Source organism: Furipterus horrens, unplaced genomic scaffold (assembly GCF_987537825.1).
Source record: "Furipterus horrens unplaced genomic scaffold, mFurHor1.1.pri manual_scaffold_7, whole genome shotgun sequence".
NCBI classification, from domain to species: Eukaryota; Metazoa; Chordata; class Mammalia; order Chiroptera; family Furipteridae; genus Furipterus; species Furipterus horrens.
Genome location: NW_028327177.1, coordinates 108398625 through 108470713, shown reverse-complemented (window position 1 = coordinate 108470713; position 72089 = coordinate 108398625). Strand labels below are relative to the sequence as shown.

At 44.0% G+C, this 72089-nt stretch overlaps 2 protein-coding genes across 2 annotated transcripts; one reads left to right on the top strand and one right to left on the bottom strand.

Moving 5' to 3' along the window:
• Positions 1-13669: 13669 nt before the first annotated feature.
• Positions 13670-19479, bottom strand: LOC150005025 (5'(3')-deoxyribonucleotidase, mitochondrial-like). Its single transcript, XM_090283100.1, has 3 exons — positions 19470-19479; positions 15180-15353; positions 13670-13871 (listed from the first exon to the last, which is right to left on the bottom strand). Exons 1-3 carry the CDS (start codon positions 19477-19479, stop codon positions 13729-13731), a joined length of 327 nt encoding a protein of 108 aa, XP_090139226.1. The 3' UTR covers positions 13670-13728.
• Positions 19480-27878: 8399 nt separating this feature from the next.
• Positions 27879-50110, top strand: TRIM42 (tripartite motif containing 42). Its single transcript, XM_090282977.1, has 5 exons — positions 27879-28219; positions 31946-32643; positions 36927-37750; positions 41078-41302; positions 50024-50110. The coding sequence occupies exons 1-5, from the start codon at positions 27879-27881 to the stop codon at positions 50108-50110; spliced, it is 2175 nt and encodes a 724-aa protein (XP_090139103.1).
• Positions 50111-72089: the final 21979 nt, after the last annotated feature.

The window sequence follows — 72089 nt, the reverse complement described above, 5'->3', positions numbered from 1 at the left end:
AACACAACTTACCAAAAATGACTATATAAAATATAAATAGTCCTATGACTAGTAGAGATACTGAAGTTGTAATTTAAAAATTCTACAAAGAAAACTCAAAAAATACATGATCTCACTGGTAAATTAAGAAAATAAAGAAATACCATTTGATTGTCTCAGTAACAACAGAAAATTACTTGACAAAATAACATCCATTAATAATTTTAAAACTAGGAACAGAAGGGATTTATAAAAGAAATATATCAAAAACTATGATCAAAATCATCGAAATTACATTCAACATCACACTAAAGGCAGAAGATTGTATATTTTTCCCTTAAGATTGGTTACAAAACCAGCATGTCCACTACCACCAACTCTTTTCAACATGAAAATAGTCCTGGTTGGTGTGTTAAGGAAGTAATTATGCTCAAATGACACAATTATGAAGAAATTCTTAAGAAGTCTACAATGAAATTATTAGGATTAGTAAGTGCATTTAGCAAGGTCATAGCATACATATCCGATATATAAAAGTCAAGTATAGCTGCAAACAACTGGAAAATGAAATATAAAAATTTGAATTACTATACAGTCAACAAATTATATTTTAGGGATAAATTTAACATAGGATGTGCAATGCAACTACCATTATAATGGCACCATTATTTTAGTAAAAAAATAGTAGCTTCTCGAAGCAGCAGAGGCCACATAGTAGAACTTAATAATCAGAAACAGGTTTGGTGTAATCACTATACTGGGAAACTGAGATGAAGAGGCTATCAAAATGTTCTGACTCTATGGGACTTTTGGCAAAGGGTAATTGATCACAGCATCACTGGGAACCATGTTGACAGCCTACTAAACAATCACTGTATCTATACAGCTGGAAATACTCTAGGTCTGGCAGGGAGAAGGCTGATAAATTACCTTACAGAAAGTTAGAGCTTACGTTGGTTCATAGGCAGTGGCTGACGATTTGGCTATAGCGTCAGTGTTTGGAAAGAAAATGATTGGGGGGAATAGTATGTGACTAGACCTCTCAAAATGGGCACAAACTGTAGATATTTGTATCCTGTGTGATTGATCACTCAGAAGGGGTTTTATAATCAGGTGAATAAAGTAGAATTTGTTGATGTCAGTCAACCTGTCTCCCCAGCCATGCAATGGTTGCTCAGTGAACTCCTGAATATAGTGACAAGGATGGAGGCTACCCATGAGCTCAGAATGGACCTCTCCCCACCAAACCTAACCTGCCTACACCACTGCTGAGCTGTGACCTACCAGCAGCAGAGATCAGTAGTGGAAGCCCAGCGTGGCACTCTGCCCTGGGGAACCGTCCAGGCAGCTGGTGTTAGAGTGCTTTCAGTGTTGTCCTTCCATCACAACGGGGCAACAACGTGACCTCACTGAAACAGGCCTTCTATTGACTATGGATCAGCCTCCTGTGTCCACAGCCATATGTGAAATGTTTATTCACCATCTCATTCAATCTCATAATATTGTTTCTGACCAAATAACTCATTTTCACCAGAAAAGAAATACAACAGTGGCTCGTGCTTATGGAAATCCAACTGGTCTTACCACATACCCCACCATCGAGAAGGAGCTAGACTAATAGAATCATAGCATGGCCTGCTGAAGACTCATTACAGAACCAGGTGGGAAACAATGCCTTGAAAAGTTGGGGTACTATCCTAAAGGATGTTTTTGAACCTACATCCAATACACAGTTTTCCCCATGGCCAGTGTACATGGGCCTGAGACTCAAAAGGTGAATGTTAGAGTAACCCTTCTCATTGTTACACCTAATCATTCACTTGCAGGATTTTAATTCCCTGCCGCTAGACCTTAGGGCTCTACTAGTTTAAAAAGTCTTATATCCCAAGGGGAAAATCTTGTCACTGGGTGACAACCATATTTTGCTTGAATTGGAAGTTGCAATTGAGATGTGGTCATGTTGGATTCTGCATGCTTGTGATCCAACAGGTGAAGAAGTGAATTACTCTTTTGCCTGGGATGGTTAATCCTAACTACTGAGGGGAGCTTAGGTGCTACAGAGAGTGTCCATGACTGGAACTCAAGTAGTGAACCCCTTCTACACAATAAAAACAGGTTTTGCAGAACTTGTTCAATAGACCTCTTTCAGATTGTTCAAATAAAAAACATTGGCCAGCCTTCGTTAAACAAGCTCAGGAATGTCACAGGATGAGGGTTCTAAATAGAAAGGCTGATGCTCCCTTTCTTATAATTCGCACAAGAAATGCCTGAGGTTCTGAGTGTAGTTTGAAGCTAACATAAAATGAATAGTTTGTTCACTTATTCTATCAAGGAACTTACTTTCTCGTGAAATTCAAGAATCTTTTATTGCAAATTAAACATGTAAATATGTCACAGAAAAAATGTGGCTCCCCATTGGGAGTATAAATGTCCCCCAAAGTGGTTAGTGAATTTAAAAAAGTAAACCAAGGTGATTTCATTTAAAAAAAAATTTTTTTAAGCAATACTTTGAAGAAACTGGTTCCCAACTTTGAGATACAGTTTATGTTTTAGTTAATCCACACTATTATAGCAAAAATACCATATACTGAGTGATCTAAACAGCAAACATTTATTTCTCAGCAATTCTCAGCAATTCAGTTCTGAAGGCTGAGAAGTCCAATATCAAGGCTCAGATTCTGTGTCTAGTGAGGGCCCAATCCTGGTTCCACAGGGGCCACCTTTTTGCTGCATCTTCACGTGGCAAAAGGGGCAAGGAAGTTCTCTGGGATCTCTTTTATAAGGGCACTAACCCCATTCAGGAAGGTTCCACCCTCATGTCCTATGCAACTCTTCAAGGCCCCATCTTCCTAATACCATCACATTAGGAATTAGGTTTCAACATATGAATTTGGAGGGACACAAACATTCAGTCTATAGCAGTTCCTAAGTGACTTTATATCTCCTTGAGCTTTACCACATCTTGATATTAACTCAAGAACTTCCAACTTGAGATCTCCCAAAATGAACTTAAATGGACTTCCTCAGGAAGAAAGAAGAAGCTCCCTAACACCAGAGGAGAAAAAGGAGAAGCTGAGGGAACAGTGAGTCCAAGATGTTGGGGGAGAGTTCATATATTTGAAGGGGCTAGAACAGATGACCTCTGAGGTTCATCCCAATCCTGCTGGTGTGAGTCCCTTCCTAGCAGGTAGGCTGAAGTCAACTTTCAGCCCTTTCTTCTCTTCACCTCTTCCCCCACTGCCCTAATCACTAATAAGACTTAACACTGTGACAAATAGGTGATAGGTTGTGATCTGGAAACCAAAGATCCATTTAATATTTTGTTTTGAGGCAGGTGCACAGAAATATGTTCTTATCCCAACATGTCACATGAATTTGTTTTATTAACCACAGACTTGCTCCTTCTGGATGACAGTCTCTGGAAAACTCTAACAGTGAATCCTCACTTGCTGTGACATTGTGTGAGACTCTGCAGAAACTCACTGATAGGCAAAAAGGACCCACAGGAGGCTATCCCTGTCATCCTCCTTCCGATTTCACCAATGAACAAACAGCTACTGTGAGCAATTAAGTGATTCATCCAAAGCTCTATAGCTAATTAGTAACAAAACTGAAATTTGGGACCACCAAGCCAGCTGCAAAGCCTCACCAGTGTGCCCCAACTGAAGGATCCAAATGACACTTGGTGTGCCGTGCACTGGGCTCTCCTGTCTCCGAGCAGAGAGGGTCACTGCTATATTTAGCACCCACCCCAAGCCAGGCATTGCACAAGATGCTCTATAGACTTTGCTCATTTAACTCACGCATCTATGTGGTAGGTATTATTTTAATTCCCATTTTGCCAATGGGAAAATTGAGTTTGGGAGCTAAAATGCTTACCTAAAGTAAGATGGATCTAAGAGGCAGAGACAGGATTCTCACCCAGATACGACTAACCCCCAAACGGTTTCCTTTACCTTTTACCAGGTTGCTCTGATCTACTTGTCCTCACAGGAACTTCCAGTTGCAGGTGTATTTACAGTGCAAACCGTTTATGGAGGAAGAAATAAAATGTTTCTCAAGAAAATCAGGATGCCACAGCCAATAATGACCTTAGAAGAAATATTACTACAAACTGCTGTATGATCCTGTGCTTTTAATAATTCTCTCAAGAGAAGATACGTTATGTTAGTTTATCATTTTAAATAAATTCTCAGCAAGCTATTTACCTGTCAGTCTATATCTGTGGAGACTATTTTTGTAACATCAGATAAACGAGCAATTAGAGACTTTAAAATGCTGTTAAATGTGGTGGAAGCTTGTAAACCTGAATTCCCAGGGACAGTAAATGTCACATCGAATGTCTCCAGTACACATTTCCTGTCTCCCCTTTGCTTCCGCAGCTGTACCATGACACTTCTCGTCCTACTCTGAGGATCCCTGCCTTCCAGCAGGATGTAAAGGAAATATTAGAGAACTAGGACAGAGGTCACTTGGTTATAGACCCAGATGTCCTTGGATGACCTTGACCAAGTCAACAATTCTCTCAGTTATTTGTTAATGAAATGAGAGGGTTCAAACTAGAATGTTATTAAAAGCTGTCCACACTCAGGCATTCTATGGTTTCATGAATCTATGACTTGGACTATGCATAGCTTCATTCTTTACAATATCCCCAGGCAGGAAGTTTCCTAGGCAAGTTTAGCCCTTGATAAATATTACTTGCCATTGTCATCATCATTATTATTTGATGAAGTTGGAAAGTCTTTCCCACTTCAAGCAGAACCAGGATCTAATATTCTACCATCAGAGACTCGTTTCTTTGGTTTTAGAGGGTTGCTAAATATTTCAGAGTGGAGAAATGCTTTCAGACAAGCTTCTGTTTTTAAGAAGCAGAAATCTCTTTTTAAAGTAAAACTCTTCAATGAGTTCCTATATACAAGATATTGAGTTTTTCTGGATAAAGTAGGGAATGGAGCAGGGATACCTGGCAGTTCCCTCACTTAGATTTCCTTCACTCTTACATGGGCCCTGAGGTACCACCTCAAAAACCTAGGATTCCTTGAAACACCATTCAAAACTCATTTCTCTTTAGAGGTTGAGATGAGTGATTGGGAATGGACAACTGTGGGGCAGGCACAGAGGTGGCCAAATCTAGAATGGGAGGGAGGAGAAAGAAACTAACCTTGATCGAGGGTCTTCTGTCCACCGTGTCTTTTGCTAGATTCTTTAAATGTTCACTAAGGGGAAAGTGCACACTGCATGTCTACAGAGCCCAGCACCCATATCGGGCCCCATCCCCAGTTCTCTACTGGAGACACTGCTCCGGCCGTTCTCCCCACCTCTCCTACCTGAGTCATCTCCTGCCTGGATCACAGCCACAGCTTCCCAGCTGCTTCCCCACCCATCTACAGTATGCTGACAACAGAGCCACTCCACCTGCAGTTTCCTATCAGGTTACCAGGGAAGCCAAAGTCTTTCACAGGCCACCAAGGGCTGCTCGATCTGAACCTGGTCCCACCTGACCTCCTCACCTGGTTCATTCCCTCACCATCTCTGCCAAAGCCACACTCTCGTCTTGCTGCTCCTGGAAAATCCAAGCACGGTCCAGCCACTGTGCCTTTGCACGGACTGTCCACTCTTCCTGGGATACTTTTCTGCAATGTCCACATGGCTCACTCCCTACAGCCTTCAAGCCTTCTCTCCAGTGACCCCTTCTCAGCAAGTTTCCGTGTGTAACAGTGCAGCCCGCCCACCAGCTTGGCACTCAATCTCCCTTTCTGTTATGGAAATTCATATGTTGAAGTCAAAACCTCCAGTAACTCCAAATGTGACCTTATAGGGCCATTGCCAATGTAATTAGTTAAGATGATGTCACACTGAAGTAGGGTGAGCCCCTAATCTGAGGGGAAAAAATGGACACCAAGACAGACATGCACAGAAGGAGAATATGCCATGTGAAGACGGGAGTGATGCTGCCACAAGCCAAGGAACCACGAGAAGCCATGAGCAGCTCCTGGAACAGACCCTTCCCTAGGGCCTTCACAGGGAGCCTGGCCTAACTAGGATTCTAATCTTAAACCTGTGGTCTCCAGCTCTGTGCCAATACGTTTCTGTGCTTATGCCACCCAGTCCGTGACACTTCGCTACAGCAGCCCTAAGAAACCCATATACTTCCCCTGCTCAGCTTTATCTTTTTTCCATGGAACTTTCTAATGTACCACACAATTTACTCACTTACTTCTATTATGTCTATTGTCTATCACCCCCTTCTACAATAGATACAATAACCAAAGTAGATCTTGTTCTACTTTGTTCACTGATGTATGTAACATAGTAAGCATTAAGTGAATGCTTTCCAATGAATGAATCGATTTACCTCCTTTCTTTTGGGTTCTTAAGAAACCATCATAAAATTCTACCTTATCCTTTTATGCCTTAACTCAGATTTATTTTCCTTAACTGACACCCAGTCCTGCTTTACCCACCCTCACTGCCTCTCCTCCCACCCGGAGAGACAGGAACAGCGTGTTGGTTTGGGTCTTGTGGTGAGAGGTGTGTGGCCCAAGAGGGTGCTGTTTTTCCAAAATGTTGACATATTTAAACTTCATAGTAGCCCTCTGAAGCAGGCATTGTAATCCCATTTCATGGATGAGGAAACCGAGATTCACAGAAGTTAAGAAACGTGCCCATAGCCCCCTGTGCGTAAAACACTTATGTGTCTTGCTCTTTCTCCTCCCCTCATTAGCATGACAGCTTCCCAGGGACAGGCACTGGGCACTGCCTAACTCTCTGCTGTGATACCATTGGCAGCAGCAAGGATGGGTCAGAGCACCGCCTGACCCTACAGCCCATGGTCTCACCACAGAGCCCACCTGCCAGCAGAATATGGGCCACAGCACAGCTTCCTCTGTTTTATCAGTCTTCCAGCAGCCTCTTCTCCCCACCATCCACCCAGAACACTTCCCACTCCCTGAGCCAGACCCCAACTAACCAGATTAACCCCCCGCTGGATATCCTCCCCGACATATGCACATGTAGAGCATTTGCCTTTATTTTATAATGAGTTTCATGCATTCATGTGTGCATCTTGCTTTTCTCGCTCAGCAGTGTTCATGAAAACTCCTCCAGAGAAACTGGTTTGGCTCTGAACTGTTCTTTTAATGACTGCCTGGCATCACGATTCATTCAGCCATATGTCATTGTTGGGTATTCAATTTATTTCCAGTACTTCTTCTCTTTTGTTAATGTCACTATGCTAACCTTACATAGATAATATCTATAAATAGACTCCCAGGAGTGAGCTCATTATATTAAAAAAGCAAATGTATATATGCTTCTATTTGTTATAATGGAACATTTCAAAAATATGAAAGTAAAGGAAATGGTATAATGAACCTCTATAAACCTGTGGCCCAGCTTCAGCAGCTATCAAATCATGGCCAGTCTGGCTTTATCTAATTCTTTCCCCACTTCCCCACAGTCTAGATTATTTGAGGGGAAAAAAAACAGATACTTTATTAGTTAATCTCTAAATATTTTTGCCTCTACCTCTAAAAGTTGAGGATCCTTTTAAATAACATAACCACAATACCATTATCAAACCTAAAAGAATAATACTCATTTCTTCCTATCATCCAGTCTTCCATTGTTCAAATTCCTTCCATTGAATCATAAATGAATATTTTTACAGTTTATTCAAATCAGGACCTTAATGAGGTTCAAGAATTACAATTGGTTAATATGTCTCTCATCTCTTCTGTCTCTTCTAATTTATAAATTTCCCCGCGCACGTGTTTGTGTGTGTGTGTGTGTGTGTGTGTGTGTCTGTGTCTGTGCGTCCCTTGCAATATCTCTTTTGAAAAAACCAGGGCATTTGTCCTGTAGTTTCCACAATCTGCATTTTGCAAATTGCCTCACCACAATATCAGCTGTTCCCCACAACTGATACTTACAAGTGTGATCAGATTTGGGTTAGAACTTTTTGCAGGAATATTTATAGGTAGTGTTGTGTACCTCTGTCAGGGGACACATAATGTCTGGTTGTCTCTCTTTTGGGCTAGCAGTCATAACTGATGAGCTCCCCTAGATTTATCTTTTCAGTAGGAATCACAATCAAATGGTAGCTTAATTTCATCATTCTTCATTTTTGAGCTGGGATACTTCTAGAAAGAGAAAAATTCCCTGTATCAACTCATTAATTTTCCTGAGATACAGTTTATAGAATAAAGTCTAGATAATTTATTCTTTTCCTTTATTTACCAGGCTTCAAAATAATGAGGTAGTTTCCTAGTATCCTCTCTAAATGAGAGTTGTTGGGATGTTTGTTATCTTCATGAACTCGTAGATTTTTAAATGTGGACTAAGGCTTAATAAACTCATTTTCTTTCTCTGGAAAAAATGACCTTGGGTTAACTTTCTAGCTCTGTTCCCCTGGAAACCTAATAAGGGTGGAATTTCATGTATGTTACCAGGCAACATTGCTTATGATAAAAATGACCACTAATTAGAAAACGACACCTGGCCTGGGAGAACTGTGAATTAACTATTAATGCCTAGTGGGAATCCATTGTTTGAGCTTTTCTAAATGCACTGCATTTTTGTAGCTGGGCTGTCCCTTGCTAGGACTCCTGAGAGCTACTTTCATAGATGAAATAAAACATATTGGCTCATAGGGGGAATGAGGCTTATAAACTAGAATGGCTTCCATACTCATTCTCTTTGGCAGAGTTCCCCCAAGAAACAGACTATGACATGGAGATTTATGCACAAGAGGGTTCAGGAGAAAGGCTCTTAGAAAGTTAAGGAAACAGAATTGTGCAGAGGAAAAAGCTAAACTACAATATGGTTGCAACTATGAACCTCTGCGGAGCCAACAGGACTTCCTTGGTAGCTGGGAAGGCCCTTTCAAGTTGTTTCAATCTAGGCAAGACCAATCCCTGAATAGGGGCATAATCTGAGCAAAGCAGCTTTCCACACCGCAAGCAATTCCCAGAGAAAGATTCAGATGTGAACTGTGAGCAGCCAATGCTACAGGCAACTGGCAAAATGAATATCTCTGTCTTGACAAGGATAGCTGGCCAGCGGACCACAGCATCAATATACCACTCATAGGGTCGCATTCCTTATACCTGAGCCATCATACCTGACCCCGGTCTGCTGTCGTGCTGTCCTCTCTGTCCTATGTCCTCCAGCAAAGCTAAGTAAATGGATGCCAAGGGGGTCTGTTCAGTTTTGTAAAATGTACAGCTATACCCATGGTTGTCTTATACATTTCCTGCCCCAGGCCTGAAATCACCTATTTCTCCAAAGAGCCCTGGCTCTTTTCTTTTAAAATATGTATTTTAAATTTTTTCAACTACAGTTTACATTTCATATTATTTTGTTTTAGTTTCAAATGTACTACATTGTGGTTAAACAATCATATACTTTACAAAGTATTCCCCCCAATATTTCCAGGACCCACCTGGCACCATACAGAGTTATTATGATATTATTGACTGTATTTCTTACACCCATGGCAGCAGTCACTTAGAAGAAGAGATTGGGGGGGCGGGGGGGGCAGCGTCTTGAGGATCTGATGCAGAGCACCCATTACAGCTTTGTCAGGAGCAGACCTGAGTCAGGGCTGGGAGCAAGCAGCAGCTGCCTGAGGCTCTAGAGCCCCTGCCCTTCACCAGGGTCCGGGCTGCGGGGAGGAAGCTGCTGCAGGAGGTGTGTAGGCAGACTTGGCTCTCTGCCCCCTTAGGCGCAGCTGTTTCTGGTGGTTGAGGGGCCATCCAGTGGAAGTGGGGTCTCAAAACTGACCTCAGGAGAACCAGCTGTCCCACCAGCGCCAGCAGGCACTGGCCCCGTGGCGCCAGCATGGAGGGACCGGTGGAGCGCACATGCCCTCACCACTGCCATCCCTGCGTGCAGGAAGTCGGCCTCTCAGCTCCAGACGCTCCTTGGGCAGGAGGTGGAGGAAGAGACTAAGAGGGCACCAGGTGGGATTAAAGTTGTCATCAGCAGAGTGAGGCCCCAGGGCAGAAATGAACAAGTAGCTTTTCTGCTCCCCTGCATCAAGGTCTGAAGGTCAATGTTGTTGGAGGGCAGGTAGGGCCAGGTGCCCCTGGTTTGCAGCTGTGCCCTGCGGCTAGCACGCACCCTACACGTGGGGGGGGCGGGGCACTGGCAGATCCCCTTCCCACTAGGAAGGCCAGGTTCGGGGGAAGATGCTGATCCCATTGGGTCACAGTCTGCAATGCTCTATACAGTCCAGAACTGGGGGTCTTGGAGGGTACCCGTAAGTCTAGGCCTGACGACTCTAAGCAGGAAGACGTGGAAAAAAGGGCATGAAAGAGCAGATGGGCAGAGCTGTTGTCGATGGGGAGGAAGAGGCAGAGCACACAAGCTGGGAAGAAGGCAGTGCTGCACTGCGCATTGGACACTGTCTCCCGGCCCTTGGACGGTGGCGGAGTCCTCATGTGAGCGGGGCGGCCAAGGAGCCAGCACCCCAGGTCTCACTTCCTTGCAGGGTCTCAGGCCCGGACTCTGGGAACAGCCCTGCTCGGGCCAGATGGCCTCTGGGCCACATGGTATGACTGCAAATACACTCTTCATCAGGACCGACCTGCAAAGCCCCCTACTCTGTCCCCCAAGGGATAAAGCCAGTCAAGGAGAGGTCACTGCTTTTGGCCAAGCCAAGAGTCCTTCCTTTCTAATATGGGGTGACCAAGCCCAGGCTCCTGAAGACCCAAGAGCCAGAAAGGCAAGACGCTATGCCAGCCCTGAGCCCCAGGCGCCTGTCCCTCATCTTTTTTACCTGACCTACTGCCAGGGAGCTCAAAAGTGCCTGTCACAGAGTCACAGACAGCTGAAAGGCCTGCCAGGCCCCCAGAGATGGAACAGTTAGGGGTTCCCTGCAAGGGGAGAGAAGGAGAGGGCAGTGGGGCAGCAGGAAGTGGAAGCGTGAGGGCCCTGGAGACAGGGTGAGAAAGCGTGGGAAGTGGTTGTTTCAGCTTCCGCTTTCTCATGGATTGAAAGGAACAAAAACTGAGCCTTGAACAGCCTGCTCCCTCCACACACAGCTCGTGGGATCCTACAGAATGGGGCCATTGCAGCAGAGCAGAGGGTGCGGGATGCACTCTGACCTAGGGGGTTGGGGAGGGTGCAGGCGGAGCAGGAGAAGTGGGAGGCCTGTGTGGGAGGGGTGCTGTGTGGGCGGCACTTGCTGAACTTGACCATCGGTGTGCAGTGTGGAGTCGGGGTGGCCCAGGGTCCCATTCCTCCTGGCCCCACCAGCAACCAGTGCTTGGGGCAGGGAAGCTGTGCCCTCTTAGGCTTCTCATGCTGCAGCGGGGTGGCCCAGGAGCTTGGTACTGGGGCCAGATGCCGAAGGATCTTGGAGTGGCAGCTAGAAGAGGCTACAACCTCAGACAACACAAGAAAAGCATTTATTTTTTTTTTTTTCACTTTTTCCCTCCCTCCCTCCCTCCCTGCCTCCCTTCCTTCCTTCCTATTTTTCTTTTTTTTTTTTTTTCAGATTTAATGTGTTTTATTGATTAAAATATTACATTTGTGCCAATTTCCCTTCCCTCTGCTCCCCTCCACCCGGTGGCCCCCCTCCCTCCAGTTGTCCCCCCCTTTTAGATTATGTCCATTAGTTGTGCATACAGTTCCTCCCAACCTCTCTCCGTCTATTCCATTCCCTCCTACCATGATCCCCAATTCCTATATCATCTCCCTCCCTCTCTCCACTCCCCCTCCCTGTTGACCTCCCCCCAATATGCTTCCCGTACCCACAGTTCCTTTTCCACTCTCGTTGCCTGTTTAGTTTGCCTTTGTTTCATCTCCCTAGCTTCTGTTTTTTAAACCAGTCCCTTTAACATCTCATATAACAGTGGTTTGGATCTAATGAACTCTTCCAGTTTTATTTTGTCCTGGAAACACTTTCTCTGTCCTTCTATTCTGAATGACAATTTCGCTGGATAGAGTATTCGTGGTTGTAGGTTTTGGATTTTCATTACTTTGAATATTTCTTGCCAGTCCCTTCTTGCCTGTAGGGTCTCTCTTGAGAAGTCAGCTGATAGTCTAATTGGGACCCCTTTGTACATAATTCTTTTCTTCTCTCTTGCTGCTTTTAGGATTCTCTCTTTATCTTTAATTTTTGACATTTTGATTATAATGTGTCTTGGAGTGGTTCTCCCTGGGTCCAGTCTCTTGGGAACTCTCCTTGCTTCCTGGACCTGCAAGTCTATTCCCTTCCCCAAGTCTGGGAAGTTCTCCTTTATTATATTTTCACTCAATTTTTCAAGTTCTAGTTCATCTTCCTCACTCTCTGGCAAACCAATGATTCTTATGTTGGGCCTTTTATAGCTGTCCCAGAGGTTTCTGATCCTCTCATTGTTGCTTCCCATTTCCTCTCGCTGCATTGGTTGACTGCTTGTTCCTTCTCCATATTCCAGTTTGTTGAAATGAACTCTGGATTTTTTTTCCTCACCATCTGTCTCATATGTGGTTTTGTTCCTTTCGTTATGAATGTTTTTCGCTTCTTTCTTATCTTTTTCCTGCTTTTTTGTGAATTCTGTAAGCCACCTGATAACAATGGCCCAGAACTGAGCCTCTGACAGATTTCTTATCTGTTCATCTGTCAGGTTCTCTATCTGTTGCCTGGTGAGTTGTGCTACCGGGATTTCTATAGTTGTCTGCCTCATTTTGACAGATGCGTTTTGTTTTCTTGGGCCGGCTGTCGGGGGCAGTGCCTGTGTACGCGTCACAATTCAGCGACTGGTGCCTGTCTGCGACCTATTTCGCAGCCCTGTGGTGCTTTCTTTGGGGGCGAGGGTCCAAGATGGATTCACACAGTTATTCAGCTGGGAGACCAGGATCCGTCCTCCCGCCCCCCTGGGCCTCACTGTTCAAGGCGATGCGGTGGCCGCTCTCCCCAGCTCCGGAGCCGCGCACCGCCAGGGGCTTGACTGCCGCCGGGATTTTTCGCCGCTCCAGGTGCGACCGCAAACAGCACTGCCCTCTTTAACTCTTACCTGCCCAAATGGCACCGCTGGTTTATAACTTCATATGTTGGACTTCCGTGTAGTTTTATTTTCTGGAATTTCTAGTTATCCTTTGTTTTCAAGTAGTTGTATTCCTCTCTAGTTGTAGAGGGAGACCTAGCGTGTCCGTCTAAGCCTCCATCTTGGCCGGAAGTCCAGAAAAGCATTTATTTTTTTAACAAACATTCAAGCCTGATGACTCTGCTGGGTCCTGAGTGGGACCTGGGACAAGGGTCAAGGGCCCTCTGAGCTGGTCAAAGGCAGAGCTGCACGTGTGGCCCTGGAGCTCAGTGAGAGTTTGCTGAATGCATGGCGGGGCACTGGGGACCCCAGACTGGGCAGGCAAGGGGCTGTGGCTGAGAACGTGAGGGGTCACACCACCTGATCCTGCTTAGTATCCTCACTGATGTGCTGCCAGTCTGGGAAAGCAGGCACACCCTGAGAGACGGGCAGGGCTGATGGTCCTCTGAACGATGCCCTAGCCCCCCACCTGGAGCAGGCTGGCAGCGGCCCGAGGCCAGCCTGTGCCACCCGGCTGCTGGAGTGTTGCCAAGTGCTCCCGGGCCAGTCCTGCTGAGATCGGTTTAAGGCCTGGCGGGGCTGGGAAAAGGGAGGAGACATGCAATGGGCCTGGGGCATCTGAGAGGGAGCCCTAAGACCAGAGCACTAGGCCCCCAGACCCTGAGCTGTGAGCCCTAAGCCAGGGCGCCACGGAGGGGCCTGGAGCACCATCCCCTCAGCAGGGCCGCTTGCTGTCCAGAAGGGCCTTCCAGTCGTCCGCCCACGAGTGCAGCCTGCGGCTGGGGGGCTGCAGCGGCAGGTGCCGGTTGTGGCAGGCTGTGAAGAGGATGTGCTCCCAGCTGGGGTTGGGCTCGGCCCCTGTGGGTGGGAAAGCAGCACTCAGTCTAATGCCTGCAGCCCGGAGAGGCCACCTGGCACCAGTTCCCCTGGGCCTCCTGTCAAACAGCTCACCTCTGAGGCTTGGTCTCCCAGCCAGCTCAGTGGTGACTGCACAGGCCCCCGTCCCACGGGGGCCACGGGACTGAATGAGGCGGCCCCCACCGAGCACCAGCACAGCACACCCTGGGCCCCGCAAACAGTGACTGTGGTGCTTGCTGTCACCATGGTTACTGTGGAGGCCGCGCCCTGCTGCCCCCTGCCCTTCCTCTCCACTCCCAGTCCTCCCAACAACGGCCAGCGCCAGCTGCTGACCATGGGCCCCGCGAGGCCTCTCCCCCAAGCTTCAATCCACTTGTCCACATGGCACTGCCCCCTGGGTTATGGCCTGGCCCCCAGCTCCTTCTGCACAGGCCTCTTCCCTGCTCCCCATAGCTGGAGATGGAAGTCGAGGGGGTCTCTGGGACCCTGTCACAGTCCCGGCTGGCATGCACCCTGACAATCTTTGAGAAACTGCCTGGTTTGGGAGGTCAGGGGTGGGCGCACCACGCTTCTGCCCTCTGGGAACAGAGGCTGGCCCAGAGGTGGGCGAGTTTCTCAAAGCAGCTCAAAAAGCTGTTAGGGAGAAGTATTCTGTGTTTTCCCACTGAGGAGCCCAAAGGGTAAGACTTAACCCTGACACTGAAGGCTACCAGGAGGAGAGAGCCTGTCAGGAGATAAAGACACCGACTCTGACTGATGTTGTCTGGATGTCTAGATTCAGCCATGCCTGAAGGCCTCCTGCCCTACCTTCCCAGTTAGGGGGACCAATAATTTCCTCTCTCCTTTTAAAGCCAGTTTAAGGTTTGTTTGTTTGTTTGCTTTTGGGAGGGGGCATCCATAAGCAAAAGGGACAAATAAAGCTCCCAAAACACCTTCGACTAGAGAAATTAGGCTCCGTTTTTCTGTTTTATGTATTAGATTCAGTTCAAATTGCCTTTAGAAAAAAAGAGGGGTTCTGACGAAAACAAACATCTGGAGGCCAGAGCTGGGCCTTCATTTAACATGAGGGAGGCAACGCTCCCAGGTGTAAGGGACTCACCTGCAGCTGCCCAGTGAGTTCTGCACCAAGCTGGCCTGGCTCCCGGTCAGACACGGAGGAACCTTGTCTTCCCAACAAGGAAGGGGCCCAGCGCCAGGCCCAAGGCTGGACGCCTGACACACGGCTGCTGCCTAAGTGGGGGCCGCTCGGGACAGGTGCCGTGAGGCTCCCAGCGTCCGTACTCATCCTTACCTGCCCAGGCCACTTGCCTGTGATGTCCGGCCAGTCATCTATGAGAAGGTCAGCAGAGACCACGGTCTTGTCTCTGGTCAGCACAACCTGCTCCAGAAAGTCGGGGCCGAAGTGCTTCTCCACCCAGGCATACTGCAGCATGGACAGGCAGAGGGGAAGGAAGTGCGTCAGGCCGGGCCCAGCCAGGCTTTCTGCAGGACCCAGGACCAGTGAGGGGGGCGCGGTCACCCCACTGGCAGCAGAGGACTGGCACACAGCAAGAGGGCAGCTGGGACCCAGACTGCCCACCCCCAGCTCCAGCGCTGCACCGCTCCTCCCGATACACGATACATGACACACGATACACGACACACGACTGGCGGCTGCCTCCCTCGCCGCAGCACGACCTGTGAATGGCTGGCACAGGCTCTAGGAACGCAGGAAATGGACAGAGATCAGAGGTGCATTGAAACACTTGGTGCATGACACTCGGGAAAGCGCTACCAAGAGGGTCTGCAGAGACCCTGAGCCAGCCAGTCCGCCCACCCTGCCTGAGTGAGCCGCGAGGGCTTTCTTCAGGACTCTGTAAGGTACAGGAGAGCCTTTCTCCCGGCCCAGCAAGCTCCCGATGCGAAAGCCGCCACTGCCTCGGCCTTCCCTACCTTACACCCTCTGTCCTTCCTCGCAGGGGTTACAGGCACAGCTGTGTGCCTGTGGCTTTACTTGTTTCACATCTTGCTGCCCCACTTGACTTTCTTCCCCTTGAGGTCAGGGACCGTGTCCCAATGAATACTTGTTGAATGACCAAACCAACCAAAAGCAAGCATGACAAGAAGAAATACGTCCGTTTGGGCCAGGTCTGACTCAGAAGGCCTCATGGCCAGGATCACAGCGTGGTCCCACGTGGTCTGTTGGCCATAGGGTGCCCTCCTGCCTCTCTGGCCCAGTTCTGGGTTCCCCGAGCATCACTGTTAGAGCCAGGATGCACAAACTATCTATGGAGAAGAATCAGCTTTTTCGTTTTGTAACTTCCAATTGATCCTGGACCGATAACTTCCGTAAGATCTGAAACCCAGTCATGTCTGGATGCAGCATCCACGTCAAAGTTTTGAACTGCAGACACCGATTTCTGCATTCCTCCCTCTGGGCCAGCACTGTCGCTAGACCATGAGGGGAGCAGCTCTAAACAGCAGATTTTATTTAGGAAAATGACACCAGCTTTATACCTTCCAAGGCTCACGGTGGCGAACAGATTCTCTACAGATAAAGAGGCTCAGAGAGGTTCAGCGAGGGGCAGAGCACCAAAGAACACGGGTCTGCACCTCGAGCCGCCCCCCACGCCCTGCCTCACAGCCCCCAAGCCCCTGAGCTCCCACCTGCCCCTGGGCCTCTAGTCCTCCCCCACCAACCAGGGCCACAACCTAGTGTGGCCACTTCCCCTCAACTGGCAGTGCTGGCTTTCCATCAGTGAGTCTCCTCTGCAGCACGTTGCCCAGGCCGCGGCACGGTAAAATGGGCGGTAACCGTGCTCCTTCAAGGGACTCCTTTGGAGATTAAATGGGATGATGTGCGTGCAAGTCTTGGCATGGCACGCAGCACCTAGGAAGTGCTCAGTCAAGGCAGCGGGACAACAGGTTCTAGCTTCGGTCTCCCCCTCGCCTGCGGTTTGGATGCACCTGAGCCACAGGGCCTCAGGCAAGTCTCTAGCTAAGCCTCAGTGTTCCACAGTGTTGTTGCATGACTAAGTTAAACAAAACCTAGGGAGGGTATAGTAAGCACTCAATAAATGTTAATATTATAACTACACTTCAATAGCCCCAAATAATATATAAAAGCTACTCATACTAATCAGTTTGGCAACGGAGTAGGATATAAAGTCAAAATACAAAAATCACTTGTATTTCTATAGAGTTGATATTGAAATGAAACAATACCACTTACAACAGCGCCAAAAATATGAAACAGGCTGGCTGTACACTTATGGTTAAGATGGTAAATTTATGCCAAGTATACTTTACCACAATCTTTAAACATTTAAAAAATAAAGAATTACAAAAATAAGTTCTAGGAAAAAAAACCCACCATGAAATAAGGATTAAACTGAACAAAATATGTGCAAGACCTGTATACTAAAAACTTCTTATAAGATCTAAGTGGGAATGTGTAAGTGCTCGTGGGTCAGAAGATTCAGCGCTGTCAGGCTCCATAGTCAGGGTGCAGACGCAGATTCCAGCCAGGCTGTAGAAACTGCAAGCTGATTCTACAATTTAGATAGAAATATCAAGGACCGAAATAGCCAAAACAATTTTTAAATGAAGAATAAAGTTGGAGAACTTAAAAGAATTATTATTAAAACTATGTTTAAAAAGACTTACTATAAAATTAGAGTAACCTGGGCTGTGGTATTCACACAAGGGCAGCTATTTAGATCAAAGGAACAGGATGTTTTTGAGAAAGAGACACACGATGCCAAGGTAACTCAACAGCAGAAGGGTGGGCTTTCCAACAGAGGAGCAACTGGGCATCCACAGGGAAAATTACTCTACAAAAGCCTCTGCTTTTAACTCCTACCATATAGAGAGAGTAACTCAAATAGGATAATTACCTAAATATAAAATCTAAAACTATAAATGCTGCTCTTCAAAAATACTGTTAAGAAAATGAAAAGACAAGCCACAGACTAGGATAAAGTATTTACAAAATACATTATCTGATAAAGAACGTGTATCTAGAATATATAAAGAACTCTCATTATTAAGAAAATAAACAAGCCAATGAAAAATTAGTCCAAAAATGTGAACGTTTCATCAAAGGAGGCATACAAAGGGCAAATAAGCAAGCACATGATGTTCAACATCATGACTCATTAGGGAAATGCAAATGAAAACCAAAGCTGGATACCACAAGACACCCGCCAGAGCAGCTGAAATGAAAAAGACTGGCAACACCACGTGACCAGAGGAACAGGAAGCAACTAGACAGCTCATGCGCTGCGGGTGGAAATGCAAGAGGGCCTCACACCTTTTAAAACCAGCTGGACAGCTGCTTATAACCACGTCAGTTAAACACACACCTACCATGCCACGCAGTCATCCCGCTCTAGTTGTCTACCCTGCTAGATAAAAGTCCATGCCTACCCAAAGACATGGACATAAATCTTTATAAGAACTTTATTCACAAACGCCCAAAACTGGCACAACCCAAATGTCCACAAACTGGCCAATGTATAAGTTGTGGTAGAGCCACAGAACAGAAGGCTCCTCAACAATAAAAAGGAATAAACTTCTGATACACGCAACGCCGTGGATGAACCTTAGAAGTATTATGCTCCATGAAAGTCAGCCACAAGGCTCCATACTTTATGATTCCACTTATATGGCATTCTGGGAACGGCAGAAACTACAGGCATGGAGAACACAGCCGTAGCTCACCCATACCAACCGTACCCAGCAAAGGGGTGGGGAGAGGGGAAGGAACTCGCTGCAAAGCGAGTGCTTTTTTAAAAAAACAAGACTTTATTTTTTAATGTTATTGAATTTTATTGGGATGACATTGGTTATAAGATTATGTAAGTTTCAAGGGTCATATGCTAAGAGTATGTTTAGTTTCATGAGAAACTGTTGAACGGCCTCCCAGTGTCTGTACCAATGTGCACTCCCACCAGCAATGAACCCAAGTTCCTGTTGCTCCACGTCCTCTCCAGAACTTGGTGTCTTCAGTGCCCTGGACTTGAGCCATGCTCATAAGTGTGAGTATTGTCTCATTGTTGTTTCATGTTGCATTTCCCTGATGACATATGATGATGAACATCCTTTCATATGCTTAATTGCCATCTGAGTATCTTCTTTGGTGAAGTGTCTGTTCATGTCTTTGGTCCATTTTTTACAGCAGGCTGTCCATTTTCTTACTGTTGAGTTTCAAGACCCCTTTCTATATCTTGGATAACAGTACTCTATCAGTTATATCTTTTGCAAATATGTTCTCCTAGTCCATGGCTCATCTTCTCATTCCCTTGACAATGTCTTTTGCAGAACCAAACTTTTTAATTTTAAAGAAGTACATCTTATGAATTATATTTTTTTAATTTTTCAATTACAGTTGATATTCAATATTATTTTATACTAGTTTTAGGTGTACAGCATACTGGTAAGACACAATTTACAAAGTGACCCCCCCCCCACAATAAGTCTAGTACTCACCTGGCACCATATATAGTTATTATGGTGTTATTAATTATATTCTCGATGCTGTACTTTACATCGCTGTGATAAATTATTTCTTTCATGGACTGTGTCTTTGGTATTCTATCTAAGGAGTCATCGCCATACCTGAGGTCATCTAGGTTTTTTCCTATGTTATTTTCTAGGAGTTTTAGTTTTGTTTTTTGCATTTAGGTCTATGGTCTATTTTGAGTTGCTTTTTGTGAAAGGTGTAAGATGTGTAAGGTCTGTGTATAGATTGTTTTTTTTTTTTTTTTTTTTTTGCATGTGGATATACAGTTGTTTGAGCTATACTTGTTGAAAAGACTATGCCTGCTTCATGGTATAGCCTCTGATCCTTGTCAAAGACCAGCTGACTTTATTTATGTGGGTCTGTTTCTGGGCTCTCTGTTCCACTCCACTGATCTATTTGTCCATTCTTTCACCAGTGCCACATGGTCTTGATTTATTGTAGCTTTACAGTAAGTCTTGAAGTCAAGTAGCATTCGTCCTTCAACTTTGTTCTTCTCATTCAATATTGTATTGGCTCTTCGATTTTTTTGCCTTTCCACATAAACTTTAAAATCAGTTTGTAGATATCTACAAAATAATTCACTGGGATTTTGACTGGATTGAGTCTATAGATCAGGCTGGGAAGAACTGACACATTGACAATATTGTCTTCCTATCCATGAACATGAAACATTTCTCCATTTAGTTATTATTTCAATTCCTTCATCAGGGTTTTGCATGATAGTTTTTCTCATATAGATCTTGTACATATTTTGTTAGATTTATATATGAGTATTTCATTTTTGGAGCGGTAATATAAATGGTATTGTTTAATGGTATGCTATAAGATATGATTTTTCTTGGTTCAGGTATACTTTAAATTCCTAAAACTCCAAGGAAAAAATTGAATGAAAAGGTCAGTAATATTTAAAAAATCAAATTATTAAAAGTTATGACTGCATGTGTATAATTATCCATCTGTTCTCAAAATTCGTGTTTCTCTCTTCATTACTTTTTTTTGATATCTAAATATTTGTGTCATATCATAAGCAAATAACTGGATAAAAGAGTCCCCTTGGAATAAAATTTGCTGAAGGTATATATTGTTATTTGAGGAGTATACTTCTGAGGAAGAATGGTAGTTATTCAGAATCTCTCAGAGTAAAGTGTTTACTTTTTATGAGCTAATAATGGCCTTCAAAAGCATTTTATTTACTTATAAAATTTGCTTTATTTGAAACCTAAATAATGGAGAAGCTAGAGATCTGTTTGTTTTCCATCCACTAAGGGAACTTTTCTGGAAATTTACTGGGGAAATTGAGGCTCAAGGTTTAACCTTATGTTGCTGGGCTACTGTTTATTTTCCATGATGTAGGGCACATCAGAGAAGGAGAACTCTGACTCCAAAAAACCTCCGCTGCCTTGCGGCATACCTCTTCAGGGGAAAGGCTAAGGGAGTAAACCCCGACAGAAAATCCGGAGCCGGAGTCCCTAAGGCGGTTCGACGTTGTAGTCAACACCGGCAACTCCTGCGGCGCACCTGAAGCCAAGCTGTATTGACTCCGTCTTTCCCTTGGACCCTTCAGCTGCGAAGAGGGGGGGGGTCTGCTGCATGGGCAACAGCAGACCCTCCATATCACCCTGCCCAGGCTCTGTAGCTTCAGCTTCACTGGAGAGGACACTCCAGCGTCATCGCAAGATGTCGATTCAACACAGGAGGAGACAGATACCGTGTCACTCCCGAGTCGGACTGCACAGCCATTTTCGGCGGTGCAGATAGACTCTTAAGAAGCTACACCATCGTCTCTCAAGACGGATGGCTGCCGACGATTTCTTATAATGTACCAAAGAGCCCTGGTTCCTTTTAGTGATATTCAGTGACCACAATCTGGAAGACAAGGGAGCTCATTACTTACCCTTGGGCAACTCATGGCTTCTTAGCCTTTTCAGTGGCCAGAGTTAAGAAATACATTTTTCAAATAATATATGTCATGAGTTGATATTAGTATTTCCAATTCAAATTCAAGACTAAAGATTTTCTTAACTTCAGCAGTCATCCATGTATGTCCTTTTTACCATGGCAAAAAACTGTAATTCTTGTTGATACCAACATAATTCCTCATTTGCTTTATTTATGCAACACACACCACACTTTCAGAATAATAATAACAACACTATCCCCATGGAGAGTACAATCAAATCATTGTATTTTAAACTAACAAAATAATTTGTCTTTGTATGACTGTGTCACCAATTTAATTTACGGGTTCACTTGTTTTATTTTGCTTGAATTTTTAAAATTAACCTTTTTAGTTTAATTTTGTTGTATAATTATGTAAAATAGTTAAGTGGCTTTAAAATCAATTTGATAAATTAAAATACATAGTCCCCACAACCTTATTTCTGTGCTTCCTCATAAGTCTAAGTTGTTGGTTTATCTTATCAACAACTTAAGACATTTTCTGAGATGAATGGTAGCATATTATACACACATCTCTACACCTGGCTTTTGCACTCAATAGTATATTTTAGAAATTATTTTGAAACAGTCAACAGAGTGTAGATTGGTTTATTTGCTCAGCTCCCTATTGATAAATATTTGGACTGTTTCTATTTTTAGACTATCATAATGAATGAATGAATCTTTGTATTTTTGTGGTTGTATCTTTGGGAAATATTCTTAGAATTGTTGAATCAACAGATGTAATTTTGAGAGTTATCATCAAATTCCCCTCCATGATATTTGTGCCATTTATAACATTCTCCAACAATACATGAGAACTGCTATTCCCCTAGAGCTTTGCCAACAAATTGTTCTCAATTTTTAGAAATGTTGGTCATCTGACAAGTGACACATGGTATCTCAGTGCATGTCTATTTTGCATTTCACTTAGTATAAACAAAGATAAGTGACTTTATATATGATTAAAGGCTATTAATATTTTTTCTGTAAACTTCATATTTTAGTTCATTTTTCTGTAGAAAACTTGATCTTTTCCACCTAGAATTTTTGGAAGCTCTTTAGATGTTTAAGATAGCAAATCTTTGCCTATGATATAGATTATACATTTTTTCCAATTTGTCATTTCCCTCTCTACTTCATTAAAGATTGGTGAGTTTTGGACTCTTGTAGATTTTTTTGTTTTGTTTTGTTAGTTCAATCCTTTAAAATATTTTCATTAGTGTAATTAAACTTATCAATTGTTTTTATTATTGCTTTTGCATTCTATCATAATTAGGAAGGTTTCCCTACACCCAGGTTATAAAACAATTATGCTGTTTTCTATTATTATTTGTATGATTTTATCTTTTACCACATTTAAATCTTTGATCCATTCAGAATTTATCCAGGTGTGTGGAATAGGTTTAATTTTATTGTTTTTACACAACACTATCTAGTCCTCTTAACCTTGTTTAATTATTAAACATTAAATACCTTGTCTTTTTTTCACTGATTTGAGATGCTGCTTTTATATACTTATTAAATTTCCATATGTAACCTGGTATATTTGGATTTTTATCTTCTCTTCCTGTGGTCAGTACATTCCTTCACAAATACCAATATTGTTTTAATTGTAGAGGCATCAAAATATTTTTAAATATTTAGTATAATTAGACCCTTTATTTCTATTATTTATCAAAGTTTTCCTGGCTCTTCTTGCTTGTTAGTTTTTACAAATAAGCATTAAATCAGGATTTCTAGCCTCAGAAAAAAATTCTGATCATTTTTTTTATTGGCATTGCATTGAATTTGTTAATTTATTTAGAAAAACATCTTCATGATGTTGAGTTTCTTATCAATGAATGTGGTAGCTATTTTTATTTGCTAGCATCTATATTTAACTGTCTCAAAGGTATTATAAAATCTTCCTCTTACAGGTTTTGAACAAGTTTACACTTAGGTATTTTCTTTGGTTTTTTGTTTTTGTTTGTGAATGTAAAGTGGGTCTTCTTTTACATCTTCTAACTGGTTTGGATTTTATATATGGTCATTGATTTTTACATGTTGATTTTGTTTGTCTTCCCCCAGCTTTATTGAGGTATAATAGACAAATAAAATAGTATGTGTTAGCAAATTTCAAGCATACAATACAATATTAACTATAGTCATCATGCTGTACATTAGATTCCCAGAACTTACACATCTTATAAATGAAAGATTATGCTCCCTAAACAACATCTTCCCAAAAGCGCCCCCCCCAACCCCTGAAACCACCATTCTACTGTTCTATGAATCAACTTTTTTTCTTAATTAAATTCTACCCATAAGTGAAATTGTACAGTAATTGTTTTTCTCTTACTTATTTCACTTAGCATAATGTCCTCCATATTCACCTGTTTTGTCACAAATGGCAGGATTTTCTTCTTTTTAATGGCTGGATAATAAAATGTGTGTGTATCAACCACATTTTCTTTACACAGTCATCATTATTGATGTACACTTAAATTGTTTCCAAATCTTGACCATTGTAAATAATACTGCAATAAATATGGGAGTGCAGATATCTCTTCAAAATACTAATTCTATTTCCTTCAGCTATATATCCAGAAACAGGATTGCTAGATCATAGAGTATTTCTATTTTTAATTTTTTAACTCCCTACTGCTTTCCACAGGGGCTATGTCATTTCACATTCCCACCAACAGTGTACAGGGGGTCCTTTTTTTCTACATTCTTGATAATGCTTGTTATCTCTCGTTGTTATTTTTATATATATAACAACCCTTCTAACTGACGTGAGGTGATATTTTATTGTGGGTTTGATTTGCATTTCCCTCATAATTAGTGATGTGTAGCACCTTTTAATGTACCTGTTGGCCATTTGTATGTTTTCTTTGGAAAATGTCTAATTCAGGATATTTTGCAAACTTTTAATTGGATTATGTCTTGAGTTTTATGAGTTCTTCATATATTTTAGAAATTACCCCCTTATTAGACATATGGTTTGCTAACATTTCTCCCATCCCATTGGTTGCCTCTTTATTCTATTGTTTCCTTTGTTGTGCAGAACCTTTTCAGTGTGATATAATCCCACTTCTCTATTTTTGCTTTTGTTGTCTGTGCTTTTGGTGTTACATCTTTAAAAATTATGTAAAAGTATCTAGTCACAGATGATATGAAGTTATATATAAAAAATCCTTTAAAATCAGCAAAAAAAAATAAAGCTAATAATGAGTTTATCAAAGATGTGGGAGACAAAACTAATATAGAAAAATTTATTGTATTTCTATACAATAACAATGAATAATCCAAACATAAAATTAACAAAACAGTTTCATTTACCATAGCATCAAAAGAAAATATAATTAGGCATAAATTTAACCATAGAAGTGTAAGATTTGTACACTGAAAAGAAAAAAACATTGTTGATGAAAATTTTAAAAGGTTATGTGTTCGTGGACCGAAAAACTTAATATTGTTAAGATAAAAATAGTTCCTAAATGTATCTACAAATTAAATGCGATCCCTATCAACATTCTAATGGACTTTGTGCACAAATAAAGAGCTGACACTAGATTTTATAATACAAGGGACTCAGAATATCCAAAGCAATCTTTAAAAGAAGAACAAAGTGAAAAACACACTTCCAATTTCAAAACTTACTGCAAAGCAGCAGTAGTCAAAACAGGGGGGTTGACATAAGGACAGACATAAAGATCAAAGGATTAGAGAGTCCAGTAAAAAACCATACATCTATGGTCAATTTACTTTCTCACATCAAATACAAAAACTAACTTGAAATGGATTAAAGACCTAAGTGTAAGGGTTCAAAGTATAAAGCTAATTCAGAAAGAGCATAAATCTCCATGATGCTGAATTAGCCAAAAGTCTCTTAAATGACACTAAAAGGGCAAGCAACAACAACAAAAATATAGATAAATTAGACTTTATCAAAATTAAAATTTGGGGGCGTCAAAGGGCACTACCTAAAAAGTAAAAAGACAAACCACAAAAATTTTTAAAACATCATAAATTGTATATTTGATAAGGTATATAGTATCTATAGTATATAAAGAACTCTTACAACTCAACCATAAAAAAGACAACCCTGGCAAGGTAATTCAGTAGATTAGAACATTGTCCCAATACAACAAGGTTGTAGGTTTGATCCCTGGTCAGGGTACATACAAGAAGTAACAAATAAATGCATGAATGTGGGGGGGGGGTCAATGTCTCTCTCTCTCTCTCTCTCTCTCTCTCTCTCTCTCTCTCTCTCTCTCTCTCTCCCTCTGTCTTTCTTGGATCAATAAATTTAAAAGGTTTAAAAATAATAAAAAAGACAAATAATTACAAAATGGGCAAAGGGGTTAAACAGACATTTCTCCAAAGAAAGTATACTAATGGCCAATAAGAACATGAAAAGATTCTCAATGTCATTAGCCATCAGGGAAATTCAAATCTAAATCACAATGAGATTTCACTTCATACCCACTATGATGGCTATAATAACAATAATTGTAAAAGAAAAATGACAAGTTTTTCTGAGGATGTGGAGAAATTATAACTGTCATACATTGCTAGTGGGAATGCAAAAATATAAAATGCTGCAGCTGTCTTGGAAACAGTTTGGCATTTCCACAAAAAGTTAAATATAAAATTACCATATGACCCAGCAATTTTACTCCTAGATACATAGTCAAGAGAATTGAAAATACATGTTCTGCATAACCTCATACACAAATGTTCACAGCAACACTATTCATAGGAGTCAAAAAGTGGAAACAACCCAAATGTCCATTAATTGATAATGGATTTTTAAAAGGTGGTATATCCATACACTATTATTCAGCCATAAAAAGGTAAAGTATTGACACATGTCAAAATAAAACATGGATGAACCTTGAAAACATTATGCTAAATGAAAACAAAAACATCTACAAAGGCCACATTTTATGTGATTCCATTTATATGAAAAGTCCAGAATAAGCAAATCCATAGATATAGAAAAGAATTGAATGGTTGCCAGGGGAAGCTGGCAGTGATGGCTAATGGGTACAGCATGTCTTTTGGGGGTGATAAAGATGTTCTGGAATTTGATAGTGCTGATAGCTGCCCAACCTTGTTAACATACTTAAAACCATTGAATTAGTCCATTTAAAATGGTGAATTTAATGGTAAATAAATTATATCTCAATAAAAGTTAAAAAATAAAAAATAAGAGGGAGCCTTGCACAGATCAATGATGAAAATGTACTATAAATTCAGGAGTGAAACTCAGACTGTCCTGGAGAATAGAAAAGAATATTGATTAAAGTGAGTTTAGGGAAACCTAAGAAGAAAAGTATCTCTCATATATTGTTGGTGTCAGTATAAACTGGCACATTCGTTTAAGTAAGCAATTTAGTACTATCTATCAAAAAAAGAAAAAAGAGAGCACCTACCTTATGATTCAGGATTTTCATTTGTAGGAATCTCAGATCAATGTGTGCTGGCAGGTTAGCACTTGGCGAATGTTCTTCCTATTATAAAGGTGATAATCATAGGGAGAGACAATGAATTATGCAATAAACTCCTGCAGCCAGGTCAGCTCTCACTTCTGCTTCTTTTTGGAAAAATAATAAGACAGTGTTTATACCACAGAGTGGTAGGACCACAAAATCTCTGTTCTTTTAATCTTTGTAAGCTGCATAAAATGGGAGGAAAATTCTCCTCTAACTATATGGTCATTTCTAGAAATCCTAAGCATATACTAAGAGTTAAAGAGTTCCATGTAGACTTCCAGCCTCTTGTAAAAGAGACACAGTGGGGTGGGAGCAGAGGGGGGAAAGGAAACAGTTTGAGCCTCAGCCAAATCCCATAAAGCTGCAAAAAAGCCAATAAATATTCCAAGTGACTTACGCATGAAGCCTAATGAGAGTCAGCGGAGACTGTGCAGCAACTGCCAAACTCAATGACTCCTGAAAAAAGTGCCTAAGTGAGCCCGTATCCTTTTTTCCCTTTAATTCTTTCTCTGGTGATTCTTTTTAAATGTGTTATTGCTATTATTTGTAAACACTGTGCTTTGTTCATCCAATAAAGATGTCTATCAACACAGTAAAAGCCCAAGGAGAAGAACATCATGTCAATTAATCATAGCCAGACCTTTCAGCCTGTGAAGACATATCCTGAAGTCAACTTGCCCAAGTTGCAGGGAAAGCGCCAAGCAGAGAGAAATCACTTCTGAAATCCACCTCATAAGTCAAAAGACGACAGTGGACCGCTACCCCTCCAGGACTCTCCTAGCCTTCACATTCACTGGTACTGGTCCTGTGGAAGCATAAGCCATCCATCAGCCCACCTGCCCCTGACCCCCAGATCTCACCCTCCCACCTACCCAGCAGGGTTAGATATGGTGGAGAGACAGGGATTGTGACATAAGCAAATGGCCTCAGGCTGATATACATCAATGCCAGCCCATGAGCTTCCTTTGAAGACCTCATAACAGCCAACCTCTTGCAGTCTCCAGGGGGAAGGAGGAACCCATCCCAGGAGAGCTGACAGCAGGATTCTGGGCGAGGAGGGCAGGTGACACTCATGTTGGAGCCATGGAGACGGCTATGTGTGTTTGTTCTCCGTGCTGCACGTGGCAGAGGTGCTGTCCTCGCTTATGCTCCTGTCTGTGCTGCAAGTTCCTCTTTACCTCGGAGCGGAACTGCACCTGCTTCCCCTGCCCTTACAAGGACGAGAGGAACTGCCAGTGCTGCCACTGCACCTGCGCCGAGAACCCCAATTGCCACTGGTGCTGCTGCTCCTGGGCCAATGACCCCAACTGTAAGTGCTGCTGCACAGCCAGCAGCAATATCAAGTGCTACTACTACGAGAGCCGCTGCTGCCGCAATGCCACCATCACGTTCCACAAGGGCCGCCTCAAGAGCATACGCACCTTGTAAGTGTGGGGCACCCCAGGTGGGCCACCCTGGCTCAGGAGACTGTGGGCGCCCTCCTGGCTGTCAAGTCCACAGGGCAGGTTGGTGATCCTGCCCCGAGTCCATTTCTCTATCTAAATAAAGGGGGCCAAGACTTTTGTAGCAATTAAGTGCATTCTTAACCACATGTTGACCTGAATTCCACATCCAAGCTCCACCGCCCTGTGACTGAGCACTGTGCTCTCCTGAGGTCACTCTCTCACCTGTGCAGGACACTAGCAGCTAGTACTCAGTGCTGGAGCAACTTGCCAGGCATAGCCTGTGTGACCCCATGGAACCCTGTCCCGTGCCCACCCTGCCAATGAGGAAAGCGAGACTTTTGGAGGCTAGGTTGCCCAGGATCATACAGCCAGCTTGATGCACCCCAGATTTGAACCCAGTCTGTGTGTTCATAATTTTAAATAGTGCTGCAGAAGAGAGAGAACAATACCTGCCATGAATCAGTGGGCATGAGGATTCACGTACACACTCTAAAATCTGTTGTGACATAAAAATGTAAATTGCTCTTTCTCTTCCTCCTTTGACCTCTTGATATCTGCAACACTTACTGGAAAAGGAATCACTTCTACAGGCCCCTGGTGACCCCGCAGCTTACAAAAGGGCCCCAGGCAGCTATGCATTCCTGCCAGCCTTCTTTTTGTTCCCATCCAGATGGCATGGCCCTGAGGGCTTCAATCACTCTTTGGGGCATTGAGCCTTTGTATCAGGCATCAAATATATTTCCTCTTGCTCTGACCAAACCTGTCTTTTTATGTCACACATGAGGGTGCCTAGAGTACTAGAGACAGACTTCTCAGAGGAGGAAAGATCAAAGCTCAGTACTATTACAGGATTTGGAGAGGCAGGTTTGAAGCCTCACAAGGTCAAAAAAGCAATTCTGTGAGCAAAGGTTCAGTGAATTTGGGGGACGAATATAATCCATCTTGCAGTTAAGCACTTAGTAGATGCTTAATAAATGTTACGCTTTGCTCATGGACCACTCATGGTCCTTGCATGGATGTAGAAGTTCACTTCTTTCTCCTCCTTACTGCCCCATTTTCTGTGCATCAGCCAGGAGAGTCCCTGAGCTCATTTCAACAGAGGTGGGATGGCATTGGTGCTTGAGAAGATGCCTTAGGTCAGCAGCTCCCAAACTTTGCTTTCTATTGGAATCACCTGGGATTCTTTAAAAACTAGTGATGCCTGGTCCCCATCACCATCCCCTGATTTTATTGGTCTAGAGCACCACCTGGGCATCAGAATTGTAGAAGCTCACACCCTACCCCCAGTGATTCTAAAATACAAAATGGCCTAGAGGGTACACAGAGGGAAGTCGGGAGACTTGCCAGGTGATACATTAAGGACCTAGGTGCAAGGAAAACAGGCCTGAATTTGGGAGAAGGTGAAAGCCATGCAGAAGCTAGATGTCACAGCAAGAAAGCAAGGGTGCTGTACTAGGTCAGGGTCTTGGCATGGGACCATAGCCAATGAATGCCCAGGTCTAAGCCCGAGCCTTTCAGAAGATGGTCAGAGATGCTACTGCAAGTGTCAAGAGGTTGGCTCTGGGTGCACGGAGGTTTCTCTTCCATCGGCCTCTCTCCTGGCTTCTGAACCATGGCCTCCCACATTCCTCACTACTACTTACTGCTCAGCATCTTGGTCATCCTGTCCCACTCTGGTTCATTCATCCCTCTCTGCCTTAATCATCTCTTTTACTCAGTTTCTTTTTCACCTCCAGGCCAGTTCCCTGAGCCATTAACACCTGCCCTCTCTTTCTTTCCCTTGCCCCAGGATCACCTTCCCTCCCTTCTTTTTTCTGATATCTCATGCTGTCTCGCTTTACACCACACCCTGATTCTGATTCTCAGAGTCCCACCTTATCAAACTAGGGAGCCCACCCAGCAAACACATGCACAATGGAACTGTTCCTCCAGGTGACCCCTTCAGGACGCAGGCTGGAGGCTGGGAAGGCAGAGGGGGAACAAACATAGAGCCCAGCATCCAAATCCTAAGGCATGAGCTTTCCAGATGCCTGAGTCTCCACAAGGGGCACTCTCTGTAACCACAGGGCCACTCATTCCAGTCTACTTGGGTAGCACCTTCGACTGTCTGGGCTCTGAGACACAGGTTTCTGGACCAGGGAGTGGGGAAGGAGACAGGGATGTATAGGGACCACAGCGATGCAAAAGCAGAAGAGAACACGGTCACAATGTCAAGATCAACAGCCAAACATTACTAATGTGAATTGAGGAAATGAAATAGGAACAGTCACAAATTGTGTTTCTGGTGGCACCTCCATCCCCACAGCTGATGCATTTGTTTTCATAAACTGCTTTTTTCCCCAATTTGCACTTGAATTTTACAAGTATGCTTTTACTTTGTTCGTAGTTCTTGCACACATGTAATCTGTCTCTGATATTAGAGAAATAAGAAAACACACACAAACTACACAAGTGCACACTTTTCATGGTCTTGACCATTAATTTCCTTTACTGTAGACATTAGCTGGCTAGTAGTAGAGGGGAGTAATTACAGTGGCCACGTTTATGGAATACTTCCTAGGTACAAGCAGGTAAGTACTTATCATGGACAATCTCATGCAGACTTTGTAAAATTCTCATGGAAGAAGTAGTATTGTGAGCCTTCATTTACAGATGAGGAAACTGAGGATGAGAGAAGTTAAGAAACTCATCTCAAAGTTGCTACTCTAAACTGGTGCATTCCATCATGTGCAATCTGCCCAGACCCTTAACTTTTACCTGTCTAGTGGTGAGACACCTGGCTTTTAGGCTTGGCTCAGGGACTGATCTCCTCGTGTCCTGGGAAGGACACTGTATCCATCCTTCTCTCCTCCTCTGTGTTACATCCTACAATAATAATAATACTGACACCAATGCCGTCCAGGCAAAACCCGCCCAAGAACACACCTGTAGCTGAATGAGATTGGATGCATTGCCTCATTGTAACATGAGAACATACACATGGTTATGTGGGAGGTATCTCGGTAAGAAGGCTGCAGTAAGTTATTATAGGATTCAGGTTCATGTCAGGTGAGAATACAGGGATAAATCTGCTATTGGGTATCTTAATAAATCTTGTCTAGAAGTGGGGGGAAACAGAGGGAACCCGAGGCTGCAACTGGTGAAAACACAGCAGCCACTCTCATTAACCAGAAGGGGACGGGGAGGGGGGAGTGTTTGGTCATTTGTGCAGTTTTGACAATGTTCTCATCTCGTCCGAGTTCAAAGATGAAGTGGTCTTGTTTCTGCTCTGCTTCATCAGAGTCCCAGAATGGCCTTGCCTGGAGTGGGTGTCCTGGGATATTGTTATGGTCAACAGGACACCAGGGTCAGTCTCAGCTGCTTTTCTCTTGCTCAAAAATAACAATCACTTAGTTCCAGAGATTCTCTACTGGCCTTGCAGGTCCTAAATTCAATCGTAATCCTCTCAAGAAACCCCCTGATATGGGGGTTTCTAACTTTTTAATGAGGAAACAGGCAAAGAGAGGATCACTAAGTTTTCTGAGGTCACCCAGTTTAAAGATAGTGGAGGCAGGTTTAGAACCCAGGTACCCTGGCATCGAGTCCACACTCCTGGCCATTGCCCTGGCCTCTTAGTGGCCCTCTGCCACTTTCTGAGGTGGAGAACTGGAGCAAGTTCTGGAGCCCACGTCCTGAAGCCCTACCCGTGTTTGCTTCTCTTTTCAGCTCCAAAACTGCCCTGCGCATCGGGAGCAGCGATACCCAGGTGGACGAGGTAAAGACTATGCCCGCGAACAGCCACCTTGTCAGCCATCTCTCGTGCCCCATGTGCGACCGGCTGCGCCTGCACTCGTTCATGCTGCCCTGCAACCACAGCCTGTGCGAGAAGTGCCTGCGGCGGCTGCAGAAGCACGCCGAGGTCACCGAGAACTTCTTCATCCTCGTCTGCCCAGTGTGCAGCCGCTCGCATTGCATGCCCTACAGCCACAAGATGCAGCTGCCCGAGAACTACATGCGCGGGCGCCTCACCAAGCGCTACATGCAGCAGCACGGCTACCTCAAGTGGCGCTTCGACCGCTCCACCGGGCCCATCATCTGCCAGGTCTGCCGTAGCCACCGCATTGCCTACAAGCGCTGCATCACCTGCCGCCTCAACCTGTGCAACGACTGCCTCAAGACCTTCCACTCGGACGTGGCCATGCAGGACCACGTCTTCGTGGACACCAGCACTGATGACCAGGACGAGAAGATCTGCATCCACCACCCGTCCAGCCGCATCATAGAGTACTGCCGCGAGGACAACCAGCTGCTCTGCACCTTCTGCAAGACCGCATTCCACAACGGCCACGACACCGTCAGCCTCATTGACGCCTGCTCCGAGAGGTCCGCCGCACTCTTCAGCGCCATTGCCAAGTTCAAAGCAGGTCTGGTCCCCTGCTCTCCCCTCCAGAATAGCTCTGAGCTAGGCTGCAAGTCATTGGCCTGGTATGTCCTTACCTGGCAGCTACCACCAGCCAGTTAACCTTCCTGTGCTTTGGTTTTCTTATCTATAAAATGGCGATAAATAGTAGTAACTCCCTCGTTATGTGCTTGTGAAGATTAAATGAGTTCTTCTATGTGAAGCATGCAAAATATAAAAATAAAAAATAACAAAAAACGATCTGGCACAAAAGAAGTCCATAAGAATTCTATAATCATAGTTATAACCTTGGGAGTTATAAATAGGATTTCCTGGGAGCTTGTGAGACATGCAGAACCTCAGGTTCTGCTTAATGCAGATGACATGGGTCCCATTTTCCCCTTTGGAAAATGAAGAGTTTGATCCAATGTTATCCAGAAGTTCTGTAAGCTTTTCTAAGGTGTTTTTTGTCACTAGAGCTAGGTTTCTGCAGTACTTTCCCATTTTGCAGGGGGAAAGAATTAAGTCAGTGTTGAGAATTACCTCAGTTTAAAATTTTCCCTGATGGATTTTTCCCAAAACTTGCAAACAGCAAAGTAAATGAACCAGTAGTAAACACGTAACAGAAAATTCAGAAATAGCCAAAAACATATTGATCAACAGCTTGGTTTTCTTCTGCATGCCTGCTCATGGTTATTTTATATTGGCTACATAAAATGTAGTTTTAGTTTCTACAGGAGAAACGGACCCTAGTTTCCACGATGGAACCCGGTACAACAATATTTATGGGGTTCAGCGAACAGCCCTGTAATTTCTGGGTGAGCATTCACTTGATGAGACATGTGGATCTCAGGAATCCTTTTAGGGCCCTTTCCCCCTGGGAATATATCCATTGTCAGAGGCTTATGTTACCCAGTCCTTGTAGAAGAATTATGTCCACTCTTCTCAATAATCCTACAGTACATGCATTAAAATTCCCTCATGGGTAAGACAAAGGGGGTTCCAAGAAGTAATTGGCAAAGGCAGCTAGTAAACCCAATCTGACCTCGACACCCATGTCAATTTCACAATATTCATTTGACGATCTACTCTGTGCTAAACAGTGACCAAACTCTAAAGGTAGAGATATTGAAAACCACCACCAACTACCACCAACACCAACCACTCACACCTGTAGTCTGTTTCCTTAAGAAGTGGCCTACAGTTAAGTGACCAAAGTGCCCAGATCAACCCGGCCATTTCCCTTTGTCAGATTTTTCAGTGTCATGGTGTCAACCTGCCTGAACATATGAGAGAGAGGTTGTTTTTCTCTGAGCTTCACAGCAAAACCCAGCTAGACACAGAGATGGGTCAGAGATGGGCTTTGCTTAGTATGCCACCCAGGACTTTTCACCAGCATGAGTATTTCAGGAATACCTTGATTTTGCCTCACACCTGAAAACATTGTTCATCACCTAACACGTATTCAGTTTTGGAACCACCACCAGGGAAGCCTCTATATGAAAGAAACCCTACAGGAACCATAATGCCAGACAAATGCATAGCCTCTTTGGTTCCTAGCAGATTTTCTCAAGGTGGGACTCTCTACCTGGGTGGAGCTGGCTTCTTTGGAGCCTCAGCATGGGGAAGGGGCTGCTGCCTGTAGCTGCTATAACAACCACAGAAAGGCTAAACATTTAACACAGGAGAAACTTAGGATAGTTTCTGAGTCCACAGTATCTAAAAGCCAGGCAATGAAGTTCAAGTCAGGGAAAGAGGACATCAGTAAATATTTCAGAGAGCTTAGCGGTTGGGAGAGGGACGGGGGCCACCTTCATGGCATATCCATTGAGCTATAGGCAAACAATTTAGCCTGTTCATCTCTGCTAAGAAAAAAAATTAACCAGGCTTCAAACTTCTTCTTGAGGACTCAGTTCATTTTGGGGGGCGGGAGGGTACCATACGTATGCATTTTAAACAGATCTCCAGATAATTCAAAAGCAAGTGATCTAAGAACACTATCTGAAAAACTCTGGGCCCTGGAGAGAAGTTGAGTGTTTAAAGCTGTAATGTCAACCCCAGCTACACAGTGGCACTGCCTAGGGAACTTTACTAACCAGGACCAGCAGCAGTAGCACCTCCTGGCAGTTTGTGAGACATGCAGAACCTTAGGCTCCACTTAATCCAGACAACATGGGCATCTGCATTTTTAAAAGAATCCCCAGAAGATTCCCTGGATTAGTTCTAAACCTAGCTGCAAACTTCCTCACCTGAATTCCTGAGCCTCAACTCAGGCCAATTCAAAATCTCAGCAGGTGAGGCCAAGAGAAGAGGGTTTTTTAAAGTTCCCTGGGTGATTCTGGTGCTCACAGAGGGCTGAGAACCACAGCTGGAGCAATTAAAAATATAGGCTGTGGAGTCAGACAAAAATTAGGGATAGGCCCTGATTACTCCCAATTACTTGCTGTGTGACACAGGGCAGTCACTTAACCTCTCTGAGCCTTAGTATCCTCATCTATAAAGGGGAACAATATCTTTCTCATAGAAAGATATGTGTAACATATCATAATATATGAATAAGATCCATAATATGTATATTACCTGAAAGAGACTTTGATTTAACTTTGCTCTAAGACAAGCTCTTGCAAAGTTGTCATATTTGTAAGGGGAAGGGGTGCTTCTGGCCCCCTCCTTCCCGTGCTTCTGGTGCTACCTCTTTCCCCTCGTCTAAGAAAATTCTTTCCTTTCTCTCAGAACTTTACTTAAGCTTAACATGTCTCTAATAAACTAAGACATATCCTATCCAAGTACCTTTGACAGTAACTATGAAATAGTCAAAGGAATTAATGCATAAAGTGGAATTTCAGCCACCATAAGTCAGAGTAGGGCTTGCCTTCAGGGAGGGCAGGGTGCACTTCTCAGCAGCACTGCAACCACACCCTGATGCTTTCCTGTTAGCCTTCATCTGCATCACCTCCTCATCCCTTCTGGGCCAATGTGAGGGAGGAGGTGGGCAAAGGAAATGGGGACTTCAGAAGGTAGGCCAGGGAGCAACACTGCTGATATGCACCCCAAAGATGTTAGAAAACAGGACAGAATGGCTTTCACTCAACAAACACCTCTCAGGCCCCTACACACATCCTGGTCATAGTGGTAACTAAGATAGCTGTGGTTCCTGTCACCATGGTCTGACAGAACTCTAGGGCTTCTCTTATTCAAATGCATATCTTTGTTACAATGATTACCATGCACAAAGGTATGGCTTACCACAGGCCCACAACTATGTTAAGAATCAAGTGTGAAAAAGACTTGATCACCCCATCTCCTGAATAAAATCTGTGAGGAGTGTAGCTCATCAGTTCTCAGCAGAGCTGACCTTTCATGGGAAGGACCTTACTTTGGAATAGGCCATGTGTCTTCAAATCACTACCTAACGCCTAAGTCCCTGTGAAGCCAACAAAAGTGCCCATTTCACAGAGACCTGCTACCTGTTCCCCCATGACAGTGTCCTCTGTGCTGCAGTATCAGTGGATTTGTGAGTGCTCTGAACCTCGGTGCCCCCTCATATTCACATCTGTGATCCCAGTGCCTAGAAAGTCATGTGCCATGGAACGGTGTCCACTCAGTGTTTGTTGAATGGCTAAATGCACTTAAAATCTAAATACTGTGTTAGTGGATGCAGGATGAATTGGGTTCTCCTTGAAGTGTAATAGCGGACCCTTTATTTAAAGGAAGTGGGGGGAAAGCAAGAAAGGGAGCCCAGGTGAACCTGAGAGAGTTGAGTCCCCAGCAAAGAAGAAAAAGAGTGTGAAAGAGCAGCCCCATTCTCTAGAGCTGGGTTTTTGGTCAATGAGGCATGGCAACATTTAGTCATCAGAGATTTACTTCTTTCTCCTAGCCCTACAAAAGCTTAGCTTTCACACAGGGAAAAAAACAGTCACTTTGTGACATCACATCTTCTCAGTCCAATTTGCTGACAAGTGTATCTGATAAAAATTAATAGCAAGGGTAGCCTTGAACTTCCAACTTCAGACCCAAGGCCACGGGGATTATTGTTACAAGATAGAAGTGTGCCAGATAAGGATAACTGTTATGTCTGAGGGAAGTATTAAAGGAGGAAGGGAGAAGTATACTGAGGGAGGCCAACTGCATTTCATAAATCATTTAATAAAATGCATTCCAGTATGTTTCAGCCCAGCCACTAGGGCCTTTCTTCCCTCTCTACCCATTTCCTTGGAGTTCATGGTAATTTGCTCCAGTTTACTACTGGCTTTGACATCTGGCAAGAAGAAAACTTTAACTGAAGTAACTAACTTGGTTGTTTTTCAGTTCGATACGAAATTGACAATGACCTAATGGAATTCAACATTTTAAAAGGCAGCTTTAAAGCTGACAAGGAGGCAAAGCGAAGAGAGATCAGAAATGGATTTCTCAAGCTGCGCAGCATTCTGCAGGAAAAAGAGAAACTGATCATGGAGCAGATCGAGAATCTGGAAGTATCCCGGCAGAAGGAGATTGAGAAATATGTGAATGTCACAAATATGAAAGTGAATGAAATGGATGGCCTGATCGCCTACTCCAAGGAAGCACTGAAGGAGACGGGCCAAGTGGCATTCCTGCAGTCCGCCAAGATCCTGGTGGAGCAGATCGAGGATGGCATCCAGAGCACCTACCGGCCTGACCCACAGCTCCGACTGCACTCCTTGCACAGCATGCCCTTGGACTTTGCTGAGCTCTCCAGTGCCATCCACGAACTCTTCCCCACGGGACCCAAGAAGGTATGCTCCTCAGGGGACTCCCTGCCCTCTCCCTATCCAATGCACTCAGAGATGATGATTTCCAGGAAGGTCACCTTCAGCACCCACAGCTTCGACAATCAGCAGATATACCAGCGAAGCTCCTCCTTATTGTCCTTCAATGCCACAGGGGGAGAGAAGGCCAAGGTGGACCTGGAGGCCCATGGGCGAGCCCAGTCCGCCGTGCCTGCCAAGACCACAGATGGCCTCTACACCTACTGGAGTGCAGGGGCAGAAAACCAGTCTGTGCAGAACAGCAGCAGCTTTCACAACTGGTACTCATTCAATGACAGCTCTGTGAAAACCCCAGGCCCAATTGTTATCTACCAGACTCTGGTGTACCCAAGAGCTGCCAAGGTAAGAAAAAGGCTCTGGGCCCTGTGGGGAAGGTGAGGGGGTGTGGGGTGTGGAACAGAGACAGGTAGTCAGAAAAGATTGCACTTACCGCTTTGACCTATAGGGTCTGGTCACTCAGATCTGGTCCTCTGGACTCTTTGTGGTCAGCGCATTCAAAAGGTATACATTTCTGAAATTTTAGGAGCCCAAGACTGGATTAAAGCACACATAGTCAGAAATACATCTGAAAACCCCAAACCCACTTCAAAGGCAGCTTCTTTGTTGAAAGAGAATCCAATGTGAGAAACAAAATAATTTGGACAGACTTCTTGAAAGGTGTACTTTTTCCCAGAGGAAGGCCTGCAATAGTAGAGAGCCAGGAACTGGGATTAGAAATGCAGGTCCCATTACCTATCGGCTATGAATCCTTTAAACTGTTACTGTTCCTAAAAGATGTATCCAGGATTTGGAGATTGGAAAATTAATCCCCAATGGCATTCTAATTCTTATCTCCTAAGATTCAACTTTTGGGGGGAAATGGAGGGTGAATTCCTCACACATCCTCCGCAACTGCCTTCACCTGGCTTTGGGGTCATGACCTCTACTTGATGCTCTTGGCCTAACATAGACAAATAGCCTTTCCCTTAACATTCCTCTCAAATCCAGCTGAACCTACAGTGAACTGTTAGTAGCATACTCTATTAAAGTTCAGGGAAGAAAAAAGATTAACGTGCATCTAGACATTCTATTAGAGCATGTCTTCTCTCATCTTAGGGTTCTCTACAGGGACATCTCCGAGGCCCGCCCATGGCCTGCTTCCCTGTGGCAGAGCCCATCTTTGGGCCTCATAATCTGAGCACCCTCCCAGACACTTTTAGCATCCCTGAAGTCTGACATAGGAGTGCTCAAATATGAATGTGCACTTGGGGATCTTGTTCAGATGCACGTTCTGTTTCAGTGGGTTTCAGTGAGGCCTGGGATTCTGCATTTCTAATAAACTTCCAAGTATTGCCATTGCTGCTGGTCTGCAGGCCACACTTTGTACCAACAGTATTAAAACAAGAAAATGAAAGCCAGACATAAACCAGACTTTACTTTTCCATTCTCCCGAGGCATCAAAATCTATGTTTTGGAGTCTATAACTGACAGTAAGAAGGATCTTATGTTGCAGCATAGAGCATTCCCTCCCATGGGCCATCAGACAAAGCAAACAAACTACCTCTGCCCTTCACATAAGAGACAAACACAACTGAGCTGCTGAACCCACATTTCCAAATGACACTTGATCAGCAAAGCCTGCAGTATATGTGACATTAGCTCCAGGGTGACATTGGGTCTCCTCTTTGTACAGCTCAGACCTCCTGGGAGGTTGGCAGGATCTTATTCTAGAAGGGAAGAATGGTGATGTCTGCTCTGTACTTGGGCTTGGAGAGCAGTCACCCCATGCCACCTGTTAGTGGTCCCTGGGTGAGCTCAAGAAAGAAGCCTACACAGGAAAACCTAGTCAAGCCATAGGCTGTCAAGAGGGGACCTAAACTTCCAGATAATGGTATTTGATGTAAAAATATCCTTGATCCCTATTTTAGGCTCATGGAATAAAATTCACACAGAAATTATAGTGCTCAGTAATGCAGAAGATGAAGACTGTATTGACATCTTTCAGATAGGCTTCAGGCATAGAAAATATTCTTAAAATTGGAGTTATAACTTGTCAGTATGTATCAAAAATCCTAAAGAGATTTTATAAAAACTCAATTTTGTTTCTAGAAATCCCTCCCAAGGAAATGTTTAAAAATTCAAAGATTCATGCCCAAAAGTGTTCACTGCACCATTATTTATTAAAGAATAAAATTAGGAAAAACCTAAATGTTCAACTATAGAAGGATTAAATCATTTGTGGGGCAGTTATTAAATTTGTGCTTTATTGAATTTTTAATGATGTAAGGAAATATACAATATATAATAAGTGACATAAAGCAGGAATCAAAACAATATAATCCAAGTTACATGTATTTCTGTGTTTGATTGAATTCAAAATTAGAAAGAAACAATAATTAATTATTAACTAAATTGTGGGATTATAAGTGATATTTATTTTCTTCCTTTATACTTTTTCTGTATTTTCTAAGTATTTCATAGTGAGTATGTTTGCTTCAATAAGCAGGAAAAATAATTTTTATTGTTATATAAATTAATAAAAAGTTTTAAAAGCAAGGGAAAAAGAACAAAAACTCATAGACACAGACAACAGTATGGTGATTGCCAGAGAAAGAGGGGGTAGGAAGAGATAGAAAAGGGTAAATGAGGGGTAAATGGTGACAAAAAGAGACTTGACTTCGAGTGGTGAACACATAATACAATATACAGATGATGCATTACAGAACTGTACACCTGAAACCTATATAATTTCATTAACCAATGTCACTCTAATACATTCAATAAAAATTTTAAAAAGAGAAAGAGGCTCCATCTGAAGACACAGCGAGAGAAAACATGTCTACGGACCTGGAAATAGGCCTTCAGCACACACTAAATCTAGTAGGTGCCTTGATCTTGGATTTCCAGCCTCCAGAACTGTGAGAAATAAATGTCTGTTCTTATTTTTAAGAATAATTATAAATTAATTTTATAAACATTATAACATTTAAATTTATTAAAATTTAAATATAGCATGCAATATCTATTTAAAATACAATTATTATAAAATATTTATATGCCAGGTACAATCAGCTAATTGACACTTGTTAATGCATCTCTTCCAAAAGGGTTGATATCATATGCTTGGACTATGAACATTTACTCTTCATTACTTGAGTAACTCAGTTCACCTCCCTGGGACTCTATTTTCTTGTATATAAGACAGAGGGTTGGAAGATATACACTTTTCCTCTTCTAGGATTCTGTGGTTCTGTTACATTTGTTCATTGTAATCTTTCTGAGGCTCAAGCATAGAATGGGATACTAAAATCTCCTTTCCAGGGAGTTGTGGGGACTAAATGAGTTAAGCATGTCTGAAACACACTCCGATACATAGTAGGTGTTTAATAACTGGTAATTACTCTAGTTAGTGGTGTTAGGAGGACAATGGTCACCTCCACAAGGACTGACAGTAACAGAACTCAGAGGAGCATCCTTCTGTTCTTGAAACACATTGCAAGCATCTTGTCAGACCTCATCACACAGCCTTTTATTACTGTTGCACAAGGTCTAATTCAAAATCTTCAGCAGCTAGAGGGGGTGGGGTCAGCCTGACCTCCCCCCACAGATAGTCAATGACACAAATCTTGATGGGAAAGAAAGCTGAAAGTTGTGTGCTGGGACCACCCGCACATGTTCATTTCTTCACAGGTTTATTGGACATGCCCAACAGAAGACGTGGACTCTTTTGAGATGGAATTCTATGAACTCATTACTTCCCCTCCCAACACTGTGAAGACAGAGCTCTGTGGACAAATTCGGGACATAACACAGCAGAGTCTGGAGCTGCACAACCTGACCCCCAATACTGAGTATCTGTTTAAAGTCAGAGCCATCAATGATAACGGTCCTGGGCAATGGAGTGACGTCTGCAAGGTACTGTGCACATTAGTTTCAGACAGATTTTCTGTGTCAGCTCTGGATGCAGGTCTGTTAGGATGATCATGAGATCACAGAACCCACCATGCATGTGACTGGCCCCTCTAATCCCAGAAAACTTGTTCACTTAGGGCTGCTGGCCTCGACTTTGCAGATACATCCTAAGAATTAATAGTTCAGTTTGATTCAAAAAAAAAAAAAAAGTGTGCTAGGATATAGAGAATCAGAGGAATGTAAGACATAATCCTTGCCTTCAGGGAGCTCAGGGTCTAGTAAACAATAACTGTGGTATGAAGAGGACAAAAAGAAGTTTCATGTTAGCTTCAGTGGTGACTCAAAGAAAGGACTGGGTGCTAAGATTTAACAAATACAAATGCAGGATGCCCAATTAAATTGAAACTCAGGCAAGCAACCAATGTTTGTTTTAGTATAAGTATATCCCATGCAAATCTGAGATCTAGTTATGATTTAAAAATTCACTTGTTGTTTATCTGAAAGTCAAGGAAGAGCCACTGAACAGGTCAGGATGAACTTCAAAAAACAAGATACAAGATTATTGCTATCTTCTTTGTAATGCAAGGCTGATTCTTCTATATACTCCCAGAGGACATACATTCGTGTGTGTGTGTGTGTGTGTGTGTGTGAGAGAGAGAGAGAGAGAGAGAGAGACAGAGAGATTTTATCGATATTCAGAGGAGAAATGGAAAATAATACCAAGGCTGTGTAGAGTTATCTTACTATACAACAATGATGGTATTCTTTGAAGTCAGAATAGATTGTGTCTTAATCAGGAATTCTTTAGAAAAAAGAGAATAATTCCATCCATTTCAGCTTTTGAAAAGGGAAATTTACATAGATACTGAGACTAACTGATGCTTGCCAGAGGGGAGGAGGGTTGAGGGGCTGAGTGGAAAAGGTAAAGGGACTAAGAAGTACAGATGGGTACAAAATAGTCACAGGAATACAGTTAATAATATTGTAATAACTATGTATGGTGCTAGGTGGGCACCTGAATGATCACTTGGCAAATTATATAATTGTCTAACCACTATATTGTAACATGAAACTAATGTAATATCGAATATCAACTGTAATTGAAAAATAAAAAAAAATTTTAAGGGAAATTAATGGTACAGAGAAAGGGGAGTCTCATGAGACCACTTTCAGCCAGGACATGCATCTGATCTGATACCCAAGGGAACTGAACAATCATTATTTCCCTCAGTCCAATCTCTCTCCTCTCTCTCTCTCTCTCTCTCTCTCTCTCTCTCTCTCTCTCTCTCTCTCTCTCTTCTAGTGATACTCCCTTTGTCTCTGGTCAAATGATGGTAGCAGAGAAGCTGAGAATCTGATTGGTTGCTACCTCTAGTGATACAGGGAAGCAGGAAGTAGAGTGGGCACAGGATTATGCTGTTGCTCAGCCTCCTGGTAGCAACCTCCTGGCAGGGGGGGGTGCTCTCCACTCCATCCTGATTGCCAGCTCCTGGGGTCACATTCTGCTTACGTAGCCCAGGATGCACATGCACTCTCTCCTTCTCCCCCAGGGTTAGACACTCTCATTGGAAGGAAGTAGGATGAGGACATCAGCCTGGCTGCTCCTTCTGCTATTCCCCCGCCAGTGACCCTGTCAGCCAGTTGCCCCAGAACCCTTCTTCCAGAGCCTAGAACATCCACAGCTGCTACCATATTTTGCAGTACGTTCTTCTGACCATGGGTTTTTCCTTCAGTCTGATGCCATGTGCCTTCTCATTTTTTAAAAAATTCCTCAAAAATGTCTTGCCCATGAAGAGCACTCAATGCTGTTAATTTTTTTTCAGTGTTATCTTCCATCATCTTTAAATGTTAGGGACAGGGATAGGGCTGGAACACTGAAGAATGTTGGCTTTAAGTAGATATTTTGTCATTCCTCTTGAGAACAAAATTCGTCTTTCTTTCTCCCACAATGCTTACCACAGTACTGTGCACATAGCAGGTTATTGAGTGAATACATGAGTGAAAATGTGACCAGACAAATACATATATGAATGAATGTCTAAATTAAAGAGTGAAGAAATAAACTGATAGACAAAATTGATAATTACAAAGTAGCAAAAGCTGCCTGAAAGCTTTTAAGTGTCTTACCCATCAGTCAAGAATAGCATTCCCCCTGAAATGGTGTTTATGTGATTAATCTGCACTCCCTGCCTGGACACAAAACTTATTGAGTCCCTTTGCTTTTTAACACAATTTCTAAATAAGCAAAGCACTAATTAATGAGGGTTTTGTGGAAGCTTCATTTTTATCAGAGTTGCAGAGCTACAATATAGATTTTTTCCTTCAGAAGTAATTCTTCCTCCCTTTCTGTGATTATATTAGCATTCCAGAGGAAATGCTGGTTTCTTTAACATTTGTCATGATTTGCATAAGTAAAGGCTTCAATAGCAAATGAAAATAAGATGGTGTGCTTGAATGACATTTATAAAGTTTCATAAAAGTAATGACTTCAGCTCTTTCCTATAAAACCCAAATATTTTTTCCTTTGGCATCAGTTCTGTGCAGGTATTCCTGAAAGGTTTTATTTAAAATGATTTAACGAGGCAGCAGGATCATTTCTTCTCCAAAATGCAATATTTCTATCATATATGCTTTTGTAAATGAAGTGAAATAGTACCTTTTCTATTTGGTTTTCATAGTCTGGAACTTGTTGATTTTTTTAAGGGATTTTATTTGAAGTATAGTACATGAAGCATGAAAATTAACTTGAACACTTTTTAAAGGTCCCATTTATTGAAGGCCAGCTCTGTGTCAGACACTGTATATTAATTGTCACTCTCAACTCAACTACTTGGTGGGGAAGGGGTGGTTATAACCTGCACTTTACAGATGAAGAAACTGAGGCCCATACAGATAAAGTGTCTGGCCTCATGTACTCAAAGGAGTTGAGCGGGAAGCTAGGTCTCATCCAAGGCAGGTGCTCTTTGGCCCCCTGCACAATAATCAGATGCAGGGCAAACTCATCCCTGGGGACCTGGCACCTCACTCCGGGAAAATGTCATGAAAGCCAACAGCAGTGAGAGCCAGACTTTTGTTTTTTTGAGAGGCAAGATCATGCATTGGAAAGAACATTGGACTTGGGCTGGTGGTCCCAAAGCTACCAGGCTGCAAGATCTGTGAGGACAGATACCGTGTTGGCCTTACTCACCCATCTGGCTCATGGTCCCCAACTGAGAGCCTCTAATATCCAAGACCCTACCTGATATTTTTGAAGAAATGGAGAGATTTGTTTGTAGGCAAGTCCTGTACCCTTTGGCCTCAGTTTCTCCTCCTGCTTTTCCTCTCGTCTTCAAGGTACCTGCTGACCACCATCCCCAGTTCTGAAAATAGTCTCCTTCCTTTGATTATCTCCCTCTGATTTCAAATCTCAGCTAACTTCCAAGAAACCTCCCCAAGACAAAGATAACTTCCTATATGTACACTGATTTCCTATTGCTGCTACAACAAATTAGTGGCTTAAACAACATAAGTGCACTTATTTGACAATTTTAGAGATCAGAAATCCAAAATGGGTCTCAGGGGGTAAAATCAAGGTGTCAGCAGAGCTGTGTTCCTTCGGGAGGCTCTAAGAGAAAATTCATTTTCTTGCTTTTTCCATCTTCTAGCAACCTCTCACATTCCTTGACTCATGGCCCTTTCCCCCATTTTCAAAGCCAGCACCATTAGGTTGAGTCCTTCTCAAACTGCCATCTCTCTGGTTCTCCTCTGCCTCCCTCTCCCACTTTGAAAGACTCTTGTGATTACATTGGACCCACAGGATGATTCAGAATAATTTCCCTATCTTAAGGCCAGCTGTCTAACAACTTAATTCCCCTTTGCCATGTAACATAACATATTCACATGTTCCTGGGATTGGGACATGGATATCTTTAGGGAACATTATTGTGTCTACCACAGTCTGTCAATCAGATGACCCAAGTCACATCCGATTTGGAGGTAAAAATTCAGGCCCGACAGTAGTCACACACTGATGCTCTTCTGGGTCTTTCCCTATAACTCTCCAGGAAATCCACCATCCCTGCCCCCACCCATCCTCTAAAATCCCTTTCTCATCTGTATTGGCGCCCCCCTGCCCCCCACTCCATCTCTGACATGTGCTTGGGAAGTAGCCTAGCTGGCAACCCTGAGTCTCTCCCATGCTTCCTCTACCTGCTCACGCTGCGTTTAGGATGGAACTCCAGCCATAGGTCAGGGTTGCCTGACCTTCCTGGGCATTTTACCTTAGTTTCATAAAATCCCCATTCTGGTTTATCATCTGCAGAGCCTCTGCCTAGGCTGAGACACACATCTTAGGGACTGGGGTTAGAGGACAATCTGAGTGACCAACACTATTTCACACTCAGTATGACTGCCCCAAATCTATCTCCCACAAAAGGATCCTTGATCCTTCATGTGAATAGAACCCTATTGGGATTGCTCTGCAGATGGGCTTGAACCCTGGAGTGCATAGAGTTTAGACTAAAGATAGACCTATTATTTTTAACCTAATATACAGAAGGTTGAATTAATTATACACCTCAGTTCATCGTCCATTATCAACGCGGGCCTATGCAAGGCCCTCTTTTTAATGTATTTATTCCCTTTTATGGACATCCATTCTAATACGTTTTATGACATTCATTCTAATATGTTTTATGTGTATCTTGTTGCTTTTATGTGTTCTTACATGACATGTATTGTTTTGTGTGTTATTAACTTACACAAATAGTGTTGTGTTATATATCTTACTTTTCTTACCTTTTTTCTCCCTAAACCTTGTGTTTTTATGATCCATTCATGTTGTTATGCACATTTAGTCCCTTACTCCAGTGATTTTCAACTGGTGTGTCCTAAGAGGCACACTGATGTGCCACAAGAATGTTTAAAACATGCAAAACATGCTATTTAGTCAGTGACACTTCTCTTCCCTTAGATCATCAAACTTTTTAAAATGACAACAGCCAACACAACAATAGCTATCCAGTGTGAATGAACCAAAATTATACCTTTTTTTTTTTTGTCAGACTGGCAAAAAAAATAAAAAATTGGGGGTATGCTGCAGAATTTTAATAATTAGTTTATATATGCCATGAGATGAGAAAGGTTGAAAATCACTGCCTTACTCTAATGCTGCTTCATCCTTCACAATGTGCATTTGTTTGCCACATTTTCCCTGTCCACTCAGCCACATTGGACACCCAGGTGACTTTCAAAAATGCTGTAGTGAACAGCCTCTTTCATGGCACCTTGTGGGTGGTGATATAGGGATGTCCGTTTGCTAGGGCTGCCAATATCAAAATGCTACAGACTGGGTGGCTTACACAACAGAAACTGATTTTCTCTCAATTCTAGAAGCTAGAAGTCCAAAATCAAAGTGTTGGCAGGTCTGGTTTCCTCTGAGGCCTCTCTCTTTGGCTTGCTGACATCTGTCTTCTCCCTGTGTCCTCACTCAGCCTTTTCTCAATGCACATGCCCCTCTGATGTGTCTCTGTGTGTCCAAATTTTCTCTTTTTCTTAGGATACTAGTCAGAATGAATCAGGGCTCTTTTTAACTTAATCACCTTTTTGAAGGGTCTATCTCCAAATACCGTCACATTCTGGGGTACTGGGGGTAGGACTTCAACATACAAGTTTTGGGAGAACACATGGTCCTTACCAGTATATATCATGAGTGAAATTCCTGGGTCTTGAGGTATTTGCCTACTTGATTTGACCACATGCATGCACACTTCCATATGGAATGAATGAGGACCCTTATGTTCTAAGCCCTGCCTACATTTGGCATGATCCAACTTTCTACTATTTTGCTAGCCCAAAAAATATAAAGTGCTAACAACTCCTTAGTGCTTTAAATTTCATTTTCTATGCTTGCTAGTTTTTAGGATTTCCACTTCTATAATTGGACTGCTAATATCCTTTGCCTGTTTTTCAACTGTATTTTTTCCTAGGTGATTTGCAGGATGTCTTTATATAGTCTAGATAATGGTTTTAGACATTGCTAATATCTTCTCCAATATGACATTTGTCTGTTAACTTTGTTCATGTTGTACTTCATGAAACAGCAAAAATTTTCCATTTTGATGTGATCAAAGTCATCATTTTTTTCCATATGGTTTGACCTTTTAAAGTTCTGTTTAAAAAGTCCTCCCATAGTTTTAGATCACAAAAATAATCTTCTACATTCTTTTATTAACTTTACAGTTTCACCTTTCAAACTTAGGACTTTAATCCATCTATAGTCTACCTTTGTGAGCAGTACTAGATAGGGACATACTCTTTGGGACATTTAGTAAGCCAGTTTTCCCAATATTTTCTCCAAGCAATGTCTTCTCCATTAGTATACAATAAAGGTGCCACTTTGATATTATATTAAATAGCCACATATGGGGTGTGTCTCTGAGTTCTCTATTGTATCCATTGGTCTATTTGTTCTTATGTGAATACCACACTAATTTTATTGTTCCTTAACCTCAGCTTTGTACTATATCTTGATGATCTGCTAAAGTAAGTCTATCCATTATCTTCCTTTGTTTTTTCAGGTTTATTTAGCTAATCTTAAAACTGTATCCCTTCATATAACTTTTGGAGTAAGCAAATTGAATTACAAAAAAAAAAAAATTCCAGATAGAATTTGATTAGGAAGACATTGAGTCTCTCAATTAATCTGAAGACAATTGATATTTCTGAAATAAGTCTGAACATTTATTCAAATCATCTTCTATGTGTATGATATATCACTTTTTTCTCTTTGGGAAGAGTTTTTTTTTTTTTCAATTACAGTTTACGTTCAATGTTATTTTGTATTAATTTCAGGTGTACAGCATAGTAGTTAGACAATTATGGAAAGAGTTTTTATAATAGCTTTAGCCAGAATGTGCTTTTAAAACATTCTCCTCAAAAGTTACCCTGAATTCACATTTTCTCTTTTTACTGCAGTTTTTCCATTATCATTTAGTCCCATTATACCTCCCCCAGACCCACAATCACCACGCTGTTTGTTGCCCATGTCCATGAGTCCTTCTTCCTTTCTGCTCAATCCCTCCGCCCCCTAACCTACCCCCACACAAACAATAGCTGTCATCCTGCTCTCCGTCTATGAGTCTGTCTCTATTTTGCTTGTTAGTTCAGTTTGTTCATTAGATTTCACATAGGAGTAAAATCATATGGTATTTGTCTTTCTCTGACTGGCTTATTTCACTTAGCATAGTGTTCTCCAGGATGAGCTAGAAGCTTTTGCTCTTTTTGTATTTTCAAGAACAAATCTTTCTTAAAAATTTGGTAAAATTCATTTGGAAAACTTTCTGAGCATTTTGGGCAGGGAGGGAGTGTCAACTACGATTTCAACTTCTTTAGTATCTCGAGTTCTGTTCTCTGTTCTTCTGTATGTTTCATCTGATCCCCTGCCTCATAGACATGCCTCATTCCCCTCTGGCCCATTCACACATCACACACAATCATTATCTCTGGAGATCCTGACTCTCTATGAGGCAGAACTCAAATTCTTTCTTTTTTGATGAGCTAGTTTCCACCCCCACAGCAGTGTTATCCCTTCCTCGTTGTCCCCTGATAGCTTTGTACGTACATCTTACATTATTTATATTACTTTTATCAGGTTATCTCTATGTGTTTATCTCCATTATTATCTGGCAACGGGCAATCTAATGTCATGTACATGATATTGTCCTGCATGAAGCACTGTAAATTGTGTAAAACTAGAGAACATAATGGTAAGAAGTGTCTTTTTTTTTTTTTTTGGACCTTCCCCTTCTAATAGAAATGCATAAAGTTAGAAGCTTTGTCTACAGAGACATTGTCCTTTGTGGAACCATTGCTCTTTGGCATCCAAACCACACCCCACCCCACCTGTCCCGTGAGTCCTGGTTCATCTAGAGAGAGCCCATTGATCCAGTGGGCTGTCTCTCACTCTGGGATCTCAACCTCACTCCTTAAAGGCCTCTTCAGTGAGTGTGTACTGGGGAGGAAGGGGACATGGAGAAACACACCACCTTCAAGGTGAGGCATGGAGAGCCCCACCTAGGTTGAGCAGGTGAGACTTCTAGGGGTTCCTGATGCTCAGTACACTCTGCCTTTTCTAGGCATCACTGGCAATTCACTGCAATCGAAGAGAATATGAGAAATCAAAGAGAAACAATTGGCAGATTTACGAATTATGGTTCTATTCATCTTTCATCTGCTTTCCTAAGAAACTTCTCTTTACCATAACCAATGTCAGGATGACAGAGATCAAGGGCTGACATTGTCCCAAACCAGTCAAGGTGCTCAAGGCCCAGTAAGAGTCAAACACAGTCGCTGAAATTTGCAAATGACAAAAGCTGTGACAGAGCAATTTCTAGGGACCAGGGAGAACCCAGAGGGCTGCGCTATGGTGAAGTCCATCCAGGGTCACAGCCCTAACACTGTCACTGGTTCTCCTGTGCACAAGGTGCCTTAAAGAAAGTGGAACCTGGTCTGTGAAATCCCAATCCCACAACATGTTAGCTGTGGGACTTTAGAAAATCTACCCCATCCTTCTGAGCCTCAGTTTCTTCATCTAGAAAATGGGGCCGGGGGCACCTGCCCCATGGGGTCGTCATGAGTAGTTGATGAGATGATGTGCATAGTATCTGGCACACAGCGGGGGCCCAGCTCCGGGCAGCCACTGTTTCCCTCGCGGCTGGCCCCATGACTCTCTGCTTCTGCTTGCAGGTGGCAACACCAGATGGGCATGGGAAGAACCGAGCCAAGTGGGGCCTGCTGAAGAACATCCAGTCTGCCCTTCAGAAGCGCTTCTGAGCCCTCCCCCCACAGAGCAGGCAGTAAGCTCAGAGACCCATCACAAAATAGACATTATATACGCACACATATGTATATGTATTTTTCTCACCACATTCTTCAATAAGGTTGCAGACGAGGTTCCTAGGACCTCTAAGCTGTTCCAGCAGGAGTCTAAGAGCTAATAAAAGGAAATCCCTGATGTCATGGCTCGCTGTTTGCTCATTATTATGAAACTAAGATACAAAATAGTCAGCAAGTCTCTATGTCTCCATTAGCTCAGGTCTACCCATGAGTTCAGAATTTTGTATGTGGCACCACCAGGTTGCAGGGTGGAAAAGGGGGTGCTCCTTTTAGTCAGGCCCCAGGGGGTGTATTCTAAGCCTATTCTAACCAGCTTTTGGTGTTTGGACAAGTCACTGACTGACAGGGAGCTCATTACTTCACCACGCAGTACTTTTCAGTACTAAGCAGCCCACAGTGTTAGGATGGTATTCTGAATTATTGGGCCTGAGCTTGCCTTCCCATAATTTTAACCCCATGGTCTGAGGTCGGCCTCTGAGCCATAAAGACTGAGAGCACTTCCTCTCCTCCCACTTGTCCCTTCTGGTCCCCAGAGCAAAGGAGGAGCAGTAGAATGTCTGCCTAGTCTGAGGCTCCCTGTGGTTTTTGAAGCAAGGCACCAAAGGAATGGCAGAGTCATGTATCAGCCACAGGCTCCCTGAGCTTGTCCTGGCCCTTGAGATGATATGAAGCCCCACCATTTCTTGCTTGCTGAGGCCCCATCAGCCTGGAATGGCCCTCTCCTAAACCCCCCCCTCTTTCTGACTCAGCTCAACCACCTCTTCCAGGAAGCCTTTTCTGATTCTCCAAGTGGGGATGACAGGTCCCTCCTCCTCTGGGTTCTCACTAAACACAGACCTCTCCTCCTGCTTAGAGACATCTATTCCATTTCCTGACACTCAGGAGCTCTCTGTCTCCAGTCTCTAGGGCAAAGGTGGTGTGTCCTTTATTCTGTCTTAGTACCTGGCTTGATGAGGCTTACACGGCACTTTAATACCGGGAGTAAAGTATCTGTGCTGAAAGGGAGGCAAGCACAATGTCCCTCCTCTGAACACCACCAACCCCCACTACATGTCAATTTGCACAGACAGCGGAGTGAATTGGGAAAGGCTTAAGCAGTCCTGGGTCTCCACCTCCTCTAATCCCATCCTGTTCATGAGCTGTTCCCTGGCAGGTATGACCGGCCCACCTACCTTCACCCATAGGACCACTGCTTTACAACCTTTTATTTTGTCCAGAGGCTCAGCGTCAGAGCCAGGAAAGGTCTTTTCCTCAGGCAAGTCCCTAGTGAGGACCTTCTAATAATATGGGATGAAGCCAAGCAGGTTCCAGCCCCGCCCCCCACAGTATTACTAGAAGGACTACCCTGGGAGCTTCATTATGATCCTATTACTGTAAATGATGGCTTGAATTCACCATCAGCTTTGGTATTACCTTATAATCATTTCTGTAAAAAGCTTCAGAATCATCATTAGCACAGGGAGCAAATTAAATGACATGCCAGCAGGGATTTTACTACTGATAAACTAAAATGAAATTAAACTAAAAAAAAAAAAAAAGTATGAATATTGCATTACAATGATCACACCTACTTACAGAGCCAGGGAGGAGGCAAGAATCAGCCAAGCCACAGCGTCCTGGTCCTGCCTCTCTAGAGAACACGTAAACTTTCATCCAGCTGGATTCTCTGGGAGCCAACTTAACCAGCAGTTGAGCAATACCACCAAATGCAACATGGAGTTTCTTTATTTTTTTAATTGAGCTATAATTGACACATAACACTGTATTAGTTTCACATGTGCAACATAACGAGTGACTAGAGTATATACTGTGAAAGGATCACCACAGTAAGGTTAGTTAACATACATCATACACAGTTACAATTTTTCGTGATAAGGATTTTTCAAATCTCCTCTCCTGGCAACTTTCAAATACACAATACAGTATTATTAACTCCACTCGCCATGCTGTACATTACATCTCAGGACGTATTTAACTGTACCTGTGCCTTTTGACCCCTTTCACCCACTGCCCCACCCACCCACCCCCGCTGCACATTTGGTCCCTGAGGTTATGAGTCACACGGAGTGCCTCTGCCCAGGACCCTTCCTGAGGTATAAAAAGGGAGGCAAGTGTGTGGTTTAACACCAACTGTTCATTTAACACTAACTCGCTGGGTGACCTTGAGCAAGTCTCTCACTCTGGGTGTCAGCGTCTTCATCTATACAACGATGTGGTTGGGTTAGATATTTTACAGATGATCCTTAAAAAAATGAGAATAATGCTCCTTCCTGGCCCTGCCTCTGAGGAATATTAACAGATTCAAATGAGTAATATACATGTTTAAAAATATGAAAATGCCTAAGGGACAAGTGAGTGGAATCAAATAGAGGTAGCTGGGTACTGTATCGACCTGATTCAGTCAGGAAAACAGAAACCACCCAGCGCTTTTAACAGAGAGAATTGAATATTGGGATTGGTTACACAGATGTTGGAGGACTGAGGACAGAAAAGGGACACTGGGATAGCACAGAGGTGGCCACTGCAGGGAGCGGCTTCACCTCCCAGACTGGGGGAATGAAGGGCAGTGGGAGGGGCTCGCACGAGGAGAAGCTCGGAGGAAGAGCCCTGCTGAGCAGGGGTGGCTGCCAGGCCAAGCCATGGATCGGAGGGAGTTTCAGGAGGCCACCTCTGGGAGTGTGGGGGAAGCTGGGAACCGCCAGCAGCTGCTCAACTGCCCAGGAATTGTCTGCTAGTAGCAGAGCCACCAGGAGCCAGCTGGCCAGGGAAAAGTGCCATCTGCTGAGCCGCAGCCCCGCGTCGCAGACTGAGTCCAGAAAGACGGGTTTAGAGCTGGGACAACAGCTTAGTAATGAGCACAGCTTTGCAGATGAGGATTCAAAGGATAGGTCTGGATTGGGGCACAAGCTCAGGAGTCGTCAGTGGGCGTGGCTAGGATATCTTCTACAGCACTGATGACATCAGGTGCTGGGAACTCAGCTACGCTCTGCAGGCTAAACTAGAGAGACGTGAAGCTAGCTCTGCGTGTGGGTGGCTTCCTAAACACAAGTCGATCACAAGGCCAACTGCAAAGCAGTTAGGCATCTGAATACATCGCTTTGCCTTGGAGTTACAAGTCCGATCTGCAGGTGGGTATTAGAATCACCTCTATGGAGCTTTTTTAAACTGCAGGTGCCTAGGTCCCCTCTCACACCCCTGATCAGATTATGCAGTGCAGGGCAAGCAAGACAGTTATAGTTTCTAAAACCATTTGGGACCCACGTGATGGTGGCCAGAATTGTTGGAAGATGGCCTCTGGCTGTTGGAAGACCAGAGCTAGCTTCTGAAGAATGGCAGGCACTAGATAGGGTGCCGACCAGAGGAAAGGCTGCCGGCCAGAGGAAAGGCTGCCGTGAGGATGGCTTGCAGAAGAGGGGGAAGGCGGGAACAAATGGAGAACTGGGTACCAAAGGTATTGAAAAATGTTTATTGATTTGAGTTGGGACCCATAGCTCTCAAAACATCAAAAGGAAGACATGGTGAGTGAGAAGCAGGTTATGTGGGGAAATGCTGATATTTAAACTCTTATCATTTCAACAGTCACCCCTCTCCAAAACAAACAAGGGGTATAAGCAGGAAACCAAGAGATAATGCACACCAAGGTGGTAGGGGCACTCTTACACACAAGCATCCCTATTTGTGCCCACTGCCATGTCTTCCTGTGAAAGCCATTACCAGCCCCTAGCCCCCACACTTGGCTATGCCACACACACTCAGGCTCATGCGGCATGTCAACACACACAGACATACACTTCTATACACACAGACACAAACACATACACATGGATATCCACACAAGTGCATGTGCACATTGCCTCGAAATCACACCATCCATTCCGAGGTCAGCAAAGAGTTCCCTAACCAGTGGGGACCTGTTTTGAGGCTTGAAGGACTAGGAGATCAAAGAGGTGTGGTTTTGAGAGATAGTTAAATATCTGCCACAGGAGACGGGAGAGGGGGGAGGGAGGGAAAGCCTAGACATGATGGAAGGGAGTAAAGAAAGGCATTTTCCTGTCACCCCAGTTTCCAAATGATCTGTGAGGTCATTTTGGTTTGAAAGCAAAGGGTTTCTTTACCAGCAAATGACCAGAAGAATCAGGGGGTAGAGAAGTTCACGGAAAAGCTAATATATTCCAAGGCAAATAATTGACTGAATCTAAGAAAAAATGCAATATGGGGAGAAGCCCCAAGGGACACATGTTACTGCAAAGCTGAACTGGGCCCAGAAGCTTGAATTTTTTATAGCAAGTTGTAGAAGTTAAAAAAATAAGGGTCCAAAACAGAGTTATTCAGATGCTGTGAATCTATGCATGACTTCATTTACATTCCTCTGATTCCACTAGGAGCTACAATTTCTAAATTTTCCTTCAGGAAAAAAAGAATCATTTAGCTCAGAAGTAATGCTTTCCATCTAAAACTGAAACTGTTTCAGGGTTTTGTTGTTGTTGTTTTTTCCTTTCAAGAGAATCAAAATAAAGAGTGTCTTTCATCTTAATAAAGCCAGGCATGGGAAGTTTCGCTCTGAGAACCAAAGCACACAACAAATTCACTCAATAAGAATTGACCAAGTGTCCTGGGCACATGGAGCAAACAAAGCCAATTCTTCCCACCATGGGCTTCCACACATGAAACAATGAGAGGAAATCAAGTTCGACCTCTACAGAGGCCCTGGTGTGCAGGCCAGGTTTTCTGGAAGGCGTGGAACATGTCTGGGGTCATGAAAATGGAAGAGAAGTAAAGGAGCAGAGAAACAAAAAGTAGGCATAGCAGGTGGGGACCAGCACTAATGTTGGATGCCTGCATGTGAAATGTGTATGTATGTAGGTCTCTGCCGTTCCTGGCACAGAGCTCCTAAAACCCTTGTAAATTCCTAAATGATAAGAGCACTAGAAGCATCTTTTGTCCTGATGATGCAACAACTCTGGGTGGGCTCCTAGATGGGAGCTGGTTAGAGGACTGGAATTTTCAGCCCCACCCTGTATTCTCCAGAAAGGGGAGAGGGGCTGGGAGTGGAATTAATAACCGATCATGCCTACCTGATGAAACCTCCATAAAAATCCCAGTAGTACTGGGGCCAAGATGCATCCAGGTTAGTAAACAGATCCATGTACTAGGAGAGTGATGCACTCCAACTCCACGGGGACAGAAGCTCCTACACTCGGGACCAGCCTGGAAATCGCCCTATGTATCTCTTCATCTGGCTGTTCATTTGTATTCTTTATAGTATCTTTTAATAAGCTGGTAAACATGTTTTCCCTGGGCGCTGTGAGCTATTCTAGCAAAGGATCAAACTCAAGGAAGAGTTGTAGCAATCCTAATTTATAGCCAGTTGGTCGGAAATAGAGGTGACAGTCTGTGACTTGTGATTGGAGTCTGAAATGGGAGTGAGCTCTTAACTTGTGGGATCGACGCTAACTCCAGGTTAATCATGTCTGAATTGAAGTGAATTATAGAACTCCCACTGGGTGTTGTGGAGAACTGCTTGGTGTGGGACCCTCTCCCCCATTTGGTGACCAGAGTGTTAGGACTGAAATGTGTCTGTAGTGTGAGAACAAAGGAGAAATACAGAGCGGTGTGTGTTTTCCCTCTTCAATGAGTGCCTAGCCTGGGTGGGGTTTTGTGGCCAGATTGTAAGGGTCAATGAAAAACAAGTTTTGAGTTTATTCTAATAAGGATCATATATAGATGGTTGAGCTGGAAATGAATACTAATAGTAATTATAATAGTAATAGCTAACACATAATCATATTCCAGGCACTGTATCAAAATTTTACATGTATTGGCTCATATAATTCTCACAAAATCCCTGTGAGGTAGGCATTGTCATTCTCTCCATTTTACTGATGAGGAAACTCATGCACAGAGAAGTTAAGTAACTTGCCTGAGGCCACACGGCTTGTCAGTGGCACAGAGAAGTTGAGATAGATCGCAGCCTGTTCCCTTGCAGGCCATGACAGGTGAGGGTCCTGACCTGCCTGCCCACTGCATCTCATCTCATGGGGACTTGATCTGAGAAGGAAGCTGAAAGCAAGAGAAACTAAAGCGAGAGCTAGAGGGGGTAGGGAGATGTCCCAGGATCTGGATCAGGATTCTCCCCTGCCTCCTCAAACCCTCCTTTGTGGCTTAAGTTAAATGAAGCAGGTGGGGTGAGGGGGGTTGCTGCCTACAATATGCTTTTCCTTCACTCTTTACTATTTCTAGACATGTCTTCTTCTGTGGCCGGAAAACTATGCCTTCCTCGGCACCACTTTCCTAAGTGCTAAGTGACAGGCACTGTGCTGATGTAGAGACGACAAGATGCAGGAGACACTGGTCCACCCTCAGGAGCAGAACCGTGTGGAAAGGGACGATGCCTGCAGGGCAGGGCAGCTCCTGGCTGCCCCACGGAGCCCAGGGAGGCTCTCAGACGCAACGCCCAGGTGACAGGGGGGAGAGGAAGTGGAGTCTGCCAGACTGCCCAGGGCACAGAGACATTGGAAGAGGGACACATGTCTCACCAAAGCCCACCAAGCTCCTGTGACAAGGCCCAGATGCTTCCCCTGCACTGTTGCCTCATGTCAGTGGAGACTTCTGGTGCCCATCCCCCACAAAGAACAGTAACAGCAGGGCCACAGGTGTTCAAGTGTCAGACAGTCAGTGTCCTGAACTAATGTTTGTGTCACAGTTTAAGGAAGCTACAGGTCTTGTACGGGCAAAAGGGAACAGCTGTGTTTAATCAAAATGAGAGCCAACTTCCGCCAGACCAGACCAGCACCTCCATGTGAGAATCTACCTGTTGGATTAGAGGGACCTCACCCCAGGCCCTGCCTGAGAATATTGGAGTTCTTCAATTGATTGTCCCCACCTATGAAAACCAACTATTCCCTCCCAGCTCTCCAGAAACAGCCAGGATGGGAGGGCGCAGTCCCTGACACATTTACAGGAAAGCGGTTGTCACCTCCCCAGGGTGGTGCCCCAGAGACAGCACCAGCCTCGAGGCACACAGATGATCAGTAACCGAAATTTCTTGCTACAATTACAAGAATAATCCACCCAATTGCTACCCTTTCATTCTGCCAAGTCTCGTGTGAATGGCCTCTTTTAAGGAAAAGCAGTTCTGAACATTTTTCAAGTTACAGACCCTCTTTAATGATCTGAAAAAGTGACAGACCCTGACCAAAAGCACAGACATAGAAGCTGTCACATAGGATGTCAGTGGAGTCAAGAATTCCCTCACTCCACCTCCATGCCCCACTTTGCAGGAGTCCAGGTGCTCCAAGTTCAGGGGCCCTGAGTTCAGGAGGACTTGCCTATGTCTGAACTCATTGATTGTGCACTGAGTTAAGAGTGAGGTGGCATCTTTGTACATTTTCTCAGGCCTGTCGCAGGAGGTTAGTCACCATACCTCCGTGAAGAGCTCCCAGAGATCTGGCCCAGAGGCCCAGTGTCAGGTCACAGAGCAACTCAGGAGCTCCAGGATCTGGTGAGCACACGGAGCACCACGCACAGCCTGGAGAAACCACAGCACCCTCCCCTTGCACACGCTTGCATTTTTCAAACACAGGCAGCTGCTGTGGCAACAAATGCAAAATACAGAAAGTTACTAAAAGCACAGGCACCAACCTGTGGAGGTGCCAGAAATATGTTGATATTTAGGGAGACCCTCAAACGTGACAAGGTCAGAAATCCCTGCTGGGGTCTAGCTGCCCTTTCTGGACCCCCAGTCTCATGTAAGCATCACAATAAGGGGTTACCTAGGCAATGCCTGAGCAGTTGGCCTCCTGTGGCACCTGATATAATTAAAGTGGGAACCTTTCAGAGCACAGTTTAAACAGAATAGAATCATACCAGATCCAAGGGCCCCCCCTTTTTAGCTCCTGCAAATAAATCCCATTTCCAGGGTCCCTGGGCCTCAGCCTCTCTCATGGCCACTTTGCCAGTTCTCTGTACCTGGACTCCCAAACACAGACAGAAAGGTTGGGGTTCGGTTGGGTTGTCCGTCTGTGTTACCTTTTTCTTTTATCTTGCTCAACTTAGAGTCACAGAAACCAAGTTACAGAAAAAGATGAAACAATTTTCATGTTCAAATTTGGGGAGCCTGTCTTTCAATATGCTCGCCACATGCTACTCAATCAAAATAGGTTAAACTGTCTTCAACCTACTAGACTTTGGCCAATAAACACACGAAGAAATTTAACAAAAGTAACAAGCAGAGATGCCTTACAGCAAGCAAGCTGAATAAGTAAACCTTTTGAGAAAGCCCTTTCCATCATCTCTGCTCCTCTGATTCCAAGCCTATGCTTCTTCCATCCCCTCCCCTTACTTAACCTTCCAAGGGCTTTTGTTTTGAAATAAAGGTGAGCAAATCTATCACTCCCTTTCTCCATCTCTTGCCTTGTAAATGATCACCTGTGTTATCTGAAATTCAGGAAGATTCCGTTGGGGCATGGTACTCCATTATTGCAGATTCAGCAACAATATCTGTACAAGTCAGAGCCAGAACACCAACATTTGTTCTATCAGCCTCCAGTAGTGGGAACGCTGGGTACATCTTTTCTGCATCTTCATCCTTTCTCTCTGCTTTCAAACGAGAATATATTTCTTTGATAATCAGAAAAGAAATAAGTTGAAATGCTTTAAAGTTATTACATTCAACTAGCCTTACGCAAATAACAAAGATGGCAAAATGGATTCTGGATGCTGGGATATTACCTTTCATTACTATTAAATGTCAGGCTATGTGTTCCAAAGTGTACCAGAGGTATTCAGAGACTCCGGGTGCAGTCACGATCAATAGCCTGCCCATCCCATTAAGTGGCTGTTTATTGTTTGAATGCTTATCCTTGTCACCCTTGCATTTGGCATGTTAGTTGGCTCAGAAGAAAGATACCAAATACTGCTGCTGCAGAGAATCTGAATCCCTGAGACCTCAGTGGCTGGTCCCTCTTTTAACCTTAGATATGCTTTCACTCTGTCACTGCTGCTCAGTGCGTGTACAACAAAGCTGAGAGAAAGGAAAGAGGGAAACTGGGGTGATTTTCGTGCCTTTATCTTCTCAACTTTTATCGGATTTGCCATTAGGACTTACTATTTTCACCTCAGAATTGCCATTCTACAAAAAGAAAGAAAAAAAAAAGAATAACAATGCTTTCTGCAATAGTGGTTGTAAAGAAATGTTGTGTGAGAATATTATATTGGGTTTGAATTTCTCCAAGAAAAAAACCTAAAAATCCATTTTTATAGTTCATTGCTAATCCAGCAATGCCACTTTCAGGAATATATGTGAAAATAGACAAGTGTACAAAGATACATATCAGAGATGCTTATTGCAAAATTGTTCAAAAATAACAAAAAATAAAAACAACCTAAAGGTCTACCACTCAAGAAGTTGGTTATTTAAACAATAGCATCTCCATGCTCTGAAACAATGTGTGGCCAGTAAAGGGAGTGAAAGAAGTGTTTCCGTACTGACATGGAATAGCACTCACTGATTTGTGTTGGGGCAGCGGGAAGAAGCAGGTCTTATGAGAGGAATTGCAACAGAATCCTGTGGACACTAGTTAATTAGACTTTTCTTTTGATTGAATGAAGCTCCAAAGCTGAGGGGGAAGAAAAGGTGACACATCCATGTCCATTTTAAAGAAAACCCCTAGATACATCCATGCAGGACTTGCTAAAGGACAGAAAACCAGTCCAGTAACCACTACCCAATCCCAGTTACAAACGGGGAGATGAGTCACTCAAACAGAGTTCATTGAACGTAAAGTAAGATCAGAGAATTCCTCTGTAGTGGAGAGGACGCCATGCTCCCCTCACAGCAGGAAGAGGGGCGCTGCTCAGAGAGATTGGGCTGCTGAGAGGAGGGTTGGCAGTTCATTCTCCAGCGGGAAGCTGAGCTGCAGAAACCAAACCCCATCTCAGTGACTGTAGTAAACTGATTTCTATTGAGCAAGTATTCCCTCCATCAGCCATCTCCATGGGAGTGTTCTTTCGCACCCCACTGATGTTAGAGTTAGTTACATGACTTCTTTTGGCCCCATGGTGAGCGGTGTATACCTACTTCCTCACCCCCAGGTTTGTACTAGTCATGGGACTTGCTCTGGCCAATGAGACATCAGTAAACACGGTGCAAGCACAAGTTTGCAGTGTGCATCCAGGGTTTGGTTTGTTCTCTTGCATTTCTGCCGTCTCCTGGGTATAGCTTCCCCAGGGTAGCTGCTTCACCTTTAGTTTTGGCCCAGATGGAACACACATGGAACAAACCTGAGCCCCAGAAGCAGCAAGGAGCTAAGACTACCTAGAACCATCGTTGGAAACCGGGCTGCCCAAACAAAGCAAACTTGTATCAGTTGCACTAAAGTCAGATGGTTGTGAAAATAAGTGCTTGCTGTTACAAGCCACTGAGTTTGGGGTGACTTGTTATATAGTATTATTGCACCAATAGCTAACCAATGCAATGGGGAGAGTCCTTGGTAATTTACAAGTTTATGACACAGTGATCCTAGAGAGTCATGCCAGGAAAATCATGAGGGTGGAGCCTGGAAAAGCTGCCCCTCATGTTAGGACAAGGAGAAATAGCACTGTCACCATTTAAGAGGGCAAACATGTGTGAGATTCCCATGTGTCAAGAAGACACGGAAGTTAGTGGGTCTGAGCCATCCTGATGGACTCTTACTCAAATGTAGTGTCTTCCAGGTGGGGAAACCCACCAGCAAGAGGCTGTGGGTGGACCTTTGGGGCAAAAGTAGAGGGAGCAGGAGCTAGCCGAAGATGTGAAAGGACAGCAAAGAAGAGTGGAAAAGTCACCTTGCCCTCCTTTCCCACAGCAGATCCCTAAGTTTGGTCATTCTGAACTGGAAGGAGAAGAGTGAAAGGTGAGAACAGAGTTTTTATCTAGACTTTACTAGACTTTTTAAAACATAAAAACAGGGTTCTCATAACTGAGAAGTGACCAGAAAGCTATGAAATCTCCTAGAGGCAACATTATAGGGAGAGAGAGAAATCTGATTGGACGTATTAGAAATCAATGATGAGATTAAACCATTCAATCAAATGGTTACAATATTATATATTATATATAATTGTTACTATATTATATATTGTTACATATGTTATAGTACATATATTTAGCATGTGGAGATATTTACATTTTGATTTCTGAGACAGGGGTGTCTGCTGGGCGGGCTCCTGCAAAGGAAACAGACTACAGCCTCCTACTCCTCACCTTCATCCCCTGGGCCCTAGTGTGCGGCACCTTCCCCAGCACATTTCCCTTCAAGTGTTCAGCCTCTGGCAATAAGATATTCTTATAGCTTTTTCTTTAACACCCCTCCCCCCTAAGAATTATCATTTGCTTTTAAAAGGTAGTACCAAGAAGCAAAGGCACTTTTTTTTTAAACAATTTGGCTCTTCTTTCAAATAATGGAGGAGTTAGACCCCAGCAGGTCAGAGAACTGGACCCCGAGTCTGAAGACAGGGATTCCCCATGTGACCTTAAGCAAGTCCCTTAGGCTTTCTGGTCTTCATTTTCCTCTTATGCAGATCTTCTGCAAGATGGGCCCCAAACATCTTTCATGCCAGGAGGTCTTTTGTTGTGGGAAATCTCTGTGCTAGGTTGAAAATCAGAACACATATTCCAGTCCTTTGATTCCACCAAGGAGAGCTATGACCCTGAGGAAAGTATTTAGCATCATTAAGCCTTAAAATAGGTCATGCTTTACCAACCTCCCAGGTATTACTGTAATTTTATGTTTTGGTTATCTGGTGCTGCATACCACCACAAAGTAAAGGGGCTAAACACAACCATCTATTTTGCTCTTAATTACATGGGTTGAGGATTTGGGGAAAGACCTTTCTGGGCATTTCACCTTAGCCCTACGTAGCATCATGTGGGGCCTCTCTGGAGGATTCAGTTCTACTTGCTCCTTCACTCACATATTTGGCACAATGATACTTCTCTCTCTCTCTCTCTCTCTCTCTCTCTCTCTCTCTCTCTCTCTCTCTCTCTCTCTCTCTCTCTCTCTCCCTCTCTCTCTCTCTCTCTCACACACACACACACCCCACATGGTATCTCATCCTAGAGCCTAAACATAGCAAGCAGGAAGCAGAGCTTCCAGTCAATTAAGAACTACTCTCAACTGGCACAACATAACTTCTGCTGAGTTTATTCTATTGGTCAAAGTAGTCAAAGCCCAGCCTAGCATCAAGGGTTGAGAAACCATCCACTCTTGATGGAGGAATGGCAAATTCACATTGCAGAAGAGAAAATGGGGTGGTAGATATTAGAAAATAGAATCTGTCACATATTGATTTTGTTGTTACTCTGGGTTAAAATTATAATAGATATAGAAAGTCTTTGAAAAACTAAATCTCTGTGCATCTATCAAAGTGCCATTATAATTTTCATTTCAATTTTCCATTTTTAATATACTTTGGTTTGTGTGACTTTGAGGTAATCAATAGCTCCACTCCAACTCCAGCTGCATTGGTCTCCAAAGCATGATCTTTCCTGACATCAACTTCAATTAGAGACCCAGGGCAATTCTCTCAACAGGAAGACTCAGGGATCTTTTGGTTGAACAGAAATGTGAGGTATCAGTCATGACATGCCAGATTACGATCTAGTAACTGACAATCCCAAAATTAGTGGCTTAAGAAAAGTGTAACTCTCACTCAATGCCTCTCACAGGTCGGCTAAGGCTCTGCTCCTCTGAGGCCTGAGCCGGGCACTGCAGCAAAGGCAGGGAGCATGGCTTCCACCCAGAAGTGAGACACGTCACCGCCACCCACATTACACTGACCAACCCAAGTCACACGGCCATACCCGACCTCAAAAGGGCAGGTGTGTGTAGCACTTCTATGCCCTATGAGGAGGAGAACCAGAAATACTGAAGAACTCCATTCCTCGTGATGACTCTAGGAATGGACTTTTTCAGGACTCTGTTCAAGGACATCTTCAGGGCCCCTTCTCACTGCACAAGCACCTGTTAGAAGATGCAGGGAGAAAACGCAAGCTGTTATCCTATATTCTCCTGCTCTCATATGCTGGATATTTCTTGCCTGGCTTTTCTTTGCTGTTTCTTGTAAGACATTTCCCAGGGGAGTGACAGTGATTGAAATCCTAACCTTGCATGGAAATTCGCGGAGAACAAAATGTTCCCCAGTGGGGAGTTCACAATAGTATCCATCTGCTAGCTCCATAGAACACATGGAGATGCCACATGCGACCCACATTTGTGAGTTTCCACCCAGAGTTTCATGTTCTCAGCTTAGACTGTGGGGTGTTAACAGAGTCAGCACAGCAGAGTGGAGAGAGCCGTGCAATAGGAATCACATTACCTGGTTCAAAGCCACTGCTTTCTAGCATGGGACTGTGACCGATTTACTCAATGTCTTTGAGCCTTAGTTTTCTCAGCTGCAAGATGACAATAGTAATAATACCTTTCAGAACTATGGTTAGAATCAATTGAGATAATATGCATAGCACACTTAGAACAGTGACTAAGCTTTTAAAATTGCTATTCTTGCTGTTGCTGGTACTGTGATTGGTATTTGGCCGGGTTCTGAAAGCCTGTGACTGGAGTTGAATCCTGTGCAGAAATTGATGGTCATCCTCTGATAGCCAGGCCCTTGGTGCTCATGTAGGAGAGCGTAGCCATTAAGTGCTGTGAGGATGAAATGAAAAAAGATGTGAAAAGCAGCAGTCTCTTATATTTAATTATTATGGGATGGTTATGGAACCAGGAGGTAGTTATCTTTCTTATCCAAAAATATCTCTCCCACCGACCTGCCAGGATGCCTGATATTTTATCATTACAAATTCGTCCCTCTGGTTTAATCTTTGGTTTGTCTAAGTGCCTCATAAACATTCATTAAGAAAATGAGGGATGGGGGAAAGGAGTAACCAAGGCATTTCTAACATATATCTTGGTGAAAAGGACTAGAAAATTCTCCTCCCCAGTAATCTCCCAAACAACAAAGAATACCTAAAATTCTACCTTGTGGAATGACATTAAAAATTCTTATTTAAATGATTTTTTTCATCTGTATCACTGAAATAGTTTCTGAACCAGCATTCTTGTCTCCAATTGGCTTTCTCTCATCCAGCCTCTACATTACAGCCAGGGTAATCTTTCTACAAATAGATGTGATCATGTCATGCACTTATTCTAATGCCACATGCTTCAAAATAGGTGTTGGTTCCTGGGTCTGGCATAGGAGATCCCCCATTATCGCACCCTTGGCCCCTCTTTAATCTTGGCTTTTACTGCTGCCTCAACAACCAACATTCTAACTCACACACGCACATTAGCTAGGCAGGAAGTACCACATTCTCTCTTTACCCATCACCTTTTCAGGAATTGTCCCTTTTGCCTCCATCACATTTAATGGAAATCGTAGTCTGAGGAGAAATTTCTCCCATCAGCATTACCATGTAATTCTTGCAGGAGCAGTAGTTACAAGATTTATTTCTTCTAGACATAAGAATGGTCATGTGATTCAGGATCAGCCAACCAGAGCACCACTTCCCCTTGGAAATATGATTTGTCCAGGTATGGCCAAGTGACCCAGTAAGGCAAATCAGAGCCTTCCCTTGTGGTTTTATTAAATGAAGTCTGATCTCTTTGGTCAGAAAGCTAGAATAAAGCACACCAGCGCCGCCAGGAGCTCTTCTCTCCTCCTTCCTCCAAAGCAGAGATATTGTCAGCTGGAGGAGCTAAAATAAAAAAGAAGGGGAGAGAGAAGAATATAACTATGGACATGAATATGAATATGAATTTATGACAGACCTTATTTGTATCCCTGGATCCAGTCAAACCTGGTGCCATGAAATTTAAAATAGGTCCAAAAAATGTTCAACAGCCTTCCCTTCAAAAATGGAGCCCAATTCTCCTCTTCTAATGTGAGGGCTGGATTCAGTGACTTGCATCTAATGAATAGAATGCGGTAGAAATTACAGAGCATGACTTTTGAGGGTGGATCTTAAAGGCATTGTGGCTCCTACCTTGCTCTCTTTTGGACTACTTGCTCCATGAGAAGCTCGCTGCATATTAAAGCAGCTTTAAATAAAGGCCCATGTATTGAGGAACCAAGGCCTCCTGCCAACAGCCAGAGAGGAATTGAAGACTCTTGCCCATGACCATGTGCGTTAGCCACCTTAGAAGTGGACCTTTCAGCCCTAGTCAGGCCTTCAGATGCCTCGGCCAAAATCTTATCAGCGGCCTCATGAGAGGCCTGAGCCAGAACCACCCGCCTAAGCTGCTACCCAAATTCTGACCCCCAGAAATGGTGAGATAATAAGTGTTTGTTGTATTAAGTCACTAAGTATTGGGGTAACTCTTTCTCAACATTAGGCAACTAAAACAGGAAGCGTCCCCAGGTCCACATTGGATATCCCTTTTTTTTTTTTTTCCTGTAGTTGAGTTGGGTTTCCATCTATTACATCTGAAATTTCCCTAATTAGAATACCACCTTTCCATTGTTCTCCTAACTTCTTCACCTAGCTAAGTCCCTCTTATCTTCCAGGTTCTTCCTGGATATTATCTCCTTTGAGAAGCCTTACCTATCCCCCTCTATACGGAGAGAGTACCTCTTCTCTGAGGCCCCCTTCCTTTCACTCAGTGCCATTGTCATTTGGTAGGTTTCCCCAACTAGACTCTAGGCTCCTGAGGGCAGGGGCCATGTCTTTCCAACACTGACCACTGTATCCCACTACCAAGAAGAGTTCTCACATATTGGTATCCTTGGTTGGTGTATTAGACATAGTCAGTGCCCCACACACATCCCCTTTGCTGCCAGGGAGGGTGGTGGACCACTAGTTCAAGACTGCCCAGCAGTGAAAATCCTGCATCCCAGGAACCCCTCAGTCCTGAGCAAATTAAGGTCACCCTACAGTGAACGTGGTCATCCTGGGAAAATCGAGGTCACTGTAGGTGACTAGCTGCTAGCTCCTGCTGGAGGAGCTGGCTCCAAGAGCACGGCCTTTGGCTGATAGAAGCTGCCTCGCCAGAGACACCGGGACATTATATCACACCCTCAGCGGGCAGCAACTAGCTGATACAGAAGTTCAAGAGCACAGTCCCTTCAAGGTGGGCAGCTCCTTGGTGCTATTTATGCTCAATGATTCAAGCCAAGATGAGAGCTCACCTGAGACCACATCCATGCTCAGCCCTTCCCCCTGCTTATCCTGCTTCCCCCACTTAGGTGATTTGAGCACCCCTCATTACATCACACATACCCAAATCCTTGCATCAGGCTCTGCTTCAGGGAACCCCAGCTAAGATGGTAAATAGTTGTTGAGTAAATGAAGAGACCTTAGTCACCTAACATCTCTGAGCCTTAACTTCCTGACCTGTAGGCAGAGATAATAATACTCTCCTTACAGAACTGTCATGAGAATTAACGGAAGTGGTGTTTGCACATTGCCTGGAAATGTGCCTGCCCCATGCGGGATTGTTTCATAACAATCTCAACTGCTCCCCTCACATGAAAGAAAGCCCAGCACATGGGTAGTCCACTCTCTGCCCTTGGGTGAGCCTGGCTCTTCCCTCTGCCCACAGTGACTGACAGCTTTTCCAGTCTGACCCAGCCCACAGGTCTGACTGTTGAGAATGAGATTGTTCCTGAATTTTGGGGCGGTTCAATCACTGCTTAAAGCAAGGCAGGTAGACAGGGAGTAACTGGCAAGCCATCTGATAGCAGGTGTGGGGAGAAAGCCGTGTGGGCCAAAGCACATTATATTTCCTTGAAGATAAAGCAGGCATGGCGAAAGCCCACTAGCCAGTAAATGTAAGTTCCTGTCCTGGGGAGAGGAAATGTCCAGACTTCTCCCACATAAGCCTCTCGAAGTTGGTTTCCCCTGCTGGTAAAGAGGTGCAGACTATGCAGGGTGCCCTTGTGACAGAGGCAGGTGCATGTAAAGGCAGTGAGCAGAACTTCAGCAAAGCCCATCTCCTGCTACCCCACAGGCACCTGCTCCTGAACTACCTCCCTGGGGAGTTCAGGGTTCCAGGGAGAATGATAACGTGATTTAATTGGAGGTTTAGCTGAAGAAAGACCCTTGACTTTGTTCTAGAACCACAGGCCTCTGAGGGGATGAACAGCAAGCCCAGGTTATGGCCCTTTAGGGAAATTTGTTCTTCCTCCACCACCCAAATGTGCATGGCAGGTGTCTGGTGCTGAAGGGCAGCTCTCGTGATTAGGGGGGAAGAACTACCCCCAGAAAAATGCTCCAAGTCTCAGCTTAAAGAGACCTGACTTCAGAATCAGGCAGACATGGACACAAAGCCTGGCTCTACCCTTATTGTCTCAATGACCTTAGGTGAAGTCACACCTCACACCTCTGAGCCTCGATTTACTCATCTATAAAGTGCTTGTAATCTCCTTTGCTTCACAGCGCTATGGGAAAGATGAGCAAATGCCACAGTTGTAGAGCGCTGGGCTCACCCTGGGCATTCGTGTTGCAGGAGTTGTGGTCTCCTTGAGCCTAAGAACTGAGCCAGGGTGCTCAGGCTACATTCTGGAGCCACAGAGTCCAGCATCAGAACCCCCAAGCTGTTCTCCCTGCCCATCCCCTTTCCCTGCCCACATGGCCAAGGCTTCAGGCTATGCTAGACCCTAACCCCAGTAAAACCTGGGGCAAGATGAATCTCTCATTCTGAAAGGGGAATGCCAGATAACTTAATATCCAATCCAAAGAAATAAATCAGTCACGATAGAATTTCCACATGATAATAAGTGTTGAATCTTGTCAGTTCTTATTATCTATCACTGCTTAACAAACCAATGCAAAACAGTCCTTAAAATAAAACTATATATAGAACTACATAATTTAATTATTATGGGTTCTATGGTTCTATGGGCTGACCGAATGGCTCTCACTTGGGGTCCTTCCTGCGATGGCTGAAGTGGGAGCCACCTGAAGTCTTAACGGGGTTGGATGTCCCAGATGTCCTGCTCACATGGCTGGCAGTGGATACTGGAAGCTTGGCTAAAGCTATCCCCCAGAGCAATTACACATGCTTTTTCCATATAATGATAGCAGCTGGGTTCTGAGGGGCTGCATCCCAAGAGCAAGCTTTTCCGGAGGCCCGGGGGAGGTAGCAAGGCTTCATTCCTGGTAACCTAGCCTTGGGAACCATACAGTACCACTTCCACTGCGATCTGCTGGTCTAGCGCTGGTCACAGCCAGCCTGGGGCCAGGTGTGGACGTCAGGAGGCCCAGTTCACTGGCTGCCATCTTTGGAAACCAGTTACCACAAAAAAAAATAAAATAATAATAATAAGACTAATTAAGGATGAGAAGAGAAAGATTAGCATTTATCAAGTGCCTGCTCTATGCCAGGCTCCTCAAAAATTTCACTCCAAGCCCTGGCTGCTGTGGCTCAGTGGAGTGAGCGTCAGCCTGCGAGCCAAGTGTCGCTGGTTCAATTCCCAGTCAGGGTACATTACCAGGTTGCACATCAGGTCCCCAGTTGGGGGCGCGAGCGAGAGGCAACCACACAGTGATGTTTCTCTCCCTCTCTTTCTCCTTTCCCCTCTCTCTAAAAATAAAATAAACAAATAAATTATTTTTTTTAATGTTTCACCCCAGAAAGGTGTTCTTGCCCCCCATTAAAAGAAAAGGCAACTGAGGTTCAGAGAGATTATGTGTTTACCCAAAGTCATAAAACCACACAGTGTCCAGGCCAGTTTGAGCTTAGGCCTGTGAGCTTCCGCACCTGTGGGCCTCCTCACATCAGCTTGGGCTGTTGGGATTTCCCTGTCAACCATTTCCTGGCCGTTCTGCCTCAGGAAACTGAGAACTTCACATGCTGATAATTACCTTCTCCTTTCCACTTGGACAAGTTGCCCTTTCATTGGAAAGGGGAATGACTTCCGGCTCCATTCAGTAAGTCCCCCAGCCGCCTTCTCTGAGCATGGAGACAGTGAGGCCCATCCATCACTGAGACTGGGCTCACCTGCTCCCTTGTTGCTGTGTTAGCTCAGACCCCTGCTAAGCCAGGAGCAGGGGCAGCTGTGCCTCAGGTCCTTCCCTCCTCCCCCTGCTGAGCTCAGCCCCCATTTCTCCAACTTTTATCCATGGATCTCCCAGCCTGCTGCGCTGACGGTCTTTGCAAAGGTTCCCTGACTTTTATAGACATAAACCAGAGCTGGGTCATTAAGCCTGAATCTTTTGAAATCCCAGAGATTCATTCCAATCCAATATCTGCAGCGAGTGAGGGGCAAAGCACACGTGACCTGGCAGCACAGATTCGGAGCCTGTAAGTTGGAGTTTGAGGCCACCCTGGGAGGCTGGCTTGTGGCCAGAAAACCCCAGAAGCTGAATACCAGGACACACCACAGATCTTTGCCCAGTACTCCTATGTAACCGGCCTGCAGGGATGCAAGAGAAGAATGAAGAGCTTTGCTCTCAAGATCTTTAAGGGCTCAGCAGAGCCCCGGCACATAAATAGTTGTTGGTAAATGCATAAAAGAATGAATGAGTGAATGAACCTTATATAGCTCAACAGCAGATTTTATAGGGGTATATGCACCCCCCCCAAAAAAAAGGCAGTATGTAGGAAAAACACTAACTCTGTTTATCACAACTGAGCACCTATTTTATGCATCCACCATTAGGATGATCAGGTCCTGACAAGTGGCCCTAAATCATCTTAACCACCTAAGCATATGGAGCGGAGAAAAGACTGGCAGCATGAAGCTGAGGAAGCAGACTCTGTCCAGGTGAGCTTACATGGGGGCCATAGGCAGAAAGGGAGAATCCACTGCCCTTGGACACAGGACACTGGAAGCACACCTGCAGGCCCTCCTAGTAATAGGGACCCACTGACCCAGGTGATAACTTAATCACATTTGCAGAGGTAAACCAAAGCAGGGTGGATGGCAAGTTTGAAATGTCGCTCCTCGGTTCTTTCCTACTAGACAAAGGCTGAAATGTGAGGTGAGGGCCAGAAACTGCCCCTACTCCCACCGCACAGAAGTGAGAACCAAACCAGGAAGTATCCAATGCCAAGGACTGTTTACAAAGGCAGCCTGTGTGCAGGTATGAAGTCATCAGCATCGCTAAGCAGTGTCCCTCTCCTTGGGTATGAATCCATGTCCCCAGAGTCCATGGGGAAGGAAGGCCCTACGGAAAAGTAAGGATGCACATCCTTCATGGACTCATTTGCAATCCTGGTTCCGGGAATCACTCTCTGTTTTCCCCAATTAGGGCACCAATGTCCTTGCTTCTAGCCCTGGAGAGCAGGGGCCTGGGAAGGTGAAATCACCTCTTCGCAACCTCTGTCTTCCAAAAGCACAGAGCACCGCCTAAGTACTGCAGCACCTGTGCTTATTTAACCCCAATTGTGTGCTGAAATTAAGCTGTTCTAGCTCACTCTCCTCATCTGTTCAGCAAGGGCTGGAACTCAATAAAGGTTTCTCTCAGATCTTAAATCCATGATTTTTATGTCAGAGTGATGGAGTGATGTTAAAACGAATTCACCCACAGAGAATTACCTATAATTTTTTTCATTACCGTTACTCTCTGCTGCTTCCAGTCCCAGGAGTCATTAGGCTTTGACTGGTCCTGGTTTCCATCCCTGCCCTGCCACTGTGTCACCTTGGGCAAGTTATTGAACAGCTCTGAGGCTCTGTCTCCTCATACAAAAATGGGGTTGAAGTCAGCTGACTCACAATGTCATTACAGAGATCAAATGAGATCATGTCTGCAAAGCACCTAGTTCAGAAGGGACTCTGGAGATGCCCAGCAAATGTTAATTCTCTTCCGGTTCCTCCAACATTCCCTGCTCATTAAGAACTCTGCACAGGAACCTTCCGACCTGACCCTCCCCAGCCCCTTTGCTGTGGGAGTAAGGTGTCTCCTGTCCCATCCACGTCCTTTTCTGGCAGGCAGTGGTGGTACCAGCAGGCTCACACCAGCGTCTGAGAGCTCCCTGTGCTCATTTCTTCCCAACTTTTAATTCAGGGACTTCATATTAATCATCTGATCATGGCGGTCTTTACACTAAGTAATCAGCAATGCTACGAGTCCAAGGTTCCATCCCCCAGGCCGGTTGGCCAGCCCACCCCTGCTGGAGGCTGCCCTTCTCCACCACCCTGCCCTGACCCCCAGGCCTGCCCAGAGCCCACGAGGGAGGCAGGGAGCTGGACGTGGTGGGAGATGTTACACATAAAGCACAGCTTTTCTCTAACAAGAGGAAAAACCGGCAAAAAGAACACACACCGAGAAGCCAGTCAACCTTTTATTGGATCAGATGAACCCCACTAAAACAGCAGCTGCGAAAAGCTCCTGGCTCAGACAGGATAACAGGGGCTGTTGCTGAAAAAAGACCCCTGTGTTGTTTAGACGTACGAAGGTGAAGGGTTGTTTCCTCTCTGTGAACTGGAAAGGAAATTTTCTAAAGAAAATTTTAAAACAGGCAAATTAGACTTCCGGCCAAGATGGAGGCTTAGACGGACACGCTAGGTCTCCCTCTACAACTAGAGAGGAATACAACTACTTCAAAACAAAGGATAACTAGAAATTCCAGAAAATAAAACTACACGGAAGTCCAACATATGAAGTTATAAACCAGCGGTGCCATTTGGGTAGGTAAGAGTTAAAGAGGGCAGTGCTGTTTGCGGTGGCACCCGGAGCGGCGGGCGGCGAGGAATCCCGGCTGCGGTCAAGTCCCTGGCGGTGCGCGACTCCGGCGCTGGGGAGAGCGGCCGCCGCATCGCCTTGAACAGTGAGGCCCAGGGGGGCGGGAGGACGGATCCCGGTCTCCTAGCTGAATAACTGTGTGAATCCATCTCGGACCCCCGCCCCCAAAGAAAGCACCACAGGGCTGCGAAATAGGTCGCTGATTTGTGACACGTACACAGGCATTGCCCCGGACAGCCGGCCCAAGAAAAC

Bases quoted from the DNA above. Each gene is read 5' to 3' on its own strand.
- LOC150005025 (XM_090283100.1), bottom strand. The intron at 13,872-15,179 runs GCAAGTGGCCTG...TCCCACCCACAG, and splicing joins TGACTGGCCGGACATCACAG to GGGCCGAGCCCAACCCCAGC.
- TRIM42 (XM_090282977.1), top strand. From the start codon at position 27,879: ATGGAGACGGCTATGTGTGTTTGTTCTCCGTGCTGCACGTGGCAGAGG. The intron at 28,220-31,945 runs GTAAGTGTGGGG...TTCTCTTTTCAG, and splicing joins CTCAAGAGCATACGCACCTT to CTCCAAAACTGCCCTGCGCA. The intron at 32,644-36,926 runs GTCTGGTCCCCT...GTTGTTTTTCAG, and splicing joins CATTGCCAAGTTCAAAGCAG to TTCGATACGAAATTGACAAT.